This window comes from Gigantopelta aegis, chromosome 9 (genome assembly GCF_016097555.1).
Source record: "Gigantopelta aegis isolate Gae_Host chromosome 9, Gae_host_genome, whole genome shotgun sequence".
In the NCBI taxonomy this organism is placed as follows: Eukaryota; Metazoa; Mollusca; class Gastropoda; order Neomphalida; family Peltospiridae; genus Gigantopelta; species Gigantopelta aegis.
Genome location: NC_054707.1, coordinates 3,239,401 through 3,304,919, shown reverse-complemented (window position 1 = coordinate 3,304,919; position 65,519 = coordinate 3,239,401). Strand labels below are relative to the sequence as shown.

The 65,519-nt window shown below is 36.2% G+C and overlaps 3 protein-coding genes across 3 annotated transcripts; 2 read left to right on the top strand and 1 right to left on the bottom strand.

Annotated features, from left to right (window-relative positions):
• Nucleotides 1-8,382: 8,382 nt before the first annotated feature.
• Nucleotides 8,383-23,432, top strand: LOC121382182 (myotrophin-like). The gene is made up of 4 exons (XM_041511705.1): nucleotides 8,383-8,523; nucleotides 11,564-11,677; nucleotides 15,360-15,443; nucleotides 17,565-23,432. The coding sequence occupies exons 1-4, from the start codon at nucleotides 8,452-8,454 to the stop codon at nucleotides 17,649-17,651; spliced, it is 357 nt and encodes a 118-aa protein (XP_041367639.1). The 5' UTR covers nucleotides 8,383-8,451; the 3' UTR covers nucleotides 17,652-23,432.
• Nucleotides 23,433-24,653: 1,221 nt separating this feature from the next.
• On the bottom strand, nucleotides 24,654-38,186 carry LOC121382181 (40S ribosomal protein S16). The gene is made up of 6 exons (XM_041511704.1): nucleotides 38,088-38,186; nucleotides 37,918-37,969; nucleotides 33,823-33,924; nucleotides 32,957-33,053; nucleotides 25,908-25,955; nucleotides 24,654-24,834 (listed from the first exon to the last, which is right to left on the bottom strand). Exons 2-6 carry the CDS (start codon nucleotides 37,966-37,968, stop codon nucleotides 24,689-24,691), a joined length of 444 nt encoding a protein of 147 aa, XP_041367638.1. The 5' UTR covers nucleotide 37,969; nucleotides 38,088-38,186; the 3' UTR covers nucleotides 24,654-24,688.
• Nucleotides 38,187-38,316: 130 nt separating this feature from the next.
• Nucleotides 38,317-57,630, top strand: LOC121382180 (thymidylate synthase-like). Its single transcript, XM_041511703.1, has 8 exons — nucleotides 38,317-38,588; nucleotides 44,928-45,055; nucleotides 47,894-48,070; nucleotides 48,430-48,600; nucleotides 49,864-49,964; nucleotides 51,163-51,237; nucleotides 54,250-54,321; nucleotides 56,115-57,630. Exons 1-8 carry the CDS (start codon nucleotides 38,437-38,439, stop codon nucleotides 56,250-56,252), a joined length of 1,014 nt encoding a protein of 337 aa, XP_041367637.1. The 5' UTR covers nucleotides 38,317-38,436; the 3' UTR covers nucleotides 56,253-57,630.
• The last annotated feature ends 7,889 nt before the right edge of the window (nucleotides 57,631-65,519 follow it).

Genomic DNA, 65,519 nt, shown 5'->3' with positions numbered 1-65,519 from the left:
CATTTCCAGTTACATACTGCAAATGTCCTGAACGTGTGTGTTTAGACTCGCAATGAACACTTGAAGCCTAGCAACTCTGAAACATGTTGGAATGACGAGTGGTTACAGCTGTGTCTACAATCTCAAGTACATTTTTATTATTTAACAATTTAGAATAGATCATTCACATTGACTTTGATATATTTTAACCATAGTCGCAAATTTATATGTGCAAGTATTCGAGACGGTGTGTGTGTGTGTGTGTGTGTGTGTGTGTGTGTGCGTGTATGTATGTGTCTGTGTCTGTCTGTCTCTGTATGTGTGTGTGTGTGTGTGTGTGTGTGTGTGTTGTATTTGGGGGGTACTGCCAGTTGATTAAGAGCGCCCCCCCCCCCCAACAATGCTGGAGCAAATCCTCAATTTTGGGTAAAAACGTTGGAGACGTTAATGCAAAATTTAATGGCTTGAAAACTTTTGACTATATATTTTTACCATTCTACTCGCAATATTAGTTGTAATTCATAAAACAATTTAGTAGCGATGCAGATGTGACTAAACGTTATCCAGATTTGGGTATTTTAGATTATTTCGCCAAAAAATCAGCATTCTCACCTCCTCCTCCTCCCCACTCCCACGCACTCCCCCCCCCCCCCCCCCCCCAAAAAAAAGAGAAAGAATGGAGCCCATACGCCTATGCACAAATATATTGTTCTCCTTTTTAACACAGAAGCTGTATTACATGAATATAGTATTTAAAAAAAGAAAAAAGAAAAAAAAGGCGTCACACTTTCATGTGGTACTAATATGTGACCTGTGAACAATGTAAGTAATAAAACCTATTTAAAAATGTACATAATATTATAGAGCTTTATAATTCATATCAATAACTGCATTCGAGATTCTCTATGACCCAGTTATATGACAAAATGTCGCATTAAACAAGACCACGCATGCCATTGGTGACATATATAATCCATGTAATTTATTTTGAACAACTTTTTAATGCACCAGTTATTATTGTGTATAAAACATGTACGGTGTCCTAAAATTAGGTCGACCTCTTTTTTTTTTTTTTTTTTACTTATAGTGTGATTGAGAGATTGTAGCAATTATATCTTTGGTATTAGTATCATACCATATATGATGACTGAAACGTTGCTTGTAGCAGTTTTAGCCACATATGTTACCTTTGTCGCCTGTAGGAACTGATTCGGTGGTATACACACTATAGGATTGACCATACATGCTTAGGGGCAGCATGTAGATCGGAACTTGATAGAGTGCTCGTTTGAGGTACGAGAGTAGCAGTAGCATCATCGTCTTCTCAAGCCTAGGTACCATTCCATACAGTACACTGCATTTCGTATACCATGCGGAATGGTATCTTGGCTTGCGAATATGGAACGCCATGCGGTCTTTGATATCATGCACGTCTGAAGATGCTAGCATCTTTATGGGTGAGGTAGTTATATATTAAATCGCCTTTCAAATGAAAGGACATATTTCCTGATAACCTCAACTTCAGATTGGGGTGCTAGTGCCCAATGGATATAACTGCAAATGGATATAACAGCCAGTGGACATAAGAGTCGTGGCATAGTTCTTATAGCTAAAATGGAAACTGAGCCAATACAATTCAATTATGTTTAATTCAATTTATTGCCCAGTACAAAACAAATCTGATGTCAGCAAACAGAGATAAGAATTATGAATACAATGGGTCCAAGAAAGGGTGTTGATCCTAAGACATATTGTTCTTCGGGGACGAGATTTAGCTCAGTCGGTTGAGTGCGTCGTTGGATCGAATCACATTGAAGGATCCATTCAACTGATTGGATTTTTTCTCGTTCCAACCAGTACACCGCAACTGGTCAAAGGCCGTTATATGTGCTTTTTTGTCTCTGAGAAAGTGCATATAAAAGATCCCATGCTGCATTAGGAAAAATGTAGCAGGTTTCCCGTGGTGACTACGTGTCAAAATTATCAAATATTTGACATCGAACAGTCGATGATTAATAAATTAATCTGCTCTAGTGGAGTCATTAAACAAAACAAACTTTAACTTTTATTGTTCTTCAAGATAGCTTTCTACAGTCGGGCTATATCTAGCTTTGGATATATTTAATTTAATTTCAACTTATTTTCGTGCTTATATCCAGTTACGGTTCAAGCACGCTTTCCTGGGCTGTCTGTCCAGTTTTGGGTTAGTTGTTAGTGGTAGAGAAGAGGGTGTAGTGGGTCTTACACCTATCCATTGAGTCATTAAAACTCGCTCTGAGTGGGAGCCGATACCGGACTGCGAACCCAGTACCTACCAGCCTTATGTCCGATGGCTTATCCACGACACCACCGAAGCTTTGTATAGAGTTGCAGGCCAACAAGTTAGGACATGCATGCGAGAGATGTCGGCGAGCAATGGTGATATCCTTTTCAAATAAAGCCAGTCATTTAGACTCGGTATATCACATCAATCAAGCCGGTAATGAACCGTTCGACTGGTTTTCATTGTTCGGTTTGTTCCGTGTCTCTTGACTGTTTATCTTGTGGTCACTTGATTTATTGATTTTATCATATCCGTCTTAATTTAAAGAATTAACTGAGCAATCAAAGACGTTAGGAGACGTCCGGTGGTCATTTTTGAGACAAGAAATAAAGGGAGGTTATTGTTTCCTTGACCGAATTAAATTAACATAATAATGAAGTCAAAAATCAATTAATCAACATCGACAATAACAATAACGATGATGATAATGACGAGGCTGATCAGGTGGGTCTGGAAAGAATTGAAAGAAATTGCAGAAAAAGCGCTAATTAGGCCTACCAAATACTTTCAAAACAATTAACATAATAATAAATATATTGATACGAACATGTGTAGGTTTTGGTATGTACAAAGATGTGTAGGTTTGGTATGTATACATCCAAATATTTCATTTTTCATTTCAACTTATTTTCGTGCTTATATCCAATTAAGGTTCAAGCACGCTGTCCTGGTCACACACCTCAGCTATCTGGACTGTCTTTCCAGGACAGTGTGTTAGTGGTTAGTGAGAGAGAAGTCGGTGTAGTGGTCTTACACCTACCCACTGAGTCGTTAAAACTCGCTCTGGGTGGGAGCCGGTACCGGGCTACGTACCCAATACCTACCGGCCTTATGTCCGATGGCTTAACCACACCACCGAAACCACGACACCACCGAAGCCGGTATCCAAATAATATTCCAGTCAGGTTATTATGAGAACTGTCTGATATTGTTTCTTGTAAATGTCCGGGGGCTATGAACAGAATTAAATTACAATATGCGCGAACTGTTCATATGACATCCCCAACAGGATTTGTTTTGAGTCTCTCCTGGGTTGTCATGCCACGACCAGAAGCGGTCAGGCACTTTCTAAGGGCCCTATGGGCAACCTAGGGAGACACCACAGCATCGTAGAGGTCTAAATTAACGAGCTACTCTCGATTCACTAATATCAAAACCTATATTAGCTCTGCCATTTACCTTTCGACCGACCGTTAAAAAATTGCGCCAAATTTCCTCAATCAAAATTGCGCACCCTTTCTCTTTGGCATTAATTGCTCCATTCAAAATTCCATAGCACCACCACCGCCCCCACCCGCCTGCTACCGACTTGATCGGGCTGCTGGTGCTCCCTTGCACCTGCCAGTGCAGGCGGTCCCTCCTCTCCCCCCCCCCACACCTTTCCTGTCATGGACGGAGGAGCCGGCCTTGTGCCCACGACAGGCGTGCGCTACAACAGCTTGTTCTGAATGTGCACGTAAAACCCTATGGCATGACATGACATGACATGGATTTGTTTTGTTGTTATGTTGTTTGGTTTTTTGTTTTCTTTTGTTTTCTTTTGGTTTTTACAATATTTGTTACTACTTTTTCTTACATTACACGATTTAAAATAAATAAACTATTAATACTAGTATATAAGACTATAACAGTTAACTTAGGCATTTAAATGATTAAAAAAACATGGCCTAACTTGCGTGTTCCCTTAAAAGGGTAACACAAATTAATATATTAAAAAGCACCATGCACTCTGATTATCAAAAATATATTTTATGCATGTAAGCAAAATTTTAAAATTTAAATAAAGGAATAAACATATACACTAAAATATACTAATGTATAACAATGTATGTATATAGTTACATATTGTGTTACCTGTCTTTTCTTCAAATCGGAAAGATGACAGACCACCAGTATCCGCCCCCTGTTTGAGCTTTTACATGCATTGTCTGGTACATATGATTTACAAGTCCCGCTACATATCAATGTGTCGTTTTAAAGTGCAGGATTGATTAACTTCTTCAACGAAAAACATTCAAGAGTTTGACCCTATGGCATAACACTTCATTAACAAAATGTGCACACACACTGCACACACACTGAATACAACCCGTACTGGTGTTCAAATAAAACGTGTTATCTGTCAGCGGGGCAAAGTTTGAGATCGATAAAGTCGCTTATCCTATAGGTTTTCAACTATAGCATTCAAGTTGAAGCAAAGCGAAGTGATAAATACTTGACCTGTATTCAAGCGCACACTATGGTAGGACTTTCTCAATATATTCGTCCATTTAGGGCGATTTAATGGGAGTAAGAAAAAGAAAGCAAATCTGATCAAGGTCTACAATGGCCCTGTCAGTCAGACATTGGCAGTGTGAGTTATTTATCTCGCCGCTCTGCGTTCAAAACGGGGAAATGAATTTACAAAACGACAGTCGTTGAGAACTAACGGTGGACCAACAAAACAAAATCATTATCCATAGAGAAACGTAATTTAATAGATCGCGTTCTGTGTGGGAAAGCGTGAAGTTGTGTTTGTCACGCATATTCTGGTGCACAGTTATTGCTGGACATGTTTCTACCTGGTCACATTTGTAACAATTAAACGGACACGAATAAACCAGGTATAGTTAAGTTTGGGTCTTAGTACATTCAACATTGCCTAGTACGAGATCAGTAATATGGACAGGGAAACAACACTGGGAAACATTGTAAATCATTGACAATTTGGCTTCAGGAACATGGTACTTATAGGCTTTGACATGGTGGATTATCGTTCCAGCCAGTGTACCACGACTGGTATATCAAATGTCGTGGTATGTGCTAACCTGTCTGTGGGGTGGTGCATATAATATATATATATATTGTTTCTAATAGAAATATGTAGCGGGTTTCCTCTCTAAGACTACATGTAAAAACAACAACCCAAAAAACAACAAAAACAATTGTTTGACATCCAATAGCCGATGATTAATAAACCAATGTATTCTAGTGGTTTCGTTGAACAAAACAAACTTGACTTAATAGACCACGGTATCAACAAAAAGATCTTCGAAAAAGCTGTTATTTCTCATTTTGATATTCACCCTTTGGCAATATGACCATGCACACTTATAGTTCGTCCCACAGGGAACACTTTTTTGTTTTTACTATGGAATGTACTACAAGATATTTATTTCTGAGCCGATAGATTTTTAAATTACACACAATAATAATAATAATAATAAATTATTTCCAAAACACTTTTACTTTTCTTCTTACGTGAAATCAAACTGAAATTATTTTTAAAAAAAGAAAAGAAAGAAAACCCCCAACAAAACAACATTTTTATAGAATGATGAGACGGACTATACATGGCCAGCACGAACTCCTGATCTCAATCCTATTGAGTTATTTGGGACGATGACAACATATCTTGAGAGAATGACCCAAGAAGATGTAAAAGTATTGCACCAAAATGTCAGAGAATCCCTCAGCTTCATTTCTAACGTTTCGTTCAGAGGATGAGATGATGTGTAGAAGCAGCTTGTGGCAAGATGACATATGGTCTCAGATCACAGTTATCTTCCCATTTGGTTGCAAAAAATCCGGAAATTTGTACGCGCAAGTAGTCTGCTGTTTCACTGTGATTATTTCATGGCAGACAGCTTTGAAGTCGCAACTATTAGGCTGAAGTTAACAGTGGAGAGCATGTAGTTATCAAGTGGTTAATTTGTTGACATTGAAAACCTTTTTGTGGTAATTCCGACCCATGCAAAAGTAATGCCTTTTGTGTTAAATGGAAAAAGAGCTGAACAACAAGGGTTGTCCTTTTTAAGGTATGTTTCCCTCAGGCAGGCAAAGGTACATAAAACAAAACCCATGGGCCTGTTGATATTGATAAAAATGTCATAGCGTCTAACGCTATATAGAAACATATAGCGTAATTAACTGTAGTCTGTGGCCATATACCAAACTATTCAGTTTGTATATTGACTGTTCTGTATCTTACGAAAAGAAAGAAAGAAATGTTTTATTTAACGACGCACTCAACGTATTTTATTTACGGTTATATGGCGTCAGACATATGGTTTAGGACCACACAGATATTGAGAGAGGAAACCCGCTGTCGCCACTTCATGGGCTACTCTTTTCGATTAGCAGCAAGGGTTCTTTTATATGCATCATTCCACAGACAAGGTAGTACATACCACGGCATTTGATATACCAGTCGTGGTGCACTGGCTGGAACGGGAAATAGCCCAATGGCCCACCGACGTGGATCGATCCCAGATCGACCGGTCATCGATAATTATATTTTCTAACTTTAAAGCTGAAAAAATCAACATTAATTTTGGAAAAATCAACTTTAAATTTGAAAAAATCACCTTTAATGTTGAAAAAAAAAATCAACTTTAAATTTGGAAAAATCAACTTTAAACTTGGACAGATCAACTTATAATCTTGGCAACATCAACGTTTAATCTTTAAAAAAATCACCTTTCATATATTGATTAACATAGGCCTACTAAGGTTGTTTAGGTCGATATATCACAGTGTTTTAATAATACACGTTGCATTAATATAATAATTAACAAACTAAGTTCAGACAGAAATATTACACCATTATATTATATCAATCAACAAACTAAGTTTAGATAGAAATATCACACTATTATAACAGAGCTACGTACCGTTAATATATTAATATTGTTAATTAATACATTAAAGGTACGTCGTCGTCACCGTCCTACTACAATACTGTATGATATTTCTATCTAAACATTGTTTGTTAATTAATATATATATTAAGGGTACGTGGTCCTAATACAATACTGTGTGATAGTTTTATCTTTACATCTAAACTTAGTTTGTTAATTAATATATTAAAGGTACGAGTTCCTACTACAATACTATGTGATATTTATAGTTGAACTTAGTTTGTTAATTAATATATTAAAGGTACGAGTTCCTACTACAATACTATTGATATTTATAGTTGAACTTAGTTTGTTAATTAATATATTAAAAGTACGAGTTCCTACTACAATACTATGTGATATTTTTATCTAAACTTTGTTAATTAATATAGTAGGAACTCGTACCTTTAATATATTAATAGTATTGTAGTAGAACCGCGTACCTTTAATGTTTTCATTAACAATATATTAATATATTAAAGGTATGTAGCCATGTTACAATATTGTGATATTTTAACCTAAACTTTGTTTGTTAATTAATATATTAAAGATGTGTGGTCCTATTACAATTGTGTGATATTTTTTATCTAAACTTTGTTAATTAATATGTTAAAGGTACGTGTGAAATTTCTATCTAAACTTAGGTTGTTAATTATTACATTAATGTAACATGTATTTATTAAAACACTATTTGATATTTCTATCAAAATCTTAGTTTGTTAATAAATATATTAAAGGTTATTGATTTTCCCAAGCCTTTATATGTTGCTCTTTTCAAAATTAAAGATAATTTTTTTCAAGATTACAGTTGATTTTTCCAAATTTAAATGTTAGAAAAGAGTCTGCCTTTTCCCTTAGAATACATTTAATGTTGACCTAGTGACGGACTACTTGCTGTCTTTTTCAATATTATCAATATCATCAGTGTTTTGATCCACGAATTTATTACCGCCACAATTCCTAATGAAAACGTTATATAATAAAAGAAGAAAAAAATCTAAAACAAAACTGGGTAATGTTTAATTAATTTGCATGTGAGTGCGTGTGTGTATGTGTGCGCGCGCGTGCGTGCGTGGGTGCGAGTGTGTGTGTGTGTGTGTGTGTGTGTGTGTGTGGACTTTACCCCTACCCAATTAGACAATAATTTCATTTTGTTGGCAACGCTCGCTTAACATGGAGTTTCATAAAAATAATCGATTCATTTGTTTGTCTGTTTCAACGCATCTGATCCGACGCATCTACAATTAGAGAGAGAGAGAGAGAGAGAGAGAGAGAGAGAGAGAGAGAGAGAGAGAGAGAGAGAGAGAGAGAGAGAGAGAGAGAGAGAGAGAGAGAGAGAGAGAGTGAATGAATTGTGTACGCATGTAACTGGTGCAATGCGCCAGAAGTTGATCTTAAACGTCCGCTGCGCCTCTGGTGGTCAACAACGCCTAGATGATAAGCCACTTCCGTTTGTTCGGCATTTAAGAACATTTTAATAACTATTTAATTATGGAAGAAGCTTTGCTGTGGTCTGTCAAAAATGGGGAACTGGACGAAGTTAAAAAGATTGTAGGAAACCAGGTAGCAAAATGTGTTTAGGTTTATTTCGCATTTAATTGTAGCTAATTTGTTATTGATACAAAAAACAAACCCACACAAGATCTTAAAAGTTTTGTTTTTTAAATTGATTTGTTTCACATCTCTGGATCTGATTGATTGATTAATTATGGACTGTTGGATGTCAAACATTTGGCAATTTTTGACATGAAGTATTAGAGGAAACTTGCAACAAAGGATCTTTTATATGCACTTTAGCAACTTTAGGCCTTCCACAAAGACTTTAAAGAGTACAGCACATACCATGGCATCCATGGCCTTTAATATACAACCAAGTCCGGTGTATCGGTGCGCCCGGGACCGGTGATTCGGCGTACTTGGTATTTTGCTCAAGTATGCTTAGGAAGTTGTCAGTGTTTTTAACGAATTAAAGTTCAATTCCTTTTTCAATGTTTAATCAAGTATCAACATATTTATTGTTATGGGTACAATTATTATTTTTATTTTTAGAATTATCAAAATAAATCATTCACCTCCTTTCGTGTATACAAACGCGAAGTAGGTCAGCCGTATTGATATTAAGAATGTTAAAACCAGTCTAAAAACACCTTTCCCGCATTTTTAAAGTTATAGTAAACGGTATAATTATTTTTTTCGGTTATTTTTATTTAAACTGAAAAGAAAAAAACAGACAATTGAAATGCAAACAAAACAAAAAATTTACACCTTAATTGACAGTAATTCCAGTTCACAATTTTCACATTATTACAAAAATAATAATAATAATAATAATAAAAGCCAAATAAGATCCAAGTGTGTGCACAATCTACCCGAGAGAAAACAAAATCCATGTAGGCATCTTAGCCATGCATGACAATGAACATGCATGCATCTGCAGTACTGTGCCACTCAAACAAATGATTTCGAAACTGATCATCAGATGGGTCATGTGTGATCGTTCATTTTCATAGTAATATTTTTAACAAGAAAAAACAAAGAGTACTAAAATAATTCTGGGACAATAGTGTAGCCTTTATGGGCTTCAAACTGAGGTCATGGGTGGTTTATAAATAGCGGGGTCACCGATCCACATCTACTGTGCCGAATCACTGGACATGCAACTCTTTTGGATACGAGGGGGTGTCTACATTTATGGACAATTTTAAAATGTTTATTTACTACAGACATAAAACAATTTGTAGTGTATCTCAGATTATGTACTACTTCATTGGTGAGAGACACATTTTATTAAGTATTTCACAGTGTTCACATAGAAAATGGTCTTTCAACGCTTAGGTGCACTGATACACTGGACAGCACTGTACCAGTTGTGAGGCACTAGTTGGGATTGGAAAAAACTAAACAATGAGTGAATGGATCTATTGGGGTGGTTCTGCTGGTGGAGCTCAGCTAGATCCTCAGTGTGCTCTAGTGGTGTCATTAAACAAAACAAACTTTATCAGCTAGATCCCACATCTAATATAGGACCTATGACAGGTGCCCAGGTAGAAGCCACCTCAAAACCTGAATACGGTAAGTTAACCATCACTACTTTCAACAGAAATTGAGCTTCCCCCACATGTTGTGGGTTTTAATGCTGAGGTTATTTGTATAATTGTTTGTATTATATTAGATATACAATCTCAGCATTATGCCCCACACCCCCAAGTTATTGTGGCAGGAGTTACATCAGTTCCCCACACAGGCCTTTGAAAATTGACTGGGGGGGGGGGGGGGGGGGGGGGGGCTTAGTCAACTGGTAAAGTGCTCACCTGATGCCAGGTTGGTCTACAACAAATGTAGGATTGATCCTTGTTGGTGGACCCATGTGCTATTACTCATTCAAGCCAGTGCACCATGGTATGTGCTATCCTCTCTAAGAATTAAAGAATATATGTTTGAATTACCCAATGTTTGACATCTAATAGCCTATCATTAATAAATAGTGTGCTCTAGTGGCGTCGTTAAACAAGACAAACTTCACGCCTCTGAGAATTGAAAATTTGCATAAACCATTTACACAAAAACAAACTCCGTTAACCCATTTTGTTTTTACGTATCATGACCATGTAAATGATGTCATAAATTCAGTGCAGGAATGAAAAATGTGTTACACAAATCTATACTTAAGCGACCGATGCATGAACGAAACTATTGCTCTCGCAATTTTCAGAGGCCTGAACTTTAACTTTAAAATTGACTTTAACAGGATTACACAAAACAAATTCAGCTAACACATTTTGTTTCTGCGCAAAATATACATATATATATCTGATGTCCTAAATATAATAAATTTGAGATTTGGGTATGGCACTATGATTTGTATGAAATTGAATATTTACAATGTGAATGCAACCACAGTCAGTAGGGGTATGGGGGGGGGGGGGGGGCCTCCACCAGAAATAAAATGGGTTAGGTTTAGAGTTAGTGTTAAGAAAATCATTCAATAATGATGAGAGTCATTAATTTTGTCAAAAGGTCAACTTAAAAAAATAAAATCTGCAAAACGTTTTGGGTATGGCGCCATACCCATTTTACCTTCTGGCAGAAATCCTCACATACATATATACATGTAAAAATGGGTTACAAAAAACAGACTTGTGTGAATGAAGTTACATGTAGCGTTCTCGCACTTTAAAAAAAACTGCCAATAGATAGCTTGAGTGTCCTCTAGCCCTGGCATGTTTATATGCTATATACATGTTCCAGGGCTAGAGATAAATAAGTGTTTTTAATAGTTCAAGAAAAGTAAATACATTTTGTTAACTACACGTTCATGTTAGTGGGTGAAACGTTTAATGGTACAACTTATAGAGCTACCTGTATGGGTTTTTTTAAGCTATGAAAATTCTTTGAATTATTTTTGAAGCAAATTAGAAAATAACTTTGTGATATCTGGGAATATATGCGATCACTATGGACATTTTGAAAATTGCTATACAGTTTCTAAAATGTTAAATAGTGCCAACCAATTTTCGATCTGATTAGCACTGTGTCTAATCACAAATTTGAAAATGGATTGATCCAGGGATGTCTAATGTTCATTGTTACCTTTCTTTCTCAGCCTGATCTTCTGAAGAAAGAACTTGCCAGTGGTCGGTTGGCTATACACTATGCTGCTGATTATGGCCAGCCGGATGTGATAGAATACTTGATATCCAAAGGAGCTGACGTAAATGTAAGTAAATAAGCAAAGCTGACACTGGAAACAATTTGTTTTTAATGAAATTTATGTTATGTTCATTACAATATAACGTCATCCCATTGGTTGAAACATAGCAATGGGAGTTTGTTCTATTCTCGATGAACAAAAAAATTAAGTCGTCAAGGAACGTCATATTATATGGACTTATTGAGCGTTATTGTTTATGGACCAACAATAATTCAAAATAAAGTATGACTTTTAGTGTTATTATTAGCAAGTATAATTCAAATTTAATTATAAGTACATGTATTGTCTTGTTATTTATTTTAAGTTTATCTGGATATGAAAAAAAAAAAAATCTGCAGACTTATGTGAGAACGGCTTCGCCAATTCACACAGTTTGCAGATGCTTTTTTTTGTTCATACCCTGATGGACGTAAAAGAAACAACAGACAATACTTAATTAGCTGAGAAGGCCAAGTTTTATGTGGCCCACTTCTAGATGAAAGGTGAATTAATACAAGAGTCCCACTCTCCCAGTTTCTGGCATTGCTTTTCAGGTAATACAGTGAAACCTCTCAAAACCAGTCCCTTTGTAAACCAGAATTCTCTCAAAACCGGACGTTTTTGACAGTCCCCTTTTAAATATCAATACAAAAGAGAACTTCTCTAAACTGGGTACCCCTTAAAACCGGACATGTCTGGTTTAGGGGGGTTTCACCGTATTAACAAAAAAGTAGTTGCATGTTACACTTTGAGTGTGCTACTGCTTGTATGTTGGGTTTAATATGTTATAACTGTATTGACAAAAAAGTTGTTTGCTTGTTACACCTTGAGTGCGCTACTGCTTGTATGTTGGGTTTAATATGTTATGACTGTATTGACAAAAAAGTAGTTGCATGTTACACCTTGAGTGCGCTACTGCTTGTATGTTGGGTTTAATATGTTATGACTGTATTGACAAAAAAGTAGTTGCATGTTACACCTTGAGTGCGCTACTGCTTGTATGTTGGGTTTAATATGTTATGACTGTATTGACAAAAAAGTAGTTGCATGTTACACCTTGAGTGCGCTACTGCTTGTATGTTGGGTTTAATATGTTATGACTGTATTGACAAAAAAGTAGTTGCATGTTACACCTTGAGTGCGCTACTGCTTGTATGTTGGGTTTAATATGTTATGACTGTATTGACAAAAAAGTAGTTGCATGTTACACCTTGAGTGCGCTACTGCTTGTATGTTGGGTTTAATATGTTATGACTGTATAACAATAAAGTAGTTGCATGTTACACCTTGAGTGCGCTACTGCTTGTATGTTGGGTTTAATATGTTATGACTGTATTGACAATAAAGTAGTTGCATGTTACACCTTGAGTGCGCTACTGCTTGTATGTTGAGTTTAATATGTTATGACTGTATTGACAAAAAAGTAGTTGCATGTTACACCTTGAGTGCGCTACTGCTTGTATGTTGGGTTTAATATGTTATGACTGTATTGACAAAAAAGTAGTTGCATGTTACACCTTGAGTGCGCTACTGCTTGTATGTTGGGTTTAATATGTTATGACTGTATTGACAAAAAAGTAGTTGCATGTTACACCTTGAGTGCGCTACTGCTTGTATGTTGGGTTTAATATGTTATGACTGTATTGACAAAAAGTAGTTGCATGTTACACCTTGAGTGCGCTACTGCTTGTATGTTGGGTTTAATATGTTATGACTGTATTGACAAAAAGTAGTTGCATGTTACACCTTGAGTGCGCTACTGCTTGTATGTTGGGTTTAATATGTTATGACTGTATTGACAAAAAAGTAGTTGCATGTTACACCTTGAGTGCGCTACTGCTTGTATGTTGGGTTTAATATGTTATGACTGTATAACAATAAAGTAGTTGCATGTTACACCTTGAGTGCGCTACTGCTTGTATGTTGGGTTTAATATGTTATGACTGTATTGACAATAAAGTAGTTGCATGTTACACCTTGAGTGCGCTACTGCTTGTATGTTGGGTTTAATATGTTATGACTGTATTGACAAAAAAGTAGTTGCATGTTACACCTTGAGTGCGCTACTGCTTGTATGTTGGGTTTAATATGTTATGACTGTATTGACAAAAAAGTAGTTGCATGTTACACCTTGAGTGCGCTACTGCTTGTATGTTGGGTTTAATATGTTATGACTGTATTGACAAAAAAGTAGTTGCATGTTACACCTTGAGTGCGCTACTGCTTGTATGTTGGGTTTAATATGTTATGACTGTATTGACAAAAAAGTAGTTGCATGTTACACCTTGAGTGCGCTACTGCTTGTATGTTGGGTTTAATATGTTATGACTGTATTGACAAAAAAGTAGTTGCATGTTACACCTTGAGTGCGCTACTGCTTGTATGTTGGGTTTAATATGTTATAACTGTATTGACAATAAAGTAGTTGCATGTTACACCTTGAGTGCGCTACTGCTTGTATGTTGGGTTTAATATGTTAAAAAAAGTAGTTGCATGTTACACCTTGAGTGTGCTACTGCTTGTATGTTGGGTTTAATATGTTATTCGCCAAATTACCTCACCGGACCTTGCCATTTAAGGGGAGCTATCGCTCTTGTTCACCATCACAGCAGTGAGATTAGTTTTAGCTCCCCTTAGCATGTGAATTTATATGGTATCAGTATGGTAACATCTTAAATGGCTCACAACTGTATAATCTAAGTTAGGGTAGTAACTACTAGTAATCAATCCCCTAAAAAACATTTCGCATCAAGGTTTAAAGTAAAGTTAAACGTGACAAATATATTTCGGTATTATTTGACAATTTATTATGAGACTTAAGTTGAAAATTGTGTATTACATGTACTGTCTATTCAAGGCTCGGAATTGACATCTAGTTTTCCGGACTTTTTTCGCAGTGGGTTGAGATGTAGCCCAGTGGTAAAGTGCTCACTTGATGTGTACGGTATACAGGTACATGTAGCTTTATCATGTACTGTTACAGATATCTTTAAAATTCATCGTGATTTACTCATTTGGTGTACCGGTATACAGGTACATGTAGCTTTATCATGTACTGTTACAGATATCTTTAAAATTCATCGTGATTTACTCATTATGTGTACCGGTATACAGGTACATGTAGCTTTATCATGTACTGTTACAGATATCTTTAAAATTCATCGTGATTTACTCATTTGGTGTACCGGTATACAGGTACATGTAGCTTTATCATGTACTGTTACAGATATCTTTAAAATTCATCGTGATTTACTCATTTGGTATACAGGTACATGTAGCTTTATCATGTACTGTTACAGATATCTTTAAAATTCATCGTGATTTACTCATTTGGTGTACCGGTATACAGGTACATGTAGCTTTATCATGTACTGTTACAGATATGTTGAAAATTCATCGTGATTTACTCATTATGTGTACCGGTATACAGGTACATGTAGCTTTATCATGTACTGTTACAGATATCTTTAAAATTCATTGTGATTTACTCATTTGGTGTACCGGTATACAGGTACATGTAGCTTTATCATGTACTGTTACAGATATGTTGAAAATTCATTGTGATTTACTCATTTTTCACAGAGTTATGGCCCTTGAACTTAAAACATAAAAAAAAAAATTGGTTGGACCCGGCACGAGACATGTATTGCTTTAGCAGTACTTTCAGAATTCTTGTTTATTTTGTAATCATTTTAATTATATATTTCAGATACCTGACAAACATGGGATCACTCCATTGTTAGCAGCTATATATGAAGGTCACACAAAATGTGTCAAATCTCTCTTACAAAAGGTAATAGTTAATTTGAAAGCCTAATCACTAGTAATACAATGTGCAGTGTTCTTGGTTCTTCATTTAAGGGGGTGGGGGTGGGGGAGCGAGCCACCCGCTATTCCATTTTGTATTTGTTTTATTGTCTTAGTCAGCAGTGATAATTATTTCCGTGTGCACCAATTGTAATTTTTAAATTTATTTGATTTTTTTTTAAATGAAGTTTTGAGTATGCAGCTCTGACTCGGGACATTAAGGGCCTATATTATTAAATTCAGGCATTTTAAGCACTGTAAAGTATGCAAGTCAAAATCAGTCTTTGTCACTTTGGTCTCATTTGCAGATGTACTTCTTCTGCAGGGTTGAAAAGTAACATAGAAACCATGGTTGCCAGCAAGGCCAGTTGAAAAATAATCTTACTGGCCCTTGTAAAATTAATCTAGCCCTCCAATTATCACATTCAAAATTAACTGCACATTCAAATTCAAAACGCGAATGTTCTTTGTTAAATAATCCAATAGCTGATGATTAAGTAATAAATGTATTCCAGTGGTGGTGTTGTTAAACAAAATAAATAAATAATAACCATGTGCTCACCATATATACTAGTAGTCGGTTTGCGTCGAAAGGAAACTGATAATAAATAATAACCATGTGCTCACCATATATACTAGTAGTCGGTTTGCGTCGAAAGGAAACTTGTTAAATAATAACCATGTGCTCACCATATATACTAGTAGTCGGTTTGCGTCGAAAGGAAACTTGTTAAATAATAACCATGTGCTCACCATATATACTAGTAGTCGGTTTGCGTCGAAAGGAAACTGATAATAAATAATAACCATGTGCTCACCATATATACTAGTAGTCGGTTTGCGTCGAAAGGAAACTGATAATAAATAATAACCATGTGCTCACCATATATACTAGTAGTCGGTTTGCGTCGAAAGGAAACTTGTTAAATAATAACCATGTGCTCACCATATATACTAGTAGTCGGTTTGCGTCGAAAGGAAACTGATAATAAATAATAACCATGTGCTCACCATATATACTAGTAGTCGGTTTGCGTCGAAAGGAAACTGATAATAAATAATAACCATGTGCTCACCATATATACTAGTAGTCGGTTTGCGTCGAAAGGAAACTGATAATAAATAATAACCATGTGCTCACCATATATACTAGTAGTCGGTTTGCGTCGAAAGGAAACTGATAATAAATCAATGAATGAAATGAAACTTCATATAAAAACATGTTATAAAGGCTAGAACAGCCAATGTATGCTACTTGACTTGCATTGTCTCTGAAGTGAAAAATAATGCAGTATAAACTGACTAAACGTAGAACTGCGCATGCTATAATAAACTCTTCTGGGAGTGGCAGTCCTCTGAGACGATCAAGAGGGATGACATTTCAGTAAAGAATTTCCTCGGCAATGGTTGTATTGCTATTGACGAGGGAACTAGATAGAGATCCATGGAATCATCCACTATTTTGTAAAATGCCCTGATCATGTATTACGGTTTTGTCATTAGATTACCTTGGATGTTCCATCAATTGCCTTAAAACATGTATTATTGTGGGGGAAAGTAAATTGAGGCATATTATGCAAGCTCGAACGTAAGAATTTGTTACCTACAGCAATTTTGAAATGTTTTTGCTGTAGGCAAAATACTTACCGATGGCAATTTTGAGCCCTCCTTCGGCAGTTTTAAACTAGTAACTTTGGCAACAAATATAAAAAGCAACCGACAGCAATAATTTTTTATCCATTGGCAAAAGACTGCCATCGATAAATCCCCTGACCGACGGCAATTAAGATCCAACTACGTCTATTGCCGTCGTTAAGTTCGAGCTCTGTTGTGTGTGAGACCGGTTACAGTCAGATTTGATCATTAATGTTTTCACTGCCATCTGATGTTATTTTAAAGCCATTAGTGTGACTTATTTTTAACTCTCGCAACAATGTTAAAGAACACATATTGATAGCATGTTTTTGATGTGGTCAGTAGTTATGTTATTTTGTTTCAGGGTGCTGATAAGAATGGTAAAGACCCTGTTAATAGTTATGTTATTTTGTTTCAGGGTGCTGATAAGAATGGTACAGACCCGGTTAATAGTTATGTTATTTTGTTTTAGGGTGCTGATAAGAATGGTAAAGACCCATCAGGGCAGTCATACTACGAGTGCGCTGAGGTTCAAGAAATAAAAGATCTCTTGAAATAATGAAGAACCCGTGACAGACAGACAGACAATTAGATGTTCTCTTGTGGATGATGCTGGGAGAATTCAGTTTCCATAGTCTCGGGTGTGTCCAGTATTTACTCATGTCTCCTGTATTGCTTGATGCCTTGCTGGTTGGTGCACTCAATGACCCGACATGTGAAATTGGAAATTAACAGCTCAGAATAAACCAGTGATGACGACACTCAAATATAATAATCTTTATTAAAAAAACATATAAAACATTATTTAAATAAAATTTTGATTGAATGACACTTTAAAAAATATATATATTATATACTATGTCTAGACTGTCTAATTCAGAAATCTGTACAGTTTGATTCTATCACGAGGTATTTTCATCAGTTTTGCGTGGATCAAGTTTTAGACAAAGCCCAGTGGAGTTCTGTTGATTTAGATACATTTGGGATCAGCAAAATGTATAACATTTTCTGTTGTTGAACAGATTTAACAGTGCCATTATCAAATTTGGGACTCTTAAAAATCAGCCTGGTTTAAACACATTTCTGGATTAAATGGTGTGTTGCATACATATTTTATATTTATCTATAAATTTATATATATAATATATATATATATATATACATGTGTACATAGAAATGGGGGGGAAGAAAAAAAGAGCAAAAAGACATTTAGAGTTCACTTTCTCCATTATGCTTACTAAATATTTGAAGTTAGTATGGTTTTTTAGATATATTTTTTTGTATTTGTAAATTGATAATTCTCTAGATCCATATTGGTCTTTGATTGCTTCCATGTCTTTTAGCTTCCAGGAATAATCTTAACTGCATGATTTTCTTTTGTAATTTGTTTTTACTTTAGTATTTAGCTCAAGAATAATTATGTTGTGTCGTGTTCTGATACAAGACACAAGAAAATCCATGAATCTACATCTTTTTGTAGTTAAAAACAAACACCGGACAGAATAGTTGATCTCAAACTTTGAAGAATAAGCAGAACAGATCACAATACTAATCACTGAGCTTTGTTTTTTGTCAAGATTATTTGTTTCCATTTGGGGACATTAAAGATGGTGAATGCTGAACTGAGTTTGTCTTGTGATAATGATAGAACATTTTAACTGGACCAATTTGAATGCTTGTACTAGTTCAGCACATCAGTCACAAATCTGTACTTGGGAGTTTTGTTAGTGCCCTCTTTCTTGCTAAATAGAATTTCAGCTTGCTAGCAATATGGGACATGGTACACATTAAAAAAAAAAATTGCTATAAATTGGCTTTTTATTTTTAAATGTTTCATACACGTTTTCACTAGCTATGCTTTACTAGCTGCAAAGCCAAAAGTAACTATTTTGCAATTCATAGATTGGTATTTTGTCATTCTTAGATATTTTATAGCGACAAAACCCACCCAGAAATTATGTTTGTGTGTTATCAGAGATGCAAATTCCTACGTCACAATGTTGCAACCTTTGTGAGTATTGCCAAAAAAGAAATACAGATATGGTATATTTGATCATGTTTGCAATAAAACTGTTGCTATAGTTATACTTTTAATCTTGTGTGGTTTTATTCACATCACATAATTATGTGTAGGTATGCCTAAGGAGTGGAAGATCGTTTTTAAAACATGAATATTTAACAAAATTGCAGCTAAGTGATCAGGATGGAGATGCTGGGGTTTTGGTGACAATTTTATAAGTACATGTATGTTGAAAAGCAATTGCAAGTTGATGCATAACAATGTTGACATATTTTTGTAAACTAGTTGATGTGTTTGTATGTTATTTACAGAAAGAAGTTTTTACTGCACACATTTACAACAAATATTAAAGTAATGTAATTATTAATTTAACAAAGCATATGGTTATAAGTTGGAATGTTTTTTGCATGTCCGTTTTTGACGGGTTTTTATTATGGTATGGTGTCTGTTAATTTTTCTTATCCTGGCCATGTCTTCCTGACCAATTCATATAGAACATCAAACCTTTCATACAAGTACAACTTGGGATGACAATTGGTCATGCACCATAATTAGGTCACCATTACCCACTTTTCACAGATTAATGCACATAAATGGAAATTCCTGTCTGGGCCATTAAGCCTTGCATGCAAGTACAACTTGGAACGGTGGTGTATTATGAACCATAACTAGGTCACAGTGACCTACTTGGAATGGTTTTAGATAATATACATTCTGCTGTAGCTGTTTTTCTCATTTGCCATTCTCATCCCTGTATATTGTAATATTAAAACCTAGACTTACTTTCCATTGTAGATCGCTGATGTTCTATCAGAGATTAATCATATAATTTGCTTAGTTTCTATGTATCGAAAGAAAATCTTGTTCAGCCTTTGAGGAATCTAAGATGGTTTTACTTTCCTAGATGTTTACATACATAAACTATTTGTCTGTTAGGACAAATGTGCTACTCTTTCCTCTCTAATATCTAACAACGAGCTATAGCTTTATAAATTGACATAATTATAATTGAAGCATACATGTAAAAAAAAAAGATTCATTAATGTGACTGTGCTTCTCCATCAAACTCTTGATGGGAGTACCTCACCGGTACTCTTATTTTATACTACCAGTATTTTGCTGATCTACATTGTTAACTCAAATGCTGACATGTATTTGAATGTTGTGACTTGTGAGAGAAAATTTCTCATATATTCATTGCTTGGATCATATTGACATATATTCTTTGTTGTATAGCAATAAATGCTTTATTTGTACACAGGGCTAGCTCTGCCACTCGCCAAATTTGCCAATGCCAATTTTAATAACAATTGGCAAATTTGGCGGAGAAAACAATTTGTGTAGTAATGGATATTTTGTTGAAAAATAGCTATAGGTTATGCATTTATAAGATAATTTGGCAAAATGTTTAGATCACTCAGAGCTAACCCTGGTACATGTCCCAGTTGCCTTGTACATACCCAGACATTTTAATACACAGTGGTGCAATAGGTTGATTCAATTCTTGTTTCCTCTGTTTGTTGTAATAACGTCACCTTGAACATAAGTAAATGAGATGTAACCAGAGACTAGTTTATCTGGGGCCAATCAAAATATTTTTGTACTAAAACTAACCAGATGCTATTAATTGTATTGGGTTTAAACTGTTTATCAAGTACTAACATTCTGGTTTTAAACTTTGTACTGGAATTGTCATGGGCATGACCCATTTACATTGTATTATGTCTTAATTCATAGTAATCTTAGCTTAATACGTTATTCAGTTGACTAGGGTAAACCGATAAGATAAAAAGTTTATATTAAACTGCTGGGATTTGTATTACCATGTTGTTTGTTTGTATACATGCATCAATGTGGGTCGCGTTTATAAAACCATTAGTCTCATGTCTAACGCTCAAATCTGAAAGTCCACACTATTTATTTTATAAACACAGGCCCTCCGTATTTAGAATTGCTCGAATAATCACTTGAATCACTTTTTATACTGTAACTGGCAAACCCAACCCCAAGCCTCTCAGAAGTCCCTACATGAATACCGGACCAGTGCTACCATTAGACAAACTGGGCAATTGGTTACCATGTGTCAAGAAAGTCAACAACCATACTTCATTCTCCACAAGTTTTTGAAAAAAAAAGAGAAGTAGATGATGATCAGTAGTGTGCTGTTTAAATATGTGCAACAAGAACAGTGATGTGAATGAATAGCAGAGTATCTGCCTGTTTGTGAAAGAATGATAATTGAAGTTGCAACCTACAAAAATGTATTATCACCTATTGGTTTCCATGCTCGCAATTTATGGTAACCTGTACATGGTTAAATTTGGCGTCTGATTAATTACCATTCATTATGATGGTGCTATGGTTAGTACTATCTCAGATGCCAAATAATGTTGTGTCTGCTGGCCATTTACAATCTGTATTGGCATTATGAAACTGAAAGTTGTGTAGGAAGATGGTCTTCGGCGTATCCTTCACCATTGTATATAACCAGCTTCACAGTAATTTTGAATTTGGGATACGGACATAAGCTTCAATGACCCTGTAGTCAGTTCCACGTCCTGAACGTCAAACTAATGTTTGTTGGTTTGTATTCAATAAAAAAATATACAAAGACTATGTTAGTCAGATTTAGTTTTAAATTAGTATTTGACCAAACAACTTGCCATCCAGTGCTCAAACGCAAGTCATTATTGCAAATTATTACATAATGGCTTCATTTTGAATAGAAGCAAGCTTTTACAAAGAGTATGTAAAATGTATTCTGCTGTTTGGATGGTCAGTTCATTGAAATCTTGTACCATAGATGATAGACCTTTTACTTTGCACAAGGTCACTTTAGATTTTATCATATACCATTCTTAGAATTACCATTACTGAACTAGTAATAGAGGTGAAGCAATGAATCACCAATCGGTCTTGGAAGTTGGAAACCATGCACAAAATACTTGCAAATATAATTACGCAATCGTTAACACCATTTCAGACCTATGTACTCATTGTTTATGTCATCATCTCTACCAGACACAAGTCAAATGGAATATAATATATGGAAAGCATTTGTGTGTTTTTTACCGTGTTGGGTACACGATTTGCCTACATTAAGAAAACTTTGTCATGATCGTACAATTATTTTACAGTTAAAATGGCTACACCTGAAGCATAAACTAGTTACCTTACATGTATGTCATTGACATGGTCATACATAACAAAAAGGACACTTTAGTTTTTAATAGGTCAGTGGGTGGAGGTGGAGTGTTCTAAGAAATGGCCGACATTCATTCTGAACAACAAAAGCCGAAATATACAATTTCATGATACAAGGACATTGTCTTCTGTGAAATGGAGCAATAGTTGCAACAATATTAAAAACAACCCACCCCCACCCCCAAAATTCCGACAAAAAAAAAGCACACTAAATGAACCTTTTAAAAAGTCATGTTTGTGTGTGCGTCTATAATGCCGATTCTTTACCCCGTTCCTCAGTACTGGTATGGCAACGTATGCAACTTCATCAAAGTCTGCGGGTTCACTTCTTGTGTACATACTTGTTTATGATCCACTCTGATCAATGTAATGTTCTGTTAACAATAGGGCCCAGTTATCACTGCTGAATCACTCGTAGGGCTTAGTGACTTTCATCACTCAAAGGATTCTTATAAACATCAAGGTGGGTTTTTTGTTGTTGCCCATTTTGCTATTTTTATGCATTTAGGGTCCAAAGATCATATGGAAATTAACCACTTTTATAATGTGACGAGGTTGGTCAGGTTTTTTCCCCAGTACTTTTAGCTGTCATATATGTGTGTGTGCAACCTCCATACAGCAGTAAATATTTTTAATAGGCAACATAATTTATCTGGCAGTTTAAAAAAAAAAAAAAAAGTTTGAATAATAATTATTAAGAGTCAATGTATAAATTTCCTTTTGTTATATTATCTAGAAGACATCGACACATCATGGTTGTGTGTATAATTTCTGCATAAAGAGGAAAATGTACAATCTGAAATTAGATCTCATGTAAATTTGTAAATTTTTGGTATGCATGTTCCTAGCAGTTAAATTCTGTGATTGCAGAAGGATTTTGGCCATCTCTGAATATCGAAATACACACCATTTCAACATGTCAAATTACTAAACAGGTTTTATGTACTGGTACACAACATAGGCACATTTTATGGGTTTGATAGTGCTTAGATGTTGTACTTTTTCATGTTGCATGCATATATGATTATTTACCTGTATCTCTACTGAAGCAGGTCAAAGAGAAAATGATGTATGTCTGTATTTAATAAAATGGTGCTGCTTACAGCTCAAGTTGAATTATTTAGTGCTTTATTTCGTTGCCAGACTAATACCCTTACATGTTTTCAGATTAGCCAAAAGTTGGACCAAACCTGAAATATTTTCATGGTTATATATTGGTAATATTAACACACTTGCATTTTTATTGAATAGAAGTAATAATAACTGCAAGAAATAAATCATGCTTTTAATCTATACAAAAAAAGGTAATGTTATTGTTTGTACTCGATACCCGGTATGGTAGTTGTTTTTGTGCATAATCTAATTCTCAGCTGCTCAGTCCTGACAGAGAGAAGTTTAACGACACCAATAGAGCACATTGATCAAGTCATCATTGACTGTTGGATGTCAAACATTTGGTAATTCTGACATGTACAGTTTTTGTATTAACAGCAAGAGATCTTTTATATGTACTTTCCCATATATAGGACAGCACACATCATAACCTTTGATATACCTAGTATCAGTCCAGAGCTGGAATAAGGATCCACGTGGCCTGTAGCACACATAACAGCAGGACCTCCTTCCCAGAATATATATTTTGCAGCATCCCACAGACAGAATAGTACATACCACAGCCTTTGTTACAACAGGTGTAGAGCACTGGCTGGAACGAGAAATAGCCCAATGAGGTGAACAGGGATCAATCCTAAACAGACCACGCACAAAGCAAGCACTTTACCACTGGATCGTCGCACGCCTCCTGTTAGACCAATGGAACACTAGTTGCAAGTGGTATTTTATGTTAACTTTTCCAGGTTTATTTAACACCACCACTGGAACACATTACTATTACTTATCATTGGCTATTGGATGTCAATCATTTTGAAATTGTTCAACCTAGGAGGAAACCTAGATCCTCCCCCCCCCCCCCCCCCCAAATATTATCAACAAAATATTTTACATGCAATTCCCCCAGACAGGACAGCACACACCAGTCATGAGGCATTGGTTGGGATTGGACAAACCCAATGTGTCCCAACAGAATTAGATTCAAACATCTCATGTGAGATGCAGCAAGACCAATCATTCTGGCTGGCGTAACTTTTTTTGATGCCCACTTGATGATGGATGTCATCATCATGTATTCAATACATCACTCTACGGCACGGTGGGAAGTAAGTAAAAATCGAGGGCGCAAAGTTTATGGGGGAGAATACTCCGGACACCCCTAGAAACATTTAAAAACAATGTGCATAACATTTTCAGACACAGAAAAGAGACTCTTTTAAAATCCCAGAATGTTTGTTTTTTTATTTGGATATTTTCACATTTTAACGGTAGGACTTCTGGTATCTGGCACGTGCTCCAGGTCCACCAAACTTCTTGGGCTCGCAGCGTCTTGGGTCGGCAACCAACAGAGTCCTGTCGTACTGGATCAGGATGTCCTTGATCTCTTTCTTAGTTGCCTCGTCAACATCTGTTCAAACAAAAGAAAAATAATACTTATTTAACGACACCTCAGAGGGTACGAAGGGTAAAATTATGTACCCTAACATTTCGGTAAATTAAAGGATACAATTTTATATGCAGCACCCCAGAGACATGATAGTACATACCATGGCCTTAACCAGTTGTGAAACACTCGTTGGAACAAGAAATAGCTGAATGGGCCCATTGACAGAAATCGATTTTAGATTGACTGTGCATCAAGCGAGCCCTTAACCACTGGGCCACATGAGGTAAGCAATCTACCACCGAGTTACAAGTCACCCCAACTTTGTAACAAATACGACCAACAGGAAAGGAAATGTTTCATTTAACGACGCACTCAATACGGTTATATAGCGTCTGACCACACAGATAATGAGAGAAGAAACCTGCTGTCGCCTGTTCACAGGCTACTCTTTTCAATTAGTAGCAAGAGATCTTTTATATGCACCATTCCACGACCTTTATTACACCAGTTGTGGAGCACTGGCTGGAATGAGAAATAGTCCAATGGGTCCACTGCTGGGGATCGATGCTAGACCGACCACGCATCAAGTGAACGCTTCCCCAACAACAGATTATTATTCTAACCAATACTAATAATGTTCTTAAGATAGAAAGCACAGGTCAAAATGCATGTTTCTGGATAATCAGTTTCACAAGCTATATATTTCGATCATTTTTTAAATAAAAATTTGTCAGTCTTCAGAAATTACTGTAAATTCTCAACATTTCATTAAAAAATAAAACCCCAGTATAAAATCAGTTACTATAACTGAATAATTCTCAACAAAAAGAATTACCTCCAATATGAATCAACTGAAACAAGACCCTTTTCAGACTTTGAAATTCTTTTTAACAACTGAAATAAATCTGGAAGGAAGGACATTTTTATTTATGGTTATATGGCGTCGGACATATGGTTAAGGAGCACACAAATATTGAGAGAGGGTCCACCGACGGGGATCGATCCTAGACCGACCGCGCATCAAGCAAATGCTTTACAACTGGGCTATGTCCCGCCCCGGAATAAATCTGGTTTATACTACTGTATATACTTACATTTCTGGTAATATGCTACAACAGCTTTTGAGATGGCTTGTCTGATAGCTGAAATGCAAAATGCATTTATTTTATTTACAATGGACAAGATATATCATCACATGTATAACAACAATTAAGCTACTTGCAAGACACATTTGCCATTATTAAAAACACAAAACAGCTTACAAACATTGCACTCAATTATGGCATTTGGAAAACATTAAACAAAAACATGAGGCTCCTGAGTAAATTGTTGACACCACCTACCGGACTCAGAATGACCAAATTGTGTGTGTGTCCAGAATGACAAAATTCCCACCAAATTTAGTTGGAAAGGGTCTAGTAGTTTTAATTATTTTATATATGCATTTCTTTATAATGAGCTTAAGAACTTAAATATCAATAAATCATCCGGAGATGACAACTTAGGTCCACGAATACTTAAGTTAGGTGCCTTGGCAATTGCTTCTTCGTTAACATTTATTTTTAACAAAATAATAGACAGTGGTATTTATCCACAATGTTTTTAAAATGCTAAAGTTACTCCAATTTTCAAGTCTGGTGACAAAACTGAAGCTACAAATTATAGGCCAATGGCTGTATTGCCAACGCTGTCCAAATTAACAGAAAAACGTATCTCCAAGCAATTTTATGATTACTTAACAAAATTTAACCTTTTACACTCATCTCAATCAGGTTTTAGACCAAAACACTCATGCCAAACAGCACTTATTGATATAACTGATAAATGGTTACATGAAATGAATGAAGGAAATCTAAATGGAGTCATATTTCTTGATTTCAAAAAAGCTTTTGATGTTGTAGACCATTCAATTCTGATTCAAAAGTTAAACATTTATGGCGGCAAAGGGAATTCTCTTAACTTGTTCCAATCTTATTTAACTAACAGGACACAGCAAGTCACTATAGGAATGGCAACATCAGAACCTAAATCCATTATTTATGGTGTTCCATACTAGGACCTCTTCTCTTTATACTGTACATAAATGATCTTCCACTATACATTGAACCACAAGTATGTATGCAGATGATTCAACAATGTTCATGTCAGGGAAAACTGTTACTCAAATTCAAGATAAACTGAATAGTGTAGAAAAATGGTGTTCCTATAATAAAATGTTCATAAACACAAAAAAGACCAAATATATGACTATAGGAACAAGACAAAAAGTTAAAATCCAAAATGATATTTCTCTTATAATAAATTCAGAACGTCTGCAACACACTGATTGTGAAAAACTTTTAGGAATTAAAGTTGATAATAATTTTAAAAGGACAAATCAGGTTAAACATGTGTGTTCCTTGATTTTAAACATCTGTATCTGTTATCGAAAATCATTAGGCATTTAAATTTAGATGCAAGAAAACTTTTCTACAATCGGTATATTTTACCACTCATCGATTACTGCTGTGTAATTTGGGGAAACTAATCAGGATGGATTAGAACGTTTACTAAAACTGCAAAAGAGAGCTGCAAGGATGATATTAGATGTAGATCCTATTACTCCATCTGCCCCACTATTTAAACAGTTAAAATGGATGACAATGGAAACACGAATCCACTATCACAAATGTTTACAAATTTATAGATGTCTATACAATGAAGCCCCAAACTATCTTTCAAACTTATTAATATATGTTGGAGAAAACAATCCCTACAACCTTCGAAATGTAGAGGATAGAAATCTATTAATTCCAAAACCTAAAATGTCTTTATTTAAACATGCTTTCAGTTACTCTGGACCAGTACTTTGGAATCAATTACCTAAAGCTATCCGATCATCGCCAAATACTGCTGTTTTTAAATATAGACTCAAGAAATATTTTCTAAAATAATATCATTTGTACATATGTTTATTGCCATACAGGCTGCAAAATGACCGGGTTCGCATCGCAAAATGCGATGCATAATCTTGCGATCGCGATACAATATTCTAACAATGATTAGCAGTTTGCGATGCATATTTTTTGCAGCCAAACTGAATTAGCGCCTAGCCTAGTTTTCAGTGGTTTTATAAGTGGCGTTACGGCCTCGATCTGCGATAAAAATATATAGAGATCGTGGGTGAAAAAATTTGCTTATGCCTTATGGTTGTCGATTTTCCGAGATCGCGACGGAAAAAATGATTCGCCAATGATAAAACGTGGTTGGCTTTAAAATAAAATAAAAATCTCGATCAACCACCTGCAAGTGTGTGCCAGTATTTTGATTAGAAAATACTGTCGAATACGCGGAGGTTGTTCGATATTTTGACAAGAACAGTGACGTAGCACTGTACGGTACTAGTTTCTACGTCATCGGGGTCCCTTAATTTGCGAGCGACCATGACATTGATGCCTATATCGAAACTAACAGCAAATAAAATTCCACCAAACGTTTTCATAAGCGAACAATCAACAACCTAATTTAGGCTAAAAGTTATATTGGTTTAAAAATCGGTAGATTAGAACGTTACTTCTTTCGTCGATCGAAAACATTATATTTTTAGGTTTTTTAGGTTGATTCGCTGTGTCGATCGGGTTTGCCCGTAAACATGTGCACGTGATTGAGTGACCATGGCGAAGGGTTTGAAACGTTCAACTGTTGAGGGGTGGAAAAAGGATCTGGATCCTGGGTCAAAATGGCTACAATACGAATGCTTCCAAGATCAAAAACATGTAATTAAAATCACGTGTTCCGTATGCACTGAATACGAGGGAAAGATTAACCAAATGAGGAATTTTTCACGGGCTTCAATCGAAGGTATGACTGGAACAGCAATGAAAAAAGACAATGTCGTAAAACATTCCCAATTGGAACCACACAAGAAGGCATGCGCGCTGAAATCCCCCCAAGTTCTCACTTTAGATCAGATATATAAATCAACTCCTATTGGCCGATCAACTACCAGTTCAAAAACTTTAGAAGAAGAAAGGACGTGCAAATTAATTGATATCGCTTACATGTTAGCAAAACATGAGCTGCCATTCTCCAAATTTCAACATATCGCGGAATTGAAGAGAAAGCATGGTGTTGATGTTGGGACAGCCTATCAGAATGATGTAAAATGCAGTGAATTCACTACTATAATTGGCGAGGGTATGAAAGAGGAGCTATTGATAAAACTTCGCGCGAGTAATTACTTCGCAATATTGATAAACATGTCACCGAAAATGAAATGATATACTGTCGATTCAACAACCCTGATACTGCCGAGGTGGAATTTAACTTCTTATCCCTTACCAGTGTTGAAAATGCTAGAGGCTATGGCATCAAACACTGCATAGAAAAGGTGCTGCAGGAGGCGGGACTTGCAGACTTTAACAAACGTATGATTGGTTTCATGGCGGATGGCGCCAACGTGAACATGGGTCAAAAAGATGGATTGGCCGGATTACTAAAGGGTGAAAATGACATGCCATGGCTGGTCAGCATTCATTGCCTAAACCACCGTTTATAGTTGGCTGCAAAAGATGCCTTTACTGGGACGATGATAAAGGATGTCACAGACATGCTAGTCTTTACAAGTTCTATCAGTCCAGTCCAAAAAGATTACGTGAGCTAAGAGAATTGGCTGAGATTTTAGATGAGACCGTCAACAAACCAGATAGGGCTAATGGTACACGATGGGTACAGTTCAAGCGGCGTGCGTGTGCTACCTTGCTGAAATCATATAATGTAATAACAGGCCATATGGGGAATCTGGCAGAGGATTCGTCAACGAAAGGTGAAGACAAAGCAAAGATAAAAGGTTATTTAACCAAAATAAAGAAATTCCAGTTTGTTGCCACACTTCTGCTTTTGTCTGAAATTCTGGAGCCTCTGTCAAAGTTGTCTTTGTATCTTCAAGGAAACAGCATAGACTTTATCGAAGCTATAGCCACACTACATAGAACGTGCACCACTTTGGATAGCTTGGGCACCAAAAGTGTGGATGCGAGTCAGAAATTTAAATCGGGTTTAACAGATCTTCTTGCTGCGGCTGGATCATCCCTACCTGATACTTTAAATCCTGAATCAGACATTGAAGATGATGCTCAGAGTGCAGCTGATGGCCAAGCACTAACACCTGATGTTTATTTCCAAAAGGTATAGCTTACACATGTTGCTCAGGGTTTAGCAAATTTTGAATCAACGAGACAGACATTAGTGCAGAAACTTAAAGACTGTGTTGATAAGCATTTTGTAGATTTAAAACATGGCATGAGTCACACTCATTTCTCGGCTTTGAAACTGCTGGACACATTGTTGTGGCCTTCAATCAAAGATGATCTGATGGAATTTGGAAATGCTGAAATCGCTATATTCATCGACCAGTTTAAAGTTCTCCTTGAGAGAAACAATGTGGATGTGGAGGAGATCCTAAATGAATGGGGCCAAATGAAGATATTTTGGAATGATAATATGAGGCACCTAACCTACAAGGATATCTGGAGTTCAATTCTGACAACCCGTGCGGACAAGTACCCAAATTTCATACGTCATTAAGATCTTGAGGATCTATCCAGTTTCAAATGCGAAAGTGGAGAGAGGCTTCTCAGCTGTGAATAGGGTGAAGACCGACTGGCGCTCTCGTTTGACAAATGACACTCTTTGTCATTTGTTACGTATTGATCTTGAGGGCGTCGAACCTGGATTGTTTGATCCCACTCCACATGCAAGGAGATTCTTCTCCAAAAGACGCCATCCAAATGTGGAACCATATGGGCCAAGGAAGAAGATAAAGAAAGACTAAACATCACTAAGAATAAGGTAGATGACCAAGTGTGACCACTGGTGATTATTATTTCTGACATATATGGTTGTTCAACTAAACAAGTGATAGTGATGGTCAATCACATGTACAGTTCTGTACTTTTTTTTATTTCGTGTTAAGCAACACACAATACAATTGTAAGTCTGTACATTCAATAAAAACAAGCATTTTTAATGAAAAGAATGTGTTTTATTAATTTTTACTTATTTTATAAAAGTGCTAATCAAAATCCAGTAGTTGCTATTCAATTCTTCATCCAGTAGGAAAAACTGCTAATCAAAATTTAAAAACAAATTGCACCCTGCCATATATGTATTTTCTATTTGTTCATAAATGTATGTATTGTAATTCTGTATTGTTTGTACCTGAGGGCCTCAGGGAAGATTAGCTTTTGTTAATTGTGTAACCCTCACTAAATAAAGAATTTATTAATATTATTATTATTTCTATCTACTTCTCTTGGCCAAGTGCTAACATCAACCTTTCAATATTTATGTATGTCGTTCACAGAAAAGGATAAAATGTGTTTATTTTGTATGTGTGTGCAAGAGAGATGGATACACAGATTGATTGATTGATTTAAGACACAGACCGACACACACAGGGGTGGGGGCAGAAGCCAGTACCGTAAATTATATTGTATTGCTTTATTATTTTTATGTACACAGCCCATGTTTTATCCTTGGCATGTGTTGTTTTAACTGTAAACAAACAGCTGGGAATAATAAAAATAAAATCAACCCCCCTCAGCCACTATCAGGGGGCCAATATTGAAATCCACAACTTTGATAAATCATGTATTGACTTTTACATACAAGAAAGAAACGAAAGAATTTTTTTATTTAATGATGCACTCAGCACATTTTATTTATGGTTATATGGGGTCAGACATATGGTTAAGGACCACATAGATATTGAGAGGAAACCCACTGTCGCCATTTCATGGGCTACTCTTTTCGATTAGCAGCAAGGGATCTTTTATATGCACCATCCCACAGACAGGGTAGTACATACCATGACCTTTGATATACCAGTTGTGGTGCACTGGCTGGAACGAGAAATAGCCCAATGGGTCCACTGACAGGGATCAATCCCAGACTGACTGCTCATCGAGTGTGCTTTACCACTGGGCTACATCCCGCCTCTTTTACTATCAGAAGACCATTCAACTGTAGAATTTCTAGAGAAAATAAGATTTAAAAAAAATAAAAAAAAAATTAAATGTTTTCCTTGTAGGCCCTACCCTTCAGACCCACAGTGACCAAACTTACAAATTTAGTTTTCCATGTGTCAAGGTTTAGCATTTATGGAAGAGAAGATTCTAAAAATTGTCTACAACCCCTTACTTACGGGCATTTGTGGCCAGCTGTCCAGTATTTATGTCCATTATTCCCGATAACAGTGGTTTTCTGACCAGAATTTTTTTTTAAACCTGAACTACGATTCATATTGCAATATTTGGTAATTTTCGTTGTTGGTAAAACGATCAAATTTATTATCAAATTAGCTGTCACAATCAGCTATCGATCCTTGAAAATGACCGCGACGTGCCGCCATTGTTGTCAAGAGAAAATACTTGCCGAAAACCACTTTTTTAACTCAAAATTTCAAGGTATTTTCAATTGAAAAAATCAAAACAAAAGCCACCATTTTGAAAAAAATAATCTTTTTTCTTTAATTACATTTCCGTTTCCGGTGAGTGTCGTATGCAAAACGGCGGGAAATATGAATTGGGGAATGCACTGCATACAGTGTACAGTATATCGACTGACGTAACGTCGGGCGAGATATCTCGCCTGCAGTACTCAGAAGGTTAAAATACCAGCAAAACGTTTTTAAACTATTCATGAATTTGACAGAACTTTATTTTTTTTCTTATAATAAGATATTTTTGCAGTAAAAGCTTAAAATTAATTTCTATTTTATTTGTGGGTGAATTTTGCCTGGTGCCACACTCCATTAGTGTTCAGCCAGTGAGAAAACTTAGAAGAAAGAAATGTTTTATTTAACAACGCACTCAACACACTGTATTTACGGTTTATATGACGTCAGACATATGGTTATGGACCACACAGATACTGAGAGAGGAAACCTGCTGTCGCCACTTCATGGACTACTATTTTCGATTAGCAGCAAGGGATCTTTTATATGCACCACCCCATTGAGAGGATAGTAAATACCACAGCCTTTTTTACACCAGTTGTGGAGCACTGGCTGAAACGAGAAATAGCCCAATGGGTATACTGGCGGGGATCAATCCTAGGTGAGAAAACAAGTAAATACGAGAACATCAAAGGATCTTCCACTTACCATAGATCTGTGCGACATGGCCACCACCCCGAACTCTCACTCTGATGTCGATGCCTGCAAATCTTTCTTTACCCAGAAGCATAATTGGCTCTTGAAGCTGAAAACAAAAACAAACCATATGTGAATGCATTTGAAATCGTTTATAATAATTAGTAAGGGGTACTGTTCATGATAATTCCAACAAAATATAAAAGTTTATTCATTTTAAAATTATGAATTTGAAGCAAAAGCTACGAATCAAGAAGCAATTTTAGAACACTGGTATTGATATTACTTCCATCAGCTGTATACTTTAAGATGGAAAGCAAAAGCTGGCTGCCAACCCAATTATCAGAAATCATATGGTATATTTTGAATGGCAGCCGACTCTTGCTCTGTCAGTCTGAAGCATTGACCATACCTGTAAAATGAGTCAACGTTAAGCAAAAACTGACAATATAAAAGACAACCAGTTGACAAAAATAAATGAATAAAAGGGTGGAAAGAAAAACATCAATATATATTTGTGAATGCTGTCATACACCAAATATGAATGGTTTAAGATGCTGTTCACCAAAAGCAACTTAAAGATGGAACAAGGCGAAAACACCCCCCCCCCCCACCCCCCCCCAACTGAAATAATCACCACATAGATAATTCATAAACCCAGGGCTCACCCCTGCCCAATTGCTAATTTTTATACAAAGCAACAACATTATTTAGTAATGGTCAGGGGTTTTGCCAGAGGGTAAAACTGGTATGGCGCCATACCCAAATATTTTTGCCTACTTTTTTTTTAAAGTTAACATTTTGACATTACTGTATGATTTTCTAAACCCTAAATTTAACCCAGGTTAAACGTAAACCCTGAATGTACATGTTAGTACCTTTGCTCTGAGCAGCTGAGGTTCCAACTCATCAAGTGGGCGTCCGTTCACTTTTACTAGACCATTTCCATGCTTACAGTGAGCTACAGCTGTTGCAGTTTTCTGGAAGAGGAGTATGTTTTATATAAAGTTCATATCATATTACACAAGTTTATATTCTATAATGGTAAGGATAACTGAACTACAAGCACCAGCCGCTCCCAAACTAGTCAACTGGCCCAAACCGACAACTACAGGCTTCCACATTTCACACAACTGCAGGGCTCAAACTTAACTGCGGCACCGGCAGCAATTGCCGTCGTTGAGATATAAATTGCCGTAGGTAGAGAGCATCTCCGATGGCACTTTTGTGCCATCGGTAACTTTAGCTTCTCAACAATGGTGAAGTGTATACACCTGGTGTACATTATCTGCCAATATTTAACATTTGCACATTTAAAAGATGTCTACATATAATAAAATAGCCTTTCAGTCAGGTTAATTTGCTGCAAATGTCACTTTTAAAACTATTGCCATAGGTAGGCTCAAAATTGCCATCGGTGGACTGTTTCACTCATTGCAATTCCTTTAAAAATTGCTGTGGGATTGGAGCAGGATATTCATATTTACAAAATAGACTTTACTGCAACATTTGACCTTTTTTTCACTAGCCGTCTGTCACAGCAATAGTAGTTAGTTACTAGCCCAAAACTGAATATCATTAGCCATGGGAGTGGGGCTACCATAATCTAGAAGCCCTGGCAAGTTACTTTGACTCGAGCTATGGGGAATTCAGATGAGTTGTCCTAAAAGATATTGAAGCAAGACCAATTTTGACCTACGTAATTATTAATAATCAAAATTCATTCAGTCATCAATTACCCTGGTACTGGCAAAAACAACAATCAGCACTTTTATAAAAATTATTTGCAAAGAAAACACCACTAGGGCACATTGATTTATTAATTATCGGCTACTGGATGTCAAACATTTGATAATTCCGGCAATTTCAGTAGCTCAAAGGATCCAATCTTTTATATGTACCATCCCACAGGATAGCACATACCAGTCTTTCTGGGTTCAAACTTAATTGCAAGAATTCCAGCATTCGGAATTCTTTCCAAACCTTTTTTCAAATGTTTTATTATTAGAGTGCTTCCTAAATAGTTTGGTTTTTGAGTTAGGAGGAATAGGTCCGTGTTCAAGAACTGCAGATACTGAGATAGGCCTACATGAACAATTACAGCATTAGTTTAGTCTTATACAGCAGATTTCTAAGTTCGCCGACCTATATCGTGACGTTGCATCACATGATCGCCCACTCAGCCATTCCGTCTACTAGGCGGAATTGCCCAGTGGGCAATCACGTGATCTACATCTCGAAATAGTTCGCCAAGCTTTGTAATTATGGCGACGGAGTGTCACGAAGCGTAGCTGAAAGTGGGTGCTGTCGGATTTCTTTCTGTAGTATGTGTATTAGTGATTAATATGTGGATTTTTTTTATCAGTTAACTCGAAAATGATCGATGTAACGGTATTTGACGTCAAACATAGGATTGGTGTGGTATTAGAGCGGGAATCTTTGCCAACTTTTTGGTTGTCAGGAATTGCAAAAAAAATACATAGGTTGGTCTCTGACTGTAATCACAGTAATGAGAGCGTATTTATGTCCGTCTATTGTCTGAACCAAATTGTTAACTACGAACAATTACTCTCCTTAGACTCCTACCTTTAATTGCCGTTAGATTTCCTCAAAAGTTTGTCCAGACACAAATCTTGAAAAAACCATTACAGTGACACAGATTCCACATACCAGATGATAACCATGTCACCTATATCGACTTCGCTGAGAGCGCATAGGGAAAAAAGCATGTAATTTTGTATCAGCTGCCATTTTGACTTTTTATGGAATATTCTTCAAGAGGGGTGAAAGGATAGGACTTAATCTAACAACGTCTTAACATGTTATGATATAAAAGCAAACGTGATGACATATTATTTTTTTAAATTATTATTATTATTATTATTTTAATGATACCACTCATGGGCGTAAATGGGGGGGGGGGGGGGGGGTTTCGATGGGTTCGACCGAAACAACCCCCCCCCCCGAAATTGCTTTTTTTATAATTTGATATATCTGACATTATTATATTTATTCAACATAGAAATATATGCCCAATATCTCTGCAATCTATTTTGGAACCCCCTTTTTCAAAATCCTCTATTTTGGAACCCCCATTTTCAAAATCCTATGTACGCCCATGCCACTAGAGATCATCGATTTCATAGTAATCGTGTCACATACTTTAGAGGCTTTCACCCCTCTTGAAGAGTATTCCATAAACAAGCAACATGGCAGACGGTAGATACGATAACGTAGCGCTGGCATCGACACGGTCTTCTGTTCAGCGCTACGAGATGAGGCATATACCCCATGTGTAGCAAAAACAAACTTCAGTGTTCTGTGAAAAAACATTCATACTTTGTTGGAAACACTTACTCGATATCGTTGATATATATTAAATTAATTGTTGTTGCAAATATAATTAATATAATGCAGATTAACAATTATCAAGACTAAAAGCGTTCTTCGGCAGCCATGACAGATAATACGAGAATCTCGTGAGAATGTGAAATATCCATACATAAAAATATATAATCTACTTTTTGTTTTTATGATATATTTGACGAAATGTATTTTATTTATTTATCTTTTAAAACTTAAACTTAATAGTTTGTCTAAAATTATGAAAAATAAAAACATACCGACATTTAAACTGCATTGTCTGCTCTCGGAACTTTTTTGACAGAGGTCAAGGTAAGTAGACCAGTTTTTATTTTAATGTGGCGAAGCATTGTAATAATATAGATAATTTTTTTTTTTTTTTTGCATGACGTCACTTTACATCTCTTTACAAGAACAATAAACTGGGTGAATGACGTTTCCGTTTTAAGAACGCTGGAAACATTTCAATGCAAAATTGCTATAGAATGTTTTTTTTTTTGTTTTTTAACATTACCAATGCACTTCACTCTGAAGAAAATCTTGTGATTAAAAAAACTGTACTATTTACGAAATATGGATTTCAAGTGACATTACTGTAGGATATTTATTGTGTACAAAGCCAAAATAAGGGTGCGAAAAGTGACCGTCGTCGACCGTACTATTAGTGATCGCCAAATATTTCTCATGAGCTCATCTCGGACAGTATATGATTTTAAAATACCTACAGTTAATAAATAGTTTTAGGTAAGTAAAAAAAACAAATATATATATTACTCGACGCAGTTTCTGCGGTGCTCCGAAGAAGATAGCGGAGAAAACTACTTACAACCAACATGGTTGTCAAGGGATAAAAATAGCCAGACGATATTGTACATTGCGAATTTTAAGGGCTTACCAATACATAAGACATCTTTATGGCGCCTGATGCGTGTCAGTCGTGAAGAAACTTAAATATGTATACAACTACAACTTTATTTGAACAAAACAGGCGATAATATTGCCGGGAAACGTGCCGCTACGAAGAAATAGCATCCATATCCCGTAACGGTAACCGAGACGTAGGCGAAAGTTTCCGTTACAATACCGTAACTAGGCAGACGGCAGAAAACTGCATGTATTTTTCCCTATGCAATCTCAGCAAAGACAATATCGGTGACATCGTTGCAGTCTCGTGTGTGGAATCTGTATATTTGTAGTGTGTTTTTTTGCAATTTGTGTCTGGACAAACTTTGGAGGAAATCTAATCATGGCAATTGGTATAATATCTGCCCGTTCCCCTCCATTATTATTTTTAGTTAGGGTGAGGGTTAGGGTTGGAGTTAAGGTTAGGGTTAGGGGAAGGGGGGACCGGGCGGATATTTTTCCCGGCAATTAAAGGTAGGAGAGTAATTTTTTGTAGTTGTTAACAATTTGGTTCGGACAATAGCTCTCTTACAGTCAGAGTACTCGGGTTACCCCACCACCAGTGATCTGTCACTAACATTTGGTTACTGCATTCTTTTTTAAATCATCTGTAACGCGCAGAGTTCACGACTCGTGTATTTGCTAGGTACGACGGTAATTAATGACCCACGAGATCGCCTGATACCCAGTGATGGTGCGTTACAAACCTTTCTGCCATACACTTGAACAGACTGAACCGGTCCTTTTTGTGGAGGCATTCTAAAAATAAAAATGAATAAAGCAATTAAAAGACTTGAAAGAGGTTCATATGAACAATATTTGTGTTAATTACTTTTATTTTATATCCAACCGAGGCAAATAATAAGCAAACGCTAACTTTACGCATCCACGAGTCTCCGACACTTGCAAAAAGGAAGTAGAAAGGGGTTCCACTTCCGCTCAAGGGTTTTTAATCTCACAATAAAATACTAATGTTTGTAAAATAAAAAAATTAACATAAAATTATTTGAACAAATAACATATTAACAGAGTTATTTTTAAATGAAGATATTAAAATGGAAGTATATTTGGAATACCACAACCCGAAATATTTGGCGGGATATCTACGCGGCTTTCCTGCATCCCTTTAAGTTTACGCGGGAGATTTAAGTAAGAAAATCCTCAGTTCAATTCTCCGAAAGTTTTACCTAATTTACGAAGATAATTAATAACGTCAGTTGGTAACTATGGCAGAATTAGTATCGCCGAAAGGATTAAACGGTGATGCTACAAAAACAGAAAAGCAAATCAACGGAAAATTACTGAGTGATGGAAATCACGTAAACCAATCCAGCCGGCTTTGTTTTCTGAAACTTTGCAACGGAACGAGTTCAACAAGGCAAGATTTAAGCTTGTACAATCAGAACCGTTGCTATTTTTCGCGTGCGAAAAGGCGTGTGTGTGTGTAAAGGAAACATTTATTTAGTTAATAATTTAATTAATTATTATTATTAAATCAATAATTTATTTATTGTTATTTATTTATTATAATTAGCCGGTACGGTTATAGAATATGTCCGCCACCTAAGGCTAAATACAACCATTTACTATACACTAAATAACGAATATGTAATTTTCTATAATTTTAACTACTCTGACGATTACTAAAATAAAGCCAATAACTCGAGTTAATTTCCATTTTATTTTATTTTATTTTAGGAACTTTGCGTTATTTTGTGTTTTATTTCAGGAACGGTTAGGGTTTAGTTTGTTTTAGGAATATAGGGTCGAGTGATTTTCTGTTTTACTTTATTTTAATTTAGGAACTTTGTCGGTCGATTGTTAGAGGAGTGTTGATAGCCTACACGGCTACAGAGTGATTATGGTTAGCAAGGGGGGCTGGGGGGTCTGCCCCCCCCCCCCCCCCCCAATAAGTCTTAATGTCCATATTTTTTTATATTATTATTTTTTTTACTAAATAAATTATTTTATTTTCTTTCTTTTTCCTCCGCAAAAAACCATGCCCCACTTTTTTTAAGAATCCCACCAAAAAATCCCTCTTTTTACAGAAGGATTAGTGGCGGACAGATTCTATAACCGCTCCCAGAATTTGGGCACCAATAGGAGAAGCCACGGTGACGTCACATGTTTTGATCACGTGGTACCGCGTGAGCGCTGGTAGGCAAGAAACCAGTTGGCATTAGTAGTAATGAACAATCGAATGTTTTTCCGTCAATTAAATCAGTGTAGACTAGTTTTGATGAATGGTATTTTGTCATGGTAATTTCATACGTTGTTGTTAGATGCACAAGTCACTGTAGTAAGGATTATGAAATTAGTTTCATCAAATACAGTGGAAGCGAAACGTTGAACAGTTAAAGCTGACAACAATCAACTTTGCCCATCCCACAACGGAGATCGTCATTTTATACAAGGTTTGTTGTATGTTATTCATTCGTAATACTAATACACGTCAGTATTTATTGAAATGAAAATTGAAAAGATAATAAAATAAAAAATAATAATAATAAAAGCCCCCACCAAACTGACATGGAAACAAAGTTACCCTGTGAACAGTAGGCCTACCCAGTCAATCGACAAACAACGTTTTATGTAACTTTTTGTTTGTATTGACAGATCCATTATAGTGGGTAAAACAAAAATCTGAATATATTTTATATTGTATTATGCCATAAAATATGTAGGTGGCTGGAGTATTTATATTTTTAATTAAATAACAGGGAGCTGTGTGTGTGTACGTGTGTGTGTGTGTGTGTGTGCAATCAAGCATATATATATTGTTTCATATGAAAATGGTTGTGAAATATTTCCATTTATTAATTATATTATATGTTAATTATAATGTTTTACTTTTTTTATTGAAGAAGTGATCCACAGGTGTATTTGTAATGTGTAAGTTGATTTTTTAATAATAAAATAAAAGGTATAAACATTTCAGGGTGGGATATCAGGTGTATGAAATCATTTGTTTGGGATTAAAAATAAATAAATACTAATAATAAAACTGGATATTGATCCACAAGTTGGTGATAGCCATTATATTTTATTAAAAACATAAATTATGTTACATGCATTTATTATATAAGTTATCTGAATTTGTTTGCAGGAAATAAAGAAAGAAAAGGGGAGCTGATTGTATTTATAAGTATTATTGTCATCAGTGACAGATGTCAATATGTCTTCACAAATACATTTATGTGTATTCAAATATTTCAATAATATTCAATATACACAATATAAAACTTTCATACTTATATATCATAGAAATTTACCAATTTTCTTATTTTTTTCCTAGGTATCAGTGATCCCTGTTTATGGACAAAAAGAGAACCGGCAACTCTTGGATGAAAAATGGGCCTTTCACGATGAATTAAGGGCGTTTAAGTTTTAGGGTGAATTAAGGGATGCTAAGGAGAACACTGGTATCAGATTCAGCGATTCTTTTCTACAGTATCTCATGTTTCTGTGCATAAGAGGGATACCAGAACTTTTTTCACTGACTTTCCAAACTACCATGTGCAATATTATTGGGGCTATTCAGTATGTGATGATGACATTGATAACACACTGACTTTCCAAACTACCATATGCAATATTATTGGGGCTATTCAGTATGTGATGATGACATTGATAACACACTGACTTTCCAAACTACCATATGCAATATGATTGGGGCTATTCAGTATGTGATGATGACATTGATAACACTTGGATTTAATCTTTTTTTACCAGGATCTCGATTTTCTAATAAAAACAGACTTTACAAAATCAATAAAATTATATCGAGAAACAGTAGACAACACATATTTATTATTTTCTTTTTCTATTATCATTATAAACCAATGATCAAATGATATTTGCATTGTGTTAATGTGTGTCTTACATTAAAACATTGTATTGTTACCATTTACAGTAATTTGTTGTTTTAACTGGTTTATTAATCAGGTTGAAAGTGATAGCCTTTGAAACTGTGCCTCTTGTCAAAGGTAACTGACACTGTTTTAGATTTGAAAGGAAGGAATCTTTTATTTAACAATGCACTCAAGTCATTTTAATTACGGATATATAGAGTCGGACATGTTTAGGGATCACACAGATAATATTAGGGAGGAAACCTGCTGCTGTCACATAATGGATTACTCTTTCCGATTAACAATAAGGGATCTTTTATATGCATCAGCCCACAGACAGGATAATAAATAGTGTAGCATTTGTTACACCAGTTGTAGAGCACTGGCTGGAATGAGAAATAGCCCTATAGGACCACCAACAGGAATCAATCCTAGATCGACTGCATATTAAACTATGTCCTGGCCTGCATGGGATTAGGTGATTAAAATATTAATGGCAATTTTTATGTATATATATATAAAAAAATAATGCTACAAAATGTTCTGAAGATGGAACCACAAAGGTGAGGGACCAAGTAACTTTGAGATGTATCCGGTTTAAAAGGCTAAGTTCTGTACTAATATTTAAAAAGGGATGCTGTAGCTAGAGGGAGCAATGTATGTGTGGTCATGGAACATGTATGGAAACTAAATTTAGGTTCCTCCATTTTAATACAATGTGTTAATATGTATCCGATATCAGCAAGTTTAAGGAATAAAAAAGGACTTGATAAAATTAATAGTTTTAAAGTTTTTGTAAAGTTTTCTAATAAGATACTTGCTTAAATTTATTGTTGATGAAAAGCCTTACAAATGAACCAGTAGACAAGTCTGATGTGTTATATATATATATAACTACTGTCTATATATTGTCTACTGGTTGTTCATTTGTAACAAATGTTCATATATATATATATATATATATATATATATGTATGTGTATCTATATGTACATATATATGTATATGTATATATACATATATGCATATATATATATATATATACATATATGCATATATATATATATATATATATATATATATATATATATGGGTTATTTAAAATTGTTAAAAGAAATAATTTCCTTTAACAAAGTGTAGGCCAATTATTTCTTTTAAACAGTTTTAAATAAAAAATATAGGCCTACTCGTTTTATTTTATTATTTTTATTTGTGTGTGCGCGCGCTCGTTTGTAATGCTTTACTTGAAATATGGACCAGACGCTTTAAAAATACATGGACTAAAAATATTTATTCAGGTGAAAAGAAAAAAGAAAAAAAAGGAAGTTTGCTATAGTTTTGAACTCGGTCAATCGTCAAATTGTATGGGTGGAAAGAGTACATGTAGCTATGTAGAATAGCGTTCCCGTGCTACAAGCGGTAATTTAAGCACGTGTTGGCCATTCTTTGCTATTCACGCTACGCTAGTTCGCTTTGTTACTAATGGCCATTATGATAGACTTCTGCCTACCAGATGCGCGCGCATGCTGATACGTGACGTCACTTCCCTAAACACATGGCTTCTCCTATACAATACAATACAATACAATACAATACAATACAATAACTTTATTTCCATGTTCATATATGTATAATAAAAACATAGTCTGGTTGACCAGCAAAAATAAAGTACATAAAATTAAACGCTAACATAAAAAAAACAACTAAACTACAACTCTTGTTTAATAAAGTACATGTAGTGTAACAGGTTCTATTGTCTTTTGTCTGTTCTTCAATATTTGGTTAATTAAAATGAATAAATATTATTAAGTGGCAGGGGGTCTAGTTAGAAGGCTAGTTCGTGCTGTGTCCAAATCTGAGCAGAGTTGTGCGACTGTAATGAGTTGTGTTTTAGGGCAGTTGATGATATAATAAAAAAATTCGTATTTATTTAGTGTTTGGAATATTGGGAATTCTTGTGTGAGTGTAATAAAATATTTTCTCCTGTTCGTTTCTAGCTGTTTGCAGTCCACGAGAAAATGTGCCTCATCTTCCACTGCCTCTTTGCAAAGCTTGCAGAGTCGGTCTTTTCTGAGAATATTGTGATACCTGCCTCTTTCGATTTCGAGGCGGTGTGCACATATTCTAATTTTAGTTACATGTCTTCTTAGGTTACAATTAGGGCAAGTTGATATGGTCGTACTATGTGTTTATAATATAACAGTTTTTCGGAGTCTTTTAATTTTTGTTTAAAGTATTGCCTGTAGTTGTGTTGTAGTTTTTCGGTTACTAGTTTGTTGAGATTTTTCTTGTTTTTTGGTGTAGTGTCAATAGCTGTTACGTCGATGCAGTTTTTCTTAAGCATGTTTGTTGTGTAGTTGTGAAAGCTGTTTTTGTTATTGTTATCAAGTAGCTTGCTGTATTGAGCTGCATCAAGTAGAAGTGTGCATTCTTGAGGTAGATTTTGTAGATGTGCCCAGTAGCTTATAATTTTCTGATTTATTTCATTTATTAGTGGGTATCTGCCTAGTTCACTTTTACATGCAATATTGGTTGTGTTTCTTCCTACCTGTAAGTTGAATTTGCAAAATTTTATATGTACTTTTTCGAATGGTTCCGATTCTAAAATGTCTAGTAGTTTATTAGGGTCATGTATTTTCCTCTTATTATTTATACATTTATAATGTTGGTAAAATTAATGCCAGTGACAGGAAAAGAAGGAAGTGGTTAGGAGACAATTGATAAATAATAATATATAGGGGTGAGTCTTGTCATCATTACAAAACAATTGAGGCAGGGTTACAAAAAATAAAGAGTCTGATCTTACATTATGTAATTGTTGAACGTCTTCATAATTGGACATTTATAAACTTGTCATTTTAAAAAAATTTGACATCTCCTCATATTTAAAAACAATTGAAATAAAAACAAAAGGGCATTGGGTCCTTACATTTCACACTTTTGGTGCAAAAAATATATGCATAGTGTATATCTTATTCCGGTGAATCTTTTGGGGAACATACATATCAAATCAAAATTCACTTGCTTCTTTCAAATTAAAGAGAAACATACAATTCATTATCTGATGCATACAATAAGTAAAATTGCCTCTTTTGTGATATATACCACACGTGGTATATATACCACTCGTGGTGCACTGACGTCAATGAGCACATCGAGGGGGATCGACCCTAGACTGACTACACATCATATGAACACTTTACGACTGGGCTACAGCCAGCCCTAGGCATCAGCAGCATTTCATTATTAGATTACAAGACGTAAACTGAATAATAAGTACATTTTAGAATATACTATATTATACTACTCAAAAGAATTTAAGGGTCAGACGATATTTTAGACATTATTTTCTGAATGTCAATTATATTAGCTAGACCATAATGTCACGCATGGTATTGTTCCATTTTGACAAAAGTGGGTCTAAGCAACCCATAAATGAATTAAAATCCACTGTCATTGACACTGTCGACTAGTTCTAATGGCGAAAACATGCTTACATTTGCACGTAAATTAGGGCGAAAGCGAAAGGTCTGCTAAGTGCCCATAACTTGCTTTTTCACAAAGCGCTTCATTTGCACGCTTTGCATGTGTATTCCATGTTCCCAATGCTGAATTTCCGTATAATTGGAGCTTGCGTTCGTGTACGGTGCACACTCCAAATTCGACAATGGTACGACGTCAACTGACTATCGAAGATCAAGGAAGGGCTATTTATTCCAAATGGTTCTGATGTAAAATTGCTGTAGGCAAGTGCATAATTTCTGTACATGGGTAACAAATTCTGTAACTTCAAGTGCTAGAAACAATTTTTTGTTGTGTTTCTGAACTGAGTTTAAGGGTGACATGATAGGTCTTGCTCTGTTTCAGGTCAGATGAATTCCAATATCTGGAAGCCATTCAACAAATTATCGACCATGGCGTGCGGAAAGGAAACCGAACTGGCACAGACACACTTTCCATATTTGGAATGCAGATGAGATACAATCTGAGACAAAGTGAGAGTTGCTTTGGTGTTCAACCCATTATGTCCACGGATATTAAAGATATCCTAAATTTAATGTTCCAGCAAAAAAAATAGGTTATAAATATAAATTTAGATAATTTGCATGAGCGTTGTACAGATGAAATTAGAGCCCTATTCATGTTCAGATACATTAATGTGGAATAAAAAATAAAAGAAAAGATGTCCTTAAAATTATTGAAAAATTAACTTGTAACTTTTGAATTATTTTCAGGGCTGGCCCTCTGAGAATTGAAAATTTGGGTAAACATGGTTCGTAGCGGTCTTTAAATTCCTTGAACGTCTTTGAATTTGAAAAAAATGATTTTTAGGTCTTTGAAAGTCTTTAAATTGTACTAAAAGTCTCTGGGCTTCTAGATTATGGTAGCCCCCCCCCCCCCAAATCTTAGTGTTTTTGATCCCTTTTTTTCCTCTTTGGGTAACATATTCATTACTACTATTGGTGAAATTGTATTAAAGGTAGGGTCAACTCAAACAAGAGTCTTATGTGTTGGAAAGATGCATACGCGGACCACCAACACATACTGACACTTTAGCAAATGAAAAACGCGTAATTTTAGAGTTAATAAAAAAACATGATTATTCCTGCTAACTGGGGGCAGCCATTTTGTTTCATTTTTATGACGTCCGGTGGGATAGCTTGGGGCGAAGTGACGTCAGCTCCTGACCATCTCCTGTATGTACAGTGTAAACAAAAGCAGTAATTTTCGACAAGGCACCTCTCTTTGATCAACCTGACTTGTAAAACAGCATAAATGACGTAATATTATAATAAACTACTAGTATTTAACTAAATATATTTCAAGTTGCATTAACGGAACAAAATGGGGTTATAGTATTTTTCTCTGTTAAATAATCCAAAGGGAAAATGTACAAAATTAGGCCTATTGATATGCTACATTGGAGCAAAAACGACAACCCACGATACCCAAGTGATAAATTTTCTTTTCTTTGGGACTACGTAATTGGTCAGTTCTGTGGTTTTAGATGGAAAAGTCTACTTAATCAATAGTTTTACAGAACTATTTACAGTAATAAACCATGTCAATTACAATTTTAGGGGCGACAGGTAATATTCCACAATACCGGTATGTATTTTTGTGTCTAGACAGCGTCAATTAATTGGCTCGTCTGGTTACCAATCAAATACACACCTGCCAATCAGGAATCACAGGTAGAAGCAACTAACAGCATAGACCAATTAACTAAGAAAACACTCCGTGTATCATTTCAGTACGTAAGTTAATGCATGGGCAAAACATTGTTAATTGTTTCGACTTGTTGTGTAGCCACTTTGACGATGGTATTTTATTTTGTATTGAAAACTAATATATGTAGTGCTGGATATACTTACTGCTGGCTTACTGGGGTGTGTATTATTACAGAACATTGCAATGTATGACTATTTATCATCCCGCAAAAACCAGGTAGATTTTGTTTCTCTAGTTCTAAGGCTCATTCCTGACATTACGCGGTAAGTATTACGTAAAAAAACCCAGCTCGCCAGAGGGCGTACTCACTCAGATGGTACAAAATGGCTGCGCCCGTTATATATAATAGCCGTCACATTTAACTGTTTTATTAATTAACTATATGATTATACGTGTTGATATTAAGCAATAATGTGCATTATATATCGTTGAATATGCATACCAGGCCAAATGCCTTAATTGTCCTCTCTTTTAAGTAAAATAGGGTTGGTGAATTTTTAATCATGGCTAGTACATTTTTTTAAATCACTGATACCATGGCTAGTGGATTTTGTAAAAACTCTAGAAGCCCTGAGTCTTTAAAAGTCTTTAAATTGTACTAAAAGTCTCTAGACGCCCCGAGTCTTTGAAAGTCTTTAAATTGTACTAAAAGTCTCTAGACGCCCCGAGTCTTTGAAAGTCTGCAAATTGTACTAAACGTCTCTAGAAGCCCCGAGTCTTTGAAAGTCTTCAAATTGTACTAAAAGTCTCTAGAAGCCCCGAGTCTTTGAAAGTCTTCAAATTGTACTAAGTCTCTAGACGCCCCGAGTCTTTGAAAGTCTTCAAATTGTACTAAAAGTCTCTAGACGCCCCGAGTCTTTGAAAGTCTTCAAATTGTACTAAAAGTCTCTAGAAGCCCCGAGTCTTTGAAAGTCTTCAAATTGTACTAAAAGTCTCTAGACGCCCCGAGTCTTTGAAAGTCTTCAAATTGTACTAAAAGTCTCTAGAAGCCCCGAGTCTTTGAAAGTCTTCAAATTGTACTAAAAGTCTCTAGACGCCCCGAGTCTTTGAAAGTCTTCAAATTCTCAAATCATAGCCAAAGCAATGATGATATCTTTTACAGCTGTATGCATTTGATATTTTCCAATTACAAGCTTTAATCAATCATCATGCATGTGAAAAAGCAAAAAAAATTTTGCCGTGGACAGCGATGTAAACATTATATTGTCTTTGACCGCTGTGTAAAAGTCTTTGAAAATGGCAGATACGTCTTTGAATTTGTTTGGTCTTTAAGGCTATGAACCCTGGTAAACCATTTATAGCTTACGCAAAAACAAATTCAGGTAACCCATTGAGATCTTACGTAACCTGTCATGACCATGTAAATGATGTCATAAATTCAATGTCAGGGCTCGAGTTGCCATCGGTGCCATGGTTAAGTTTGAACCCTGCAATGTGCAAATGAAAAATGGGTTACGCAAACTACTGATGCGAGCGACACATGAACGAAACTATTGTTCGCAATTTTCAGACCTGATTTTACATAATTTTCTATTTATTTCTACTGTTTGTTCAGTGTGTAATGTTCACTTAAAATTGACAATAGTTTGGTTCACTTGTAGGTTTTCCACTCTTGACAACAAAGCGTGTGTTCTGGAGAGGGGTTGCTGAAGAGATCCTGTGGTTTATCAGGGGCTCGACGAATTCCAAGGAACTCAGTGACAAAGGAGTCAACATATGGAATGCTAATGGATCAAGAGCTTTCCTAGACAGTCTGGGAATGACCGAACGAGAAGAAGGTAAAATAAATGTCGGGAAGACAGGATTATGAAATTTAAAGGGAGGGAAGGATTGTTTGTCAAGTGTTAAGTATTGTTTACAGTATATATCTTTATTTAATAATAAATATGGGAATTATTTACATTCAGATTGGGAATTTTTTACTCCAGCATTGAGAATAAAGATTGACAAAGCCATTGGGGAATGGTGCCGATTATCAGAGTCTAGAAACATAGCTACAAAATAGCAGTTATCACATGGATTTTTGCCAAATTAAAATAAAATTCATCAGTTCTTAATATCAAATTTGGCGAGTGGCAGAGCTAGCCCTGGCTGTGGTCCTCTTTTACTAAACACTTAATACATGTATACCTTTCAGGTGACTTGGGCCCAGTGTACGGGTTTCAGTGGAGACATTTCGGAGCCGACTACAAAGACATGCACACGGACTACAGTAGACAAGGAATCGACCAGCTCCAGTCTGTCATAGAGAAAATCAAAAACAGTCCTGATGACCGGAGAATCGTTATGTCAGCGTGGAATCCACCAGGTAAGGGAGATAATGGGCCATGTTCTGTATTGCATGAATGAGGTTCATATGGGTCATGTAATTTGCAAATGTCCTGTTCCAGGCCTGCAAAGTCATGTGCAAGTGTTGAGTTCCTGGATGGAAAATTAATGAAAATCAATTTATTAGTCCACTACCGGTCCAACCAGAGGGTACTATATAGGTTTTATTATCTATATACTGTTACAGGTCAAGTTTCACCTTTATGGAGTTATGGCCCTTGAACATGTTTTCCAGAATGTTTTCGGAATGCCTCAAAATATTGAGCTGAAATTTTGTGTATAGATTTACCATATATTGGTACAAATTAAGTTTGACTTTTATGGCGATTTACCCCATTTGTCACAGAATTATGACCCTTGAACTTAAGAGATATGAAAATTTGTTGGGCCTGGTAGAGAACATGTATTGCTTTGGCAGTACCCTCGGAATGTTTGTTTTAATTTTTCTTGTTTAAAATGACACAAGACGGTATTGACAGTGCATAACAAAACACTGAAATGTTATTAATTATGTTTTAGCTTGATGATCATAGAAAATTCCTTAAAAACAAGTCATGGAAAATATATTTACCCAGGCCTCTGAACATCATGAAAATTAGCGTCTCATTTGTGCAAGTTTAGTTTTATGTAATTCATTTTTTATTCACACATTAAATTTAGAACATCACTTGCTTGGTCATGGCGGGTTATGCAAAAATTAAAAAAAATTTTTTTTAATTTGCAGATTTGCACTCCTCTGAGGCCCATTTATGATGAAATGTTTGTTTTATAAATCCGTCATGTTCATTCATTTGTCAGCTGTCTAGAAATCTACACTAATTAGTTCTTCAAAATTGCATCATAGAAATAATTGCGACCTACCCCTCTTTATGAGCGGAACATGGTCCAGTGATAAAGCGTTTGCTTGATGCGCGGTCGGTCTAGGATCAATCCCCGTCATTAGACCCATTGGGCTATTTCTCGCTCCAGCCAGTGCTCCACAACTGGTGTAACATAGGCCGTGGTATGTACTATCCTGTCTGTGGTGCATATAAAAGATCCCTTGCTGCTAATCGAAAAGAGTAGCCTATGAAGTGGCGACAGCGGGTTTCCTCTCAATATCTGTGTGGTCCATAACCTTATATCTGACGCCATATAACCATAAATAAAATGTGTTGAGTGTGTTGTTAAAATAAAACGTTTCCTTCCTTTCTACACTTCTTGATATAATGTAAATTGTGATGTGTCCATCTTGTTTTTTCAGATCTTCCTAAGATGGTTTTGCCTCCCTGTCACTGTTTGGTTCAGTTCTATGTAGCAAATGGAGAACTGTCTTGTCAGCTCTACCAGAGGTCAGCCGACATGGTGAGACATATACAGATGTTTTGGTTTTAGTCCCCTACTGGTCTAACTGAAGGGGACTGTATGTTTAATCTTCGTCCAGGTGGGGGGTTTTCACAATGCCTTCAGCTAAAATTTTGTATATAGCTTTATCATGGGATGGGATGGGAACTCTACTTACGTGTCCATATCCACAGAGGTTCAGGCACGCCTATCCCGGATCTGGCCTCTGACTTCGCCAGTGACCAATTTCAGGGCAGGAAGTAGCTTTATCATGTATTGTTACAAATCAAATTTGACATTTATGGCCATTTACCCATTTATGACAAGAGTTATGGCCCTTGAACTTAAGAAATTTGAAAATCCGGACTTTGTTTTTGCAGTGCCTGATGATATTGAGATGAAATTTTGTATATAGCTTTATCATGTACTCTTACAGATCCAAGTTTACCTTTTATGGCATTTTACCCATTTCCCCAGTTATGGCCCTTGAACTTAAGAGATACGATTTGTTGGGCCCAGTAGGGGACATGTATTGCTTGAGCAGTACTCTACGAATGCTTTTTCTTTATTTACTTAATACTGTTTGTATAAAAACAAACATATGACATACATGTAGATTGGATTTTTTTTGCTATCGTATAGTCAGATATCAGATGATAACATTGTCGTGTATGTTTTCATTTCCAATAAAGACTGTTAATTTTATTAAAATTATTGAAAATCCTATATTAAAATGTCTTTTTAGCTAAAACGAATTTACTCCCATGAATAATGACATAATTTGGAAAATGTTCCGGCTGAAATGTCCCTGTCTGCTGTCTAGTTATTGTTTCAGATAAATGATCCAGAGGGACCTCATGTATGAATAATGATGTTATCCTTGTAAAACTTTCAAATTCAATTTAGAATGTTCAGCAGTGGTAATTTAAGTTTAGAATGTTCAATATTAGTAATTTGTAATACTCTTAGTCTGCTGCATTTTCAGGAAATCAAAATGTTAACTTTTAACAAGTAAAATCCTGTGAAAAGTCTTTTGGCCCTCATTCTTCTGTGAAAAGCTCATACCCCATTACAAGAACCTTTTGTTTTTAATATATCATTTGTGTGTGTGTGTGTGTGTGTTTCCTGTTAGCAGCTCATGTAGGTCATCTGAAAAAATCATTTACATTTTGGACGTTTCTTGGTTATATGATATGTCTTGTTTTAATTTTTATTACAGGGTTTAGGAGTTCCATTCAACATTGCAAGTTATTCTCTCTTAACTTGTATGATTGCACATGTGACTGGCCTCAAGGTATGTTGTCTATCAGTGCATTCCTTCGTAGTTTTTTTAAGAATACTTTTAGTGTAATCCTAGCAGCTACAGCATTTCAGTGGTAGTTGATCAAATTGTCAGTAGTTTTGTTTTAAAAGAATAAATCAGGCTTGAGAATTTACCACGTTTTAGGGGCCACCAGGACCATTTCTGCAATTCGTGCCAATCCGAGGAGATCTAAAAAAAATACCATTAAAGAGCTACTACCAACAGCAATGGTTAGTTTTTCTTCCTCTTGGCTGGCACCAAACGAAGTGGTTTATATAGCAGCATCCCCTGCTCTTGGCTGGCACCGAACGAAGTGGTTTATATAGCAGCATCCCCTACTCTTGGCTGGCACCGAACGAAGTGGTTTATACAGCAGCTTCCCCTGCTCTTGGCTGGCGCCAAACGAAGTAGTTTATATAGCAGCTTCCCCTGCTCTTGGCTGGCACCAAACGAAGTGGTTTATATAGCAGCTTCCCCTGCTCTTGGCTGGCACCAAACGAAGTGGTTTATATAGCAACTTTCCCTGCTCTTGGCTGGCACCAAACGAAGTGGTTTATATAGCAACTTCCCCTGCTCTTGGCTGGCACCAAACGAAGTGGTTTATATAGCAACTTCTTCCCCTGCTCTTGGCTGGCACCAAACGAAGTGGTTTATATAGCAGCTTCGCCTGCTCTTGGCTGGCACCAAACGAAGTGGTTTATATAGCAGCTTCCCCTGCTCTAGGCTGGCACCAAACGAAGTGGTTTCTATAGCAGCTTCCCCTGCTCTTGGCTGGCACCAAACGAAGTGGTTTATATAGCAACTTCCCCTGCTCTTGGCTGGCACCAAACGAAGTGGTTTATATAGCAGCTTTCCCTGCTCGGTCACTTAATTGTAAATAAACTACACAATGTTTTTTTATTACTGATGCATTCCATCCTAGCTAACTAAGGTAAGTCAACTAGGGTTCCAGAAGCAAAGACATGCAGGAAAACCGATACCCAACTATCCAGATAGCCTGAAGACAAACCAAGTAAGCCTACTAAAATCCTATATTTAGGGGGCGGGAATCAAAATTCTTCAAACTAAGTACACCGGCCTCGGTGGCGTCGTGGTTAGGCCATCGGTCAACAGGCTGGTAGGTACTGGGTTCGGATCCCAGTCGAGGCATGGGATTTTTAATCCAGATACAGACTCCAAACCCTGAGTGAGTGCTCCGCAAGGCTCAATGGGTAGGTGTAAACCACTTGCACCGACCAGTGATCCATAACTGGTTCAACAAAGGCCATGGTTTGTGCTATCCTGCATGTGGGAAGCGCAAATAAAAGATCCCTTGCTGCTAATGGGAAGAGTAGCCCATGTAGTGGCGACAGCGGGTTTCCTCTCTCTATATCTGTGTGGTCCTTGACCATATGTCTGACACCATATAACCGTAATTAAAATGTGTTGAGTGCGTCGTTAAATAAAACATTTCTTTCTTTCTGTTCCCTCTCCTCGAATTGTTTGACAATTAGCGCCCCAGTACCGTTGTACTGGCTTTAAAAGGATGAACTGTTATTAAGTAGACTTTGTAAGAAACGCACCACGACCCAGTTATATCAAATATGGATCCTCATTAGTGTGTCGAATTATAATCTGGAACATGTACGTGTGAAACCGTTTACAGATCGACTAGCCATGCGTCGTTCTACAGCGTTGCTATTTCACGCTTAAACGACTAGCTATCTTTTATGTATCTACCTCTTGAGAGAATGTGAACTTTTGCCATTAAGTACAAAAGTCAATCGAATGCTCGTATAAATACAACATTAACACAAAAGTAGGATTCACACACAGACTACACGCTCACTGCATCAGTACACAGGGTGCATTGACTAATGATAGCAATGCACCCGCCCCCATTTAATGGCCCAGCACGTACCGGACAAAAGAATACCGGTTCCGAGTACACAACTGCAATGCACCCGGGGGAAGCTGAACAAAAGAATATTGGCCTCCCCCACCCAAACCCCCATACTTGCTGCTGGTAATAACTTGGTACTTGGTGATGCCTCGACCAGAAGCGGTCAGGCCCTTTATAAGGGCCCTATGGGCAACCTAGGGAGACACCACAGCATCGTAGAGGTCTAAAATTAACGAGCTACTCTCGATTCACTAATATCAAAACCTATATTAGCTCGGCCATTTACCTTTCGACCGACCGTTCAAAATTGCGCCAAATTCCCTCGATCAAAATTGCGCACCCTTTTCTCTTTGGCATTTAACTGCTCCATTCAAATTCCATAGCACCACCACCACCCCCACCCGCCTGCTACCGATTTGATTGGGCTGCTGGTGCTCCCTTGCACCTGCCAGTGCAGGCGGTCCCTCCTCTCCCCTCCCCCCACCTTTCCTGTCTTGGCCGGCTCTTGTGCTCACGACAGGCGTGCACTACAACAGCTTGTTCTGAATGTGCACGTAAAACCCTATGACACGACATGACATGCTCGGTCACTGTAAGCTTCTTCGCAGTTACCCTCTCCTTTCACTCTGACCAGTTCCGATGCCTGAATAAATATACCTTTGAATTTTAAAAATCGTCTGAAAATGAAGTCAATGGAAAAAAGTTATTACAATACTCAGAATAGTGTAAAGTGGTTTACATTGAAGTACATACAGGTATGTTTATATCTGTGTAGGAAATAAATAGTTTTCCAAAGACTGATGGCTTATTATATAAAATAATATACTTGATACCTGTTGCTATCAAGCTTATATCCCTTGTAATAATTTCAGTTTTTACTACCTAAAGTGCCTGACAAATAAAAATTATTTCACAAGACACTCTTATTATCCTATATATATCAATATCCTTTAATGAGTGTCAAGTAAGTTATCAAAGCACATATAATTATTTTATGATATAATGGGAGACTGTCCATGTTTCATGTAAAATTGTTTTGCAAAACATATGTATTTCAGCTGAGCATGTGAATACCTTTGTTGCTGTGACTGATTTAACTCATTTTTGGTTTTCTGTTTCAGCCTGGTGACTTTGTGCATACATTGGGAGATGCACATATTTACGTTAACCACATAGAGCCGTTGAAAGTGCAGGTCAGTGTATTCATGCTCATGTATGCTCATCACTTTATTTGTTTGCATTTATCATAGTTTGACACCCAATAGCTCATGTATTTTTTGTGCTGGGGTGTCGTTAAGCATTCATTCATTCATTTACCATAGTTTGACACCCAATAGCTCATGTATTCTTGCTGGGGTGTCGGTAAGCATTCATTCATTCATTTACCATAGTTTGACACCCAATAGCTGATGTATTTTTCGTGCTGGGGTGTCGTTAAGCATTCATTCATTCATTTACCATAGTTTGACACCCAATAGCTGATGTATTTTTCGTGCTGGGGTGTCGTTAAGCATTCATTCATTCATTTACCATAGTTTGACACCCAATAGCTGATGCATTTTTCCTGCTGGGGTGTCGTTGAGCATTAATTCATTAATTTACCATAGTTTGACACCCAATAGCTGATGTATTTTTCGTGCTGGGGTGTCGTTAAGCATTCATTCATTCATTTACCATAGTTTGACACCCAATAGCTCATGTATTTTTCGTACTGGGGTGTCGTTAAGCATTCATTCATTCATTTACCATAGTTTGACACCTAATAGCTCATGTATTTTTCGTGCTGGAGTATCGTTAAGCATTCATTCATTCATTTACATGTTCGTTAATAATAGATAACTGTTACTGTTAATTACAATTTATATTTTTATAATTTGTTTGTGGGCTTAATAAGATAACAGTCACCGGTAGGACTGGTGATTATATTACTTAACTTGTCAGTCAGACATTTACCATAGTTTGACACCCAATAGCTCATGTATTCTTGCTGGGGTGTCGGTAAGCATTCATTCATTCATTTACCATAGTTTGACACCCAATAGCTGATGTATTTTTCGTGCTGGGGTGTCGTTAAGCATTCATTCATTCATTTACCATAGTTTGACACCCAATAGCTGATGTATTTTTCGTGCTGGGGTGTCGTTAAGCATTCATTCATTCATTTACCATAGTTTGACACCCAATAGCTGATGCATTTTTCCTGCTGGGGTGTCGTTGAGCATTAATTCATTAATTTACCATAGTTTGACACCCAATAGCTGATGTATTTTTCGTGCTGGGGTGTCGTTAAGCATTCATTCATTCATTTACCATAGTTTGACACCCAATAGCTCATGTATTTTTCGTACTGGGGTGTCGTTAAGCATTCATTCATTCATTTACCATAGTTTGACACCTAATAGCTCATGTATTTTTCGTGCTGGAGTATCGTTAAGCATTCATTCATTCATTTACATGTTCGTTAATAATAGATAACTGTTACTGTTAATTACAATTTATATTTTTATAATTTGTTTGTGGGCTTAATAAGATAACAGTCACCGGTAGGACTGGTGATTATATTACTTAACTTGTCAGTCAGACATTTACCATTGTTCGACACCCAATAGTGGATGTATTGTTCATTCTGGGCTGTTGTTAAACATTCATTCATTTTATTGTCAGTCAGAATTTTCACTATTGAGCTAGTACTTTCTGTATCCCTGTAAACGTTAGGGGATCTATTTTATGTATTTATACAACAAGTACAACTGAAGCATAATATTATTCTTTAAAAATAATTTCACACGCACATTGAACAAGAACAGACATTTTTTATGACTGGCTTGATAATTAAATATACACTTCCAATAAACAACGTATAGCAATTAATGTAGTTTGTGTGCAGATTAAAATTATGTTTCATGTTCATTAGTAATTTGATACATGTTAACCAGCTCATAAAAGTTTATTTTTTTAATTTATTTTTCTCTTCCTTTTTTTACAGTTAAAACGTGAGCCAAGACCATTTCCAAAACTGATTATTAAAGGGGAGGTGGACAGCATTGATGATTTCACAATGGACAATTTGGAACTCGTGAAATATAACCCTTACCCAAAAATCAAGATGGATATGGCTGTGTAATCAGCAGATGGTTTTTTGTATAAATCACAAAAATCACTACAAATATAGAGCTCTGTAGATCATCACTTGATTGTGTAATGTGGACAAAAATAATCACAAACATTGTGGTTACAGGGTTTGAGCTGCTGCCAATTTCAAATAAGTGTTTGATTTGGTGATGATATTTAAAAAAAAAAATTATTTGAATATTTTATTTTCATTTTTGGTCACATTTTCACAGTATATATATATTTTTTTATACATACATACACAGATCAAAATTAATATACTGTGAAATAAAACAACAAACCTCTTGCCAACACGTCATTGAACCTCACTCAGTACTAAACACTCAAATTGTTTTATACATGTATATATATGGTAATAAATACTTAAGATACTGTCAGTGGTGGATGACCTAGAGATATTTATTCAAACAACTTATGGTATACACTCCATCTTTTATTAAATTCATTATATTTGATTTTATTGGAATACATTTTTTTTTCTAATGTATAATAAGAACGTATATGATCCATCTTGTTTTTCCTTCTAATTCTGCTAGCATCTCTAATCTTTCAAGTTATTTTACCATCCAACTCCACTCCCAAGTCCTTGTCTGTATATCCACATAATATGATTGTCATTCGTGACATACACCTGCACTCCCTAGTCCTTGTCTATATATCCACATAATATGATTGTCATTCGTGTCATACACCTGCCAACGTTTGTTGTGCACATAAGTTTGATTATTTCAAATAATGATCAGTGGTCACGTGTTGCACTGTTAAGAAGGGGATGCAACCACCTTTTATATTTCCTTGCTACCGACTGTCATTTGCAAATGATAATGATGATGATGACGATGATGATTATGATGATAATAATGATGACTTCGATAAGCATGATGATTATTATATTCATAATCATTTGTCTTATTATTTTATTAATATCTTTTTATCTTCTTCATTTTGCTTTCCTCTTTGGATAGTTGGTAAGTTACGTTCACTTGAGCATTACACATGTGAATTATACTAAGTGCATAACTGTTAATAACTGACAGAAGTACTGACCCTGTCCTAAGTGTAACTAATATATTTATTCTACATTGTGTTAAAGACATATTTGACTTATTATACTCTTGCTGTGTTTTCGTTTTTATTAATGGAAATACATTGTTATAAAGCAGAAACAAACACAGCTTTTTTGATAGAATAATATTCCTAATTTATCAAAATTATTAGCGTTTTTTTAATATTGGACAAATCCCTTTATGGAAGCTTTATTAGGGTTCGTAGCGGTCTATAAATTCCTTGCAAGTGTTTGAATTTGAAAAACAAATGGATTTTTCAGGTCTTTGGAAGTATTTGAATTGTAATAAAAGTCTTCAAAAGTCTTTAAATTCTCGTATTGTGTTCATTCTTTTATTTTACTGTTTATTTTGCTCAATCAACATCAATATTCTGACCGTCTTTCTGCTGTCGTAGCTACATCATAACACAATACTTTTACAGCTGCATGCATTTGATATTTTCCAGTTACAAGGTTTAAACTGTCATGATTCTTGTGGAAAAAAAACACAGTTTCGTGCTATAGACAGCAACGCAAACAAACTGATTTGGTATCTTTATCGCATTCTAATGTTTTTGACCGCTGTGTAAAAATCTTTGAAAGTCTTTGAATGTGTTTGATAATTAAGGCTATGAACCCTGTCTATACATTCATGTTTGTACATGCATTTTAAAATTTTAATTCTTGTAATTTTCTTCTTTTTCTTGCCGCATAATAGATGTGTGAGGTAAGTTGCATTTTTATCAAAATTACTGAAAATGAAGCATTAGAAACCAAGACATCAGCGAACGAATGGGTGTTTTGTGACACCCCATCACAAGCATGTCGGCACTTCGGTGCCAAGTAATAGTGCATTGTGTACTTAAATGTACAATTAAATGTTTAAATATCAGTCTATATAGATGACCAATAGTGGCTTTGTAAAACTAAAGTAGTGTATTCAATTCCTCAATCTACCGGCCTCGGTGGTAGACCATCGGTCTACAGGCTGGTAGGTTTACGACCAAAATAAAATGATACGGTCTCACTGGTGTGGTCAGTGACCTGTCAGAAGCAACAGAGCCGTTGAAGAACACCCCACTCTTATTAAATAAACTTAAAACAGCACAGGACGCCCTCAAGACAAATGTTGACCGTATTAAAAAAAAACAAGTTGATAACGGCTGTCTGAATATACGTCGTCTCGGTGACAAGAAGAGCTTGGGTGTTTCGTCCCTAAAATGAAAAGTGATATTAATAAATTCAAAAGTGAAAGACATTGAACAAAGTGTTGAAAGCATAACAGATTTTATCAAATCAGTCACAACATCAACTACCGATATAAGAAAACGTTTATCAAACATTGAAAAGGACGTTAAAAGCGACACAAAAAAGAAAACTTACTCTGAGGCAACGATCTCGATAACCAAATCACCCCAAAGTCTCAAACACCAATGAACTATACATGGGACCAACCTACACATAATGTCCAGCATTCTGACTGCAAATTACGACGGAGTCGCCTAACCGCACCATTTCAAAAGAAAGAAAGTTAGCCCTGACGATAATGTAGAAACTTTCATCAAGCCTACACAGACTGAGTCAGACATACTCATTTTTCACGACAACAACAGCATTGAAAATTCGCCTGATCCATCTAGACCTAAAGTGACGCCTGCGCTAAACAACGGTACAACACGACGAGAACACGGCGACCGAGATTGGCAAGAACATCGGGGTGTGGATCCCTTCGGACCAATGCTGTGCAACTCTGCCCTTACAAACGGAATTCAGCGGGGTATCAAAACAAAGAATAGCTCGGTTTTACATCGGTGGTATAAACAAGTCATCTTCTGAGACGGGACTACGAAACTTTCTCAGCGACAGAGAGGTCAAAATAACTCATCTTAGATTCTTCAATAGAGAATATAGAAATTCAGCTTCTGCTCAATTAAATGTGTCTGTCGAATATCGCGAAATTATCGAAAATAAAAACTTCTGGCCTAAAGGTGTATATGTTAAACCATGGCTGTCGAAACAAAAGTTTTTCAGCAAATTCAACAACCACTCGGACAATGGTTCAGAAGAATATTAACATTATGTGCTGGAACTGCCGTGGTGTAATGTCAGCCACTCCTTATTTAGTCAACTGCTTAAATAAGTATAACGTTAATATTTGAGGCATTAGTGAGCACCACTTACGGCTTTATAACAGTAACTTCTTAAATACAATAGATAACAATTACTGTGCATTTACAAAGTGTGCCACAGAACGTGACCCCACGCTATACCGCAACGTGAACAAAGGCGGCGTAGCTCCTCTTATTCGTAAAGACGCAATTCATTGCACAAGCTTATTAGAAATAGATAGTGACCGCATAATAGGTGTTGAAGTTGTGCTTAGTGATTCTACAAGTGTTTACGTATTCTGTGTTTATCTCCCCTCTTCCAACTTATCTGACGATTTATTCCGTGAATATTTGAATATGTTGGAGGAGCTTTACATTGTATACAGTTTAATTGGTACTGTAGTGATCATTGGTGATATGAATGTAAAAATAGCAGGACCCAAGTATGTGTTCATAGGAGACAAAAGAAGTCATAATTTCAAAACGTTTATTAGCAAACATAACCTATTACCTATTAACGTCCAGACGTTTTGCAAAGGGTCCGTTTATACATACGAGTCATATGCCGGTGGTCCATCATCGGCAATTGACCACATCTTAGTTCCATGTGACCTAATTCCATTAATTATATATGCTACTTTAGATAATGAATGTTCTCTCTCATTGTCAGACCATAAACCAGTTATATGTTCAATACCAGCCAGTTATTTACCATGCAGTCAATCCAACCAAAAAGGAAAACCATCGTGGGAAAAGGCCAAGAGACTAAACATTATAAGTGACTATACTTTCGCTGTCTCTCATATGTTATGGCCATTAAATATTCCAAAACAGAACGCTACCAAAGCTGAAATTCTTATTTTTTATGAAAAAATTGTTAATATTTTAAAAAGTGCAGCTTTAGAAGTAGTAGCAGGGCCTGTATGGCGTCATGACCTTGACCTTGGTATGAGTCATAGGTGCGATGTTATAGTCTGACCTTGGCCGTGACCGTGGTGTACTTGGCAGGTGTGCGACCTTGGTGTACATGACCTACTTGGTGTGTGACTCGTCACCTAGTCTTGGTGTACGGCCTTGGCACAGGTGTGTGACCGACTTTCATGAACAACCGTGTCCCTGACCTACTTAAGACTAGTTCCGTTGTGTCCTTGGACTGTCCCCCAACTACTGTCCTTGGCCAATTTTCGACTGATTCGAACATGCTGTGTCCTTGACATACTTAGTCTGCCCCCCAAGATATAAAAAGGGGTGAAATTGTATTATCATTGTTATTTGATCGCTGTAATCAGAGCTATTCATCACGTCATAGTTTGACAGAACAAAAATATTTGTCGCTTTTGTCAAATACCGATCACCAGGAAAAAAACCGTAAGTTTTTAAAATTATTTCTTATTTGGATTATTTTATATTGATTTAGAGAATGTTTGATTTTAATGTTTGCAGTGAACTACAATTCAGTTATCCCATACCAAGTTGACATCTTTTGTTAAAGAACATTCCTGAGTTTGGTGTAATTTTAAAGATGTTATCGACTAACAGAGACTTTTTAACGATTGAAATTACATGTCAAATATTTTTCTGCATAAAATATTAGTGGCTATATATTAAACGTGTTTCTGATCGTTCTAATATTTGTACTAGGTTAAATTGTATTTTATTTCCTAAAATATATTTCGTACGTACGAAATTATTTGAAGACAAAATCTAGTTTGGGCTTCTTACAAATATTAAGATGACACATTGAATATACTGATATTCTAAACAAGAAAATATATTTAAAATGTAAGTTTAACCGTAGAAATCTTTTATCAGTCGGAAACATCTTACAATGCGGCAGACTCACGAATGTCCCTTTAATCATCGGTGCTATACTTCTGTGACGGTACATGCTCTTAATTTCTTTTCGCCTGTGGCGATATTAATTGTTTTAGAGGGTCGTGTGCACTTGTTACGTAATACTTCTGCGCGACGGTCCTCGATCGGTACGCCTAATACACACCCTTAGCCAGGTGCGGAGGCCATGTGGCGAGTAGTTACGTAATACCTCTGCGAGTGCGGTTTTTACAACCGTGATTTGGCGACGATGGCGTCAGTAAGTCTGACGATCAGAGAGAAATAATACCGTTTGGTCGCGGTGGAAATATCAGATGATAAGATTCGGTGCCGCGATTTACCCCCAGGCGATATTTCGATTTATAATAAATAGCTAGTGTTTTAGAGTTATGGGGAGAACGAAAAAGGACGGCTCCCAGGGAACGTAGTCCGTTGGACTTTGGTGAATATTTTGATTTCTGCCCTGTTGTATAACCTTGATGTGATTGATGTGACTTTAAATATTTTAATACTGTATTATACCAATATTCTTTAGACAGTGTCTTCGGTCATCTGACGAAGTAAATCGTAGACATTTTGTTCTAACATTATACGAGTATTTGGTAATATAAAGCTTAGCCAGTCATCCTAGAAGACCTAGGTAAACTGTAGGTTATTGTCTTTATTGTGATAGGTACCAGTATTAATTCTGTGTTACAAGGTTACTGAATGAGTAGTTAGGGTTAATTAAAAATTAACCCATTAGGAATAGAGCTGTAATTCCTTTATTAATTAAGTTCCCCTGGAAGCGTTTCTAAATTATCACACGTTACTGAACGAGTAGTAAGGGTTAATTAAAAATTAACCAGTTAGGAATGGTGTTGTAATTCCTTTATTAATTAACTTCTCCTGGAAGCGTTTCTCAATTATCACACGTGAGGGTGTTGTGTCACGGTGAAGTCATTCGCATATTGTGTAACTAGACACCTAGAGATTAACTAATTAAGTAATCAGTTCTGGGTTGTTATTATTGTTGTTATTAATTAACTACTACGGCTGTACATTTGTCAGCGTAGATTAATACAGATTCCAAAGTGTATTGTGTTTTTGTTGTGTTTTCTAGTGAACTAAACGTGCTATAATAATATATACTTTATATAAGATCGTATCTCTGATCATACCCAGACACGAGCCACAGCGGGTATATACCGCCTGTTACAGAGAGATCTAATATATATACAGTTAGGAGAGATATTTGGATAATCGTGTTTTATTCAGTTACGGGTATTATAGAATCCCCGTGACAACTTCAAATGCTCATTTTTTTCTTACTATACTATTGATCTCAATGTAAGATGAATGACATTTTTTAATAAACAAACTTAAAAAGAAAAACATAAAGAAAAACTTACCAAGCTGTCATGGGGATCCTATAATACCCGTAAATGAATAAAACACGATTATCCAAATATCTCTCCTGTATATCTATTAGATCTCTCTGTATCGGGCAGTCTAATACCCGATTGGCACGGCTCTAGGTATAATCAGAGATAAGATCTTGTATAAATATATATATATATATATATAGCACGTTTAGTTCACTAGAAAACACAACAAAACACAATACACTTTGGAATCTGTATTAACACTACGCTGACAAATGTACTTGCCGCAGTAGTTAATTAACAACAACAAATAATAACAACCCAGAACTGATCACTTAATTAGTTAATCACTAGGTGTCTAGTTTACACAATATTGTAATCACTTCACCGTGATACACACACGCACGTGTGATAATTGAGAAACGCTGCCAGGGGAACTTAATTAATAAAGGAATTACAACTCTATTCCTAACTGGTTAATTTTTAATTAACCCTTAACTACTCATTCAGTAACCTTGTAATACAGAATTAATACTCGTACATATCACAATAAAGACAATAACCTACAGTTTACCTAGGTCCTCTAGGATGACCGGCTAAGCTTTATATTACCAAATACTCGTATAAAAATAATAGAACAGTGAAGCCTACAATTTACTTCGTCAGTTTACCGGAGACACTGTCTAAAGAATATTGGTATAATACAGTATTAAAATATTTAAAGTCACATCAGTCACATCAAGGTTATACAACAGAGCAGAAAAATATATTTACCGGTCCAAACGGACTACGTTCCCCGGGAGCCTTCCAATGGCTCTCCCCGATATATCTAACATCCTATCTATTTATTCAAAAATCTCAGAGACGGCGAATATCGCCTGGGGGCACAACGCGGTACCTCACCTATCATGTGATATTTCCACAACTCCCAGAGTCGGTATATTTTCTTAGATGGCCAGACTTACTGTCGCCGGTTCACCAGAAATACCCCGCTCATAAACCGCACTGCCGGAGTTATTACGTAACTACTGGCCACATGGCCTCCACACCTGGTCTGGGTGTGTATTAAAACGCAGCTCTACCACCGTCGCGCGGGGGTATTACGTAACCAAGCTGCACACGGCCCTCTAAAACAATTAACATCGCCACAGGCAAAAGGATAAGAGCATGTTCCGTCACACACACACACCTCAAAAAGGATATTTCCTCTAGTCTAGGAATAGGGAAATCTACTACATTTAAACAAAACAAAATATGCGTTAACCGACGCATCCGGGCATTTATAACAAATAGTAATACGGTGACTACCAGTAACCACACTGAGTCTCTGAGTCCCTGGTATACAATAAAATATATAAAAAAACAAAAACAGAAATCAAGAACGTCAACACATTATCACAACGTTCAACTTCGGGACAGGGCATCAGCGATTACATTGGATGTGCCCTTGATGTGTTCAATGGTAATTGGGAATTCCTGCAGAAGAAGACTCCACCTCAAAACTCTCTGGTTGGTGGCTTTCATTCTGTGAATGAAGGTAAGCGGATTATGATCAGTAAAGACAACCACTTGATGCAATGCCGATTTCACGTAGATCTGAAAATGCTTCAGAGCTTGTACCATAGCCAAAGCTTCCTTCTCTATAGTGGAATAGTTCACCTGGTGTTTGTCAAACTGTTTGGAGAAGAAACTTACAGGATGGTCCAGTCCATTTTCGTCTTCTTGGAACAGCACAGCTCCAGCTCCCACGTCACTGACATCCACAGCCAGCTTGAAAGGCATTCGGTAGTCTGGTGCTGCCATCACGGAGACGAGGAGAGCATCTGCTTGAGACGGTTGAACGACTTCTCGCATTCATCTGACCACTGGAAATTTGATTCCTTCTTTAGTGCCGCACTTTTTACAGGTTTTATCCGATAGGCATGCTGTCGACTCGGTGTAGCGTTGGGTTCCAAGCGCACATCCTTGATTAAAGTATTGGTAACCGTTGGAAAGTCCTGACAAATGGAAACATTGTCTGGTATCAACGTAGCCAACTTTGCTCGCTGGGGGCTGTCAAGGTGCTGTAGATAAGAGCTCAAGTCTGCTAGAATCTGGCTGTAACACTGGAACTATCGGCAGTCTGTCAAAATAACCTTTTAGCAAATTGATTTGACAATACCTACTTTTCCTAACCCTATCAGGAGTGTTTATCACATACCCTGTCTAATTAAGCCGTTTGTGCACAACATAGGGACCGAAATACCGGTTCTGTAATGAACCCCGTTTAATGGGAAGGTACAGCAGCACTTTATCCCCTGGTTTAAATTCCCGACTCTTAACCTTCCTGTCAAACACTGATTTTATTTTGCTCTGAGTATAGGTCAGATGCTTCCTAGCTAGTTCGGTCGCCTGCCACAACCTATCTTTAACTCTCCCTACATAAATCAGCAGGTTTTTGGCATTATCCTTGTCTAACCAACTATCTTTTACCAATTTGAGAGGGCCTCGGGCTGAATGTCCATAGACCGGGGGGGGGGGGGGGGGGTGTGTGTGTGTGAGAGAGATAATATGTAGTTCATTTTTATGTGAATTAAATAAATGAAATTGTTTATATACCTGAGTGTTGTTATTTTTGGGCTACATAGTAAGTACCGTTTCACTGCAAAGATGACCTATTTATTAAGCTGACACAGTACTAGACTGGCTTCGATCAAATTGGTGTGTAAAGTGCAGGTTTTTTTTTTTTTTAAACGTGCACAAATAATCTCCATTATAGATGTAAATATTTTTTATAAATGAATAAATAGGCGAACAAAATAAATAAAAGTAACAACTATTCAGCTTTTTGGGTTGAAGTTATCCACTTTCAATATTTTCGCTAGTTCTTTTGCCGTTTCAGATAACGGCATATTTTTCAGTCGCCGAGT

Excerpts from the sequence above, each read along its gene's own strand:
- LOC121382182 (XM_041511705.1), top strand. The coding sequence starts at position 8,452 with ATGGAAGAAGCTTTGCTGTGGTCTGTCAAAAATGGGGAACTGGACGAA. Across the intron at positions 8,524-11,563 it reads AAAAGATTGTAGGAAACCAG|CCTGATCTTCTGAAGAAAGA; the intron begins GTAGCAAAATGT and ends TTTCTTTCTCAG. Across the intron at positions 11,678-15,359 it reads CCAAAGGAGCTGACGTAAAT|ATACCTGACAAACATGGGAT; the intron begins GTAAGTAAATAA and ends TATATATTTCAG.
- LOC121382181 (XM_041511704.1), bottom strand. The coding sequence starts at position 37,968 with ATGCCTCCACAAAAAGGACCGGTTCAGTCTGTTCAAGTGTATGGCAGA. Across the intron at positions 25,956-32,956 it reads CCATGTCGCACAGATCTATG|CTATCAGACAAGCCATCTCA; the intron begins GTAAGTGGAAGA and ends TTTGCATTTCAG. Across the intron at positions 24,835-25,907 it reads TGTAGCATATTACCAGAAAT|ATGTTGACGAGGCAACTAAG; the intron begins GTAAGTATATAC and ends TTGTTTGAACAG.
- LOC121382180 (XM_041511703.1), top strand. The coding sequence starts at position 38,437 with ATGGCAGAATTAGTATCGCCGAAAGGATTAAACGGTGATGCTACAAAA. Across the intron at positions 48,601-49,863 it reads GTCAGCGTGGAATCCACCAG|ATCTTCCTAAGATGGTTTTG; the intron begins GTAAGGGAGATA and ends TTGTTTTTTCAG. Across the intron at positions 49,965-51,162 it reads ACCAGAGGTCAGCCGACATG|GGTTTAGGAGTTCCATTCAA; the intron begins GTGAGACATATA and ends TTTTTATTACAG.